A 72089-nucleotide genomic window follows, 5' to 3' on the forward strand; every position below is an offset into this window, starting at 1 on the left:
ATGTGAGTAATACTCTAAACATAAAATATGATCAGAAATCATATTTTCTAATAAAATGTATTAAATCTATTTTATTGTTCAACATTAGTATTCTCAAACACTATACTATAACATACGTAATTTCTAAAATTAAATGTTGTATATTAATAATTAACTTCATGAAAATGCTGACTTAATTTATCCCCTTATCCCCAAAATCCTGCAATAATATAGTTATACAAATTCCTCAATAAATCACTGAATTTTCTGAGAAAATTATCTCACTCATATTTCCTAAACCTACCTATTCACAATTTTCTAAATTATAATATACCTGAACTCTTGTAAAAATATCTACTGGGGGTCCTCAACCCATGCTTGTAGGGTCTCAAAACACCTTATCCCTGAAAATATAATATCCTAGTTTTATTCCACAAAACACCAGTATATTCCCATACATTATAGAATCTAAACTCAGATAAACTTGATAATACTGAAAATACCCAAATATTCAACTTACCCTGATTTTGGGATGGTGCCTAAGTTAGCCTAACCAACTATCTACTCCAGCAGAATTGAAAAGAATCTTCCTAGGAGTAGCATGACGGCTTCCAATTGTTGAACCGGTGAAAAACGGGGCCACAAATGAAGAGAGAAGAGAAGGTGAGGGAGACGATTTTAGAGGGAGAAAGAGGATTGCTGCATGAAAATTTTGCTAGAAGCCAAGTTTGAACTTATTTATACACCTAGCTTCGTCAACGAGACATGCCACTTCGTCGACGAAGCCAAGAAGGTAGTTCGTCGACGAGAACTTACCCCTCATTGACGAATTTCAAACCTTGAAATCAGCCCTATCGACATTTTATCGTCGGTCGACAATCCCAATAAGCCTGCTCGTTGACGAACGCGGAAGCCCTGCTTAGTCCCCTTTTTTCCTCTTTTCTCTTATTATTTAATTACTATAATTCTTTAGGTCTCTACACACCCATACAAGTAGCACCACTCTGCTCTAATACCTTAAGCAACCTACGGTCACAATTGAAGCATATCAGGGCACTTACCTTACTCAGTAAGCCCTCAGGTGGTTAGATTATCTCGTACTCATACATTCACACAAAGGTTTATTGGCAGAAGTTCCCGAGAATAGGGAAGATTACCCGCCCAATACAAGTTGCTTCCCTCTGCCCTAATACGTCATGCAACCTATACAACTACATCTTATACCTATCAGAGCACTCGTCTTTCTCAGCAAGCCCTTGAGCGAAGAGTATACCCCGTCCCAAACATAAGTAATACTACTATATTTAATAATGATAATACCATATTACATTACTCTTTATGTTGTTATCACTGTGTCATTCATTACATTCACTTTCATATTCTATACTCATGTGATCTCTTTCTATATTCATGTATGTTTTCACATATTCTGTTTTCATGTCATTTCCATCTGCTGATCTTATATCTATTGCTTTCATAACTGCCATTTCCATATCGATTGTTCTCATATTATCCATGGTCAAACTTACAATTATGCGTTTAGAACCCTTTATACCGGTGATAAATCCTAATCATGCTTTTGCCCCATGATGGGTTGTGCGGCCCGAAGATTGGACTTAACCCTAGTTGGCCCTCCAGAATTAAATCAATCACATTTTATAGTCTATAGGTACGATTGGCTGTTCCCACACTGGTCTAGACTCCAGGAGAACACTACCCTTCCCCAGCACAATTGACCATCCCATCTCCACACTCTATCTAAGACATGTGGGTGCCCTAGTGCTACCATTCATATTCGCAACAGTAGTGTGCCCTTTTCCTGATCCACCGGAGTTCTCAAACCATACATTGTAATTTATCCACATGCAAAATCATTCATATCATATTTTAATTCTCAATACATTTCTAGTATTTCCAACATCTCATACATATATCATAGTTCAACTCAAAAACTTCATTTTACTCATGCCACACAATTTAACAACATATATCATACGTTCACTGAAAATAAACCAACTAATATTCATCGTTCATATACTGAAAATATACATTTAATCTCTTACACAATTAACCAGAAATTCTTCCATTTAACTTTCCATTTTCACAAATAGTATATAATACCACAGCCCTAGGCTTAGAAATTTACAATTCAAACGGTTGGCATTTTAGAACCCACATGAAAATCATATACATATATACATAATATTTCCATTTTTCACCAGTTATTTCCTCAAAAATCCCGATTTAATATATTCCCCTTACCTGAGTTCTTGAATTACGCCGACTGGAACCCCAAAAATGATGCCTGTGGCGCTCATCTGAACCCTAAATCAAAAACCTTAGTTTAATAAGATAAATCTCAAATAGCCTAATATTTCCACATTTTATCAACCCATAAACCTCAAATAAACATTTAAAACCCCAAAACTAGGAATCCAAACCCTTACCTCAACTTTGGAGTGTTTCTTGAAAAATCTAGTTTAAAAATCTGCTCCATTAGATGTGTAGAGAATCTTCCCTAGAACACCGTAGCAGTTTCTATTTGTTGATTTAGACTGAATCCGGACTGAAAACTTAGAGAGAAGGCAGAGGAAACGTTTCTAGAGAGAGAAAACAAAGAAGACAATGATCTCTTCGCAAAGAAGCTTCCTCCAATCCTTTTATACACGATGTTGCCATGTGACTTCATCGATGAGAAGACATGATTCGTCGACGAACCACAGAAGGGAGTTCGTCGAAGAGAGGAAACATTCGTCGACGAAACTAAAAATTTGAAATTTACCCACTTGGGATCTCCTCGTCAACGAGGGATTGAACTTCGTCGACGAGGTCTGCTGTCCGTCTTCAAAATTTTTCCCTTTTTCCCTCATTATTTATTTATCTACTCTATTTATTATTTTTCCTAATTATTTTAATAGTTATAATTTTTTCGAGTCTTTACACAATAATAGAATAAACTTATTGTGCACTTGCTAAGGGTAGCTCAATGCTTAAATCGTAGATGTTGTATCACACTACCTACCTTATATCCTAGATGGACCATTTGAAGTACATATTCAATAAGCCAGCTTTACTAGGATGAATAGATCAATGGAGCATGCTTCTAACAGTATACGATATAGTTTACAACAACAAAACCAAATCTTAAGTCCCACTAGGTGGGGTCGGCTATATGAATTATTTTTTGCAAATTTATGTGATTGCGTATCATTTCTTTTGACAGATTCAGGGATATTAAATCTTTACTCACTATCTCCTCTCAAGTTATTTTAGGTCATACTCTATCCCTTCTATTACCCCCCACAGTGACTAACTTACTTTTCCTCACTAGTGTACTATGTGGCTTACGTTACAAGTGTCCATACCATTTGAGTTGTCCCTCCCTTATCTTATCTTCCATAGGAGTTACATTTAACTTATCGTGAATATGTTCATTTATTAATTTATCTTTCAATATTATACCACTCATCCATTTAAACATTCTCATCTCGATAACTTTTACTTTTTGAATATTATGTTCTTTCGTTGCGTAACATTTAGATCCATATAACATAACTGGTCTTATAACTGTCTTATAAAACTTTAATTTCAATTTTAGGTGCAATTAGAGTGGACTGATTATGTTGTGTGACAACTTTATTCTAAGTGTCACCAAAGAGGTGCACTCTTTCCGAGGAGCCTAGAGTGGTGATCATATTTAAAATAGGATGGAGAGATGAAATCTGATGACATGTTATTTTGCAATTCGAAAATATCTACTCCTCTTCATGGCTAGGAAACATGAATACTTCAAAAGGGGAAAGCGCCGGACATGGTTAGATGCGAGTCCAATACGTATTGACAATTGCTTCTTCATTTTTTATTTTTGGACACGTTTGTATAACAGAGACGCTAGGCATACGTGCGGGACATGGTCGGGAGATGCAACGCTGCGTTTTGCATGAACGACTTCTGAACCCTATATCTCTCTCGCGACCTTCGCACCTCTCCAGTCACCAGACGTCTTAGCTTCATCAAGACGGTGACCTCTTGCTTCGTGGAAGATTCGAATCCTTTTCTCCAGTTCTCTGCGATTCAGCTGTGCAAGCGCTTCAGTCGCTCGTCGTCTCACAATGCCTGACGTAGGCCCCGGTGCACGGCGCTGTTGATAGTGTAAAATAGGGTTTAGTTGGCTTGAGGAAGAGTACGGTGGGATTAGGACGAAATGGCGAACAACGGGGATGGAGACGACGAGCAGCACATGGTGAAGTCGAAGAAGCATAAGGGAAAGCACGACAAGCCTAAGCCCTGGGACGAAGACCCCACTATTGACCACTGGAAGGTCGAGAAGTTCGATCCCTCCTGGAACGAAGGTGGAATGCTCGAAGTCAGCTCCTTCTCCACTCTTTTCCCAGCATACAGAGGTCCTTTCTCTTCGTCCAAACCCTTATTAAAGATTTTGCCTTTATTTATTTATTTATTTTTTTGAAACTTATTTTCCAAGTGATTTGTTGAGTTTTATTTTAATTTTGGTTTGTTTTTTAAATTTTGTTTAAACTGCTACTTCATTTTAGGCTAGCATGTGCAATGTTGCTGCTCACATAGAATTGTGTCTATTTAGATTAAAGATTCCTTAGCAGGCACCTTGGATACATGTAAGAAACTATATTTGTTGCACTGAATCAAGGTCAAGTTATCTCATAATCTCGTTGTCAAGAAACTGTAAAGATGTTTGAATTTAGGTCTGGGAAATTTATTGTTTCTATATTAGACATGTGCTTTGACATTGCCAAACATTTTTTGTATGAATCTTGAATGTAATATTAGATATACATAGTTCATCAAGGGATGTACATCAGTTACTGAAATAAGATGCTATTCGATTAATTGCATAATGATTGGACTTTGTAAACCCAATTGGTATGATTTGATTAAAGTTATCAAATAATTTGTGATAATATATTGGAAAATATGTTATGCTCTACATATTTGTGATATATTTATGAGCCCCATGTTCAATTGGAATTAACATTAAGCTTAAAGCCACCAGCCCATTTATACAGAACAGTAAAGGTGTCTAAAACTCTTCGTGCATTCCAATAAGAAGGATTTGTTAATCAAATAATAGATAGTAAATAGGTTCGTGCAAAATTAATTCTTAAAATACTAAAATTAAATGTGGATTAGGATGAGTTGAAGATTTAACAAAAAATTGGCCAAGGATTTTTTTTTATCCTTTTTATTTTTAATCTTCTGTAATTTTATTCGGTTTTTTACATAACGGAAGTGTTATTAATTATTAGACAGGTTCGAAGAGTATGTTTCAATAACTTATCCTAATGTTTAGCAATTTAACAATCATGTTGGTGGGCATATTTGCTGCTGTGGGAGATTTAAAGGTTGAAGTTGGAATTAAGAGTCCTAGTTCAGTTGTCATAGCTACGCTTGAGGAGTAAGGAGCCCTAAAAGATCCTAGTTCTAGGCTCCATGATCCATATTATAACTTGTCCTTTCCTACATTGGGAGGGTGTGAGAGAAATGTTGCATGAGATATCAAAGAGGGCTGCAATTTATCTAGTTTGAAAACTTTATTGGATGCTCCTAATGTGTTGCCCATTAATGGTTGTGTTACTGGTGCAATTTGTTTCAAAATGGTGCTTATGGGTTTGCAACTTTGCATATTGCTGAGTCATGATGCCATAAGTCTCTACCCAATGATCCTGCTTGCCAAAAGAAAAGACATTTCTGAGTTACAAATCTGCAAATGGGAAGGAAAATAAAAATGGAGTTTCTCAAGTTCATTAATGCATGGAAAAATTTATTTCTGCCATTGCTGAGTAATAACATTGGCTGAATGAGTTGATCTGCTTTCTTTCAAAGTATTATGAATTTCTATATAAATTTCTCCTAATTATCCTGCACTTCTCATGCATAAGAAATTATACAAACTAGTAAATATACATTATCACTGTAAGTTATTTTCCTTTGTAATTAAATTAACAAGTGCATAAGTATAAGAATTTGTGTCAAAACATGGCATGTTCTTAGAACATTTTGCAAAATTCCCAAGGAGCAGATTTTCCTTATCTACTTAGAAACTTATGTTTTTGTATTTCAATGTGATATTGCTGTAATTCTGTTAAAGCTTGAGATTTGCACTAGGCGCAAAGCAATCTATTTGTACTATTTTTGTGGCGAAAGTAAAGGGGAGGTGATATTTTGCGATGCTAGTTGCTGGAATGGAGGTTATAAATGATGTTTAGAAGCTATGCATGGAGGAGCTAAGTTTCATTTTAGGGATAGCAGAGAGTTGATATGAACTTATAGAACTTGGACATTTTGACAATCAATTGTCATTGGAAATGCACACATATATGCGTATTATGCAAATAAATAACATCTGCTACAATATGGATGGCGGTGAAATGAGACTTGATGATGAACCTTAGTTCCAGTGACTCTTCCTCCCAACCTCTAGTCGTCGAACACTTTTGCCTTGTTGACGTTCGAGGACAATCTTAACCTCTTCATAGGCTTGGAGCCTCTTCTTTGGCGAAGGGTCGACCACTAGAAATTGTAGTCTCATTTCTGGAGAAGAGGCTAGCACTAGAACTTGAAGCCTTTGGAAGAGTCTTTGTTCAACAATTGCGACTCTCATGATTTGTTCCCTCTTGTGACAACTCTACCATCACAATACTTCTTCATCACTGCAGATCAGCTGTAGCTACTCTCTCTTTTGTTTGCGACTTGTTCCCTCTCGTGACGACGATTACTCCACCATTGCGACTCTTCTTCATCACTGTAGATTAGTTGTAGCTGATCTTGATTTTTGTTCTTCATCATTGCAAATCAATTGCAGCTAATGTTCTTCATCGCTTTGTGGGTCCAACAAGGTCTATTGCCTCACAACCCAATGTCGCTCTTTGGCTGGCTTTTCAAAGAAGGTTTCTTTGCACGTTGGGCAGATTTGAGGCTCTTCTTTTCAAAGAAGTTTCGTTGGAACTGGGACCTGGGAACCCAGATGCCCTAGCTCCTGGTAATTTGATCAAGTGCTTTCTCTTAGTTTATACGAACTCCTTTGAGTTTTTGGGTTGAGGAAGAAGGTACAGAGTGAGCATGGGAGTTCCTATGATGCCGAAATCCATCTTAATATACAGAAAACTATTCTCTTTTGAATGGATTCCAGAATTGGGTGCCTTTCAAATTTTGGAAAAGTTAGGAAGAAAGAAGTCTTGTTGTGTTTTGCTAAATGATAAGGTCTGCTGGCTCTAGGAACATGTGAGAGTTCTAGTGGTTGAATGCTAAAATCCTGTGGATTAAGTAGATGAAATATCCAGGAGGTTTGTTGATCGCCAAATTTATGTCAAACAAATTCAGAAGAATGATCGTAGTTGAGAAACTGCTATACTTAGGGGGAAGATTTTTGTTGAGAATTCCAAAGGGCAGGGAAGCCTCAAGTTGGTGGAGTTTTTGTAGGTCGTTGAAAGGGGACGTAGATTGCTTGAAAAGGAACCCTTCGAAATTCTTGGGCATGGCATGCAGACAGTGCAGTTCTACCTATATAGGGCAAAGGAATGGAATGGAGATGACACTTAAGGGATTAGCCAACGAGCTCAATTATGCAGAGTTCGTAAAGCATGGAGCTAAGCATGATTGGAGAAGGAATTTCTTCTGCGAACCTTGTTGGATAATGGAGAAAGGTAAGACTTTATTTTTGGAAAGAAAAAAATCAGGGGAGAAAGTATATTGGGCATTATTGAAGCCCATTTCCTTTTCAAATTTTGAGAGCTTTCTGCCTAAAATTAGTGGTTTGATTAGAAGTTTGAAAATTGTGAAAGTGGACAAACAATTTTATGTCACTCGCTTTGGCCAGGAGGTCTTGTATTGAAGCCTATTTTCAGATAGACCCAAAAAATGCTAAGTGGGCTGGATTAGTGGGCCTAGGGTGGATTGAGAAAGAAAAATCTAGTTTGAGTATGATTCCAAGAGGTAAACATGATTCTCACTTGTCGAAGGCATAGATGACCGACAAGATGGAACATTGTTGTCCTTCACCAATCAAGGGGGATTCTTAAATAGCAACATAAGAAAAAGTAAAACTTCTTGTTGACCTCTCACTTCAAGGAGAGAGGCTAGTAGCAAATATTGCAGATTCTTTAGATATGGAAGAAACAGTTAAAAAGAATGAGATCCTTCAAAACATTGTGGAAAATACAACACAACTTTGCGAGGCCAAACAGAGGTGTATTTTGTAGGACTTTGATATTGAATTGGAAGACTGGTTAGAGGATAATAATGGTTTGCTTTTGGGAAAGATTCGGAATTTGAGGACGTGTGTATGAGCTCTTCTCAGTTGAAAGCTTTGGATAAATCAGAGATCCCTAAATGTCTAGAAAGGTGTGGTAAAGTAATCATGAGGCAAGAGGCTACCTCTTAAGAAACAAAGAATAGTTTTATCTATTCAAATTAATTGGAAAGCTATAGTAAAGAGAATGAGGGGGGAGAGTTGGTTGAAGGTGTCAAGTCAGTAAAGATATTACAACAGTTGGACAGAGATTGCCTTCAACTGTCTCCTAAAAATGCTCATGCAGGTATTAATCTCATTAATTACAACTTGATCATTTGAAAGTCTTAAATGTTGAGGGGCTTGTGCCTTCTGATATTGGCCTTGGGTTCATTTGTTCTCCTATGGATAATTTTATTAATCCTTGTGATGTTAGGGGGGTATTTTTTTGGGAAGGGTGTTTTTTTTATTGAGGACCTTGACCCATGTATAATTAGCAAAGGTATTCTACCTATTCCTACCCAACCCATTCTTTCTTCAAAAAATTTATGCTATAAGGAGGATTTTAATATGAGAAAGGGTTGTGGGTTTAGTTGTGAGAGTGGTGAGAGAGACAATTTAGACGTGCTTAAACTCCATGGGACTCTAGGGTTGGGGCTCTTAGATCATGTTGGAAACCCGATGAAGGCGTGCCTTAGTCTTAGGACTTATGAAAGAAGGAAAAAGAAAGTCCAGAAAGAGTTTAAAAAATTGGCTTCTTCTATTAATTATGAGTGCAAAAAAAGGGTTGGAAAGGAGGGTAAGCGAGTTAAATTTTGAAGCTTGTTGGTTAAGGAAGTCTTGGACAAATACTCTCTTGATATTGCCTTATAGAGGTGGCTAAATTGAAAGAGGTTAATGGGTGGTTGTTAGGAGAGTATATTGGACGCGGGGGGGGGGGGGAGTAGGGAGTGGGAGTTCTTACCCTCATGCGGTGCTTTTGGCGCCATTGTAGTGTAGTTATGTGGGATTCTCAAAATATTTCCAAGTTGGACACTTTGTCCAATTTTTTCTCCCTTTTTGTTTTATTTGAAGTGAGAAAAAAGGGGGGGGGGGGGGTTCAATGGTGGGTTTCCTTTGTGTATGGGCCTAATGGACCAACTTTTGAGAGCTCCTTTTGGGAGGAGTTGTACTATGTTTTTGATTTCTGTTCCCCTAGGTGGATTGTGGGAGGTGATTTTAATGTAGTGAGATTCCCTAGTGAGAGGAAAAGGGCTGGTAGAGTTCCAACTAGCATGCAGAATTTTGATTTTCATATCAGGGACTTTGGGTTAAGAGATATTCCCTTGGGGAATGCTTTGTTTACTTGGTCTGAAGAGGGCCGTGGCTAGCAAACTTGGTAGGTTTTTGTTTTGTGTATAGCAGTCAAAAGCATGTCATGCCAGTAGTAAAGGGGCGATGAGGCTAGCGCCTCATCGGGGTTGAGATAAGGCAACCTTCAGGAAGTGTAGTGAAGCATAGTTAGGCTCAAGGCACAGTGAGTCGCGCCTTGAGATATTTGACCTTTTAACTTCATTTTTTTAAACCTTTTAAAAAAGAAACACAAGGCTTTGACAGACTGACAGAATATCAAGCCAAAGCCAGAGCCTTCAAACTAGCTCTAGCCTTAGCTAGAGGCTTCAATTTGAACCAGTAGGTCTAGGCTTCGTCTTCGAGTCTTCGAACCAGCGTGAAACACCTTCATCTTCTCGTATTCGTGTCTTTGAGCCTTTGCTAGCAAGAGAGCCTTCAAAAGAGCCCTTTGTCTTTGAGGTTTGAGTCTTCGAACCAACACGACGTATGTCTTTGAGCCTTCAAACCAGCATGAACACCTTCATCTTCAAGTCTTTGAGTCATTGAGCCTTTGCCAGCAAGAGAGCCTTTTCAAGAGCCCTACATCTTCGAGGTTCGATTCTTCTAACCAGGATGATCTTCATCTTTGAGTCTGCGAGCCTTTCGCCAGCAAGAGAGCCTTTGAACAAGTGAGTGGCTTCGAACAGTGAGTCATCATCGCCAGTCTTCGTGAGTTGTTAGGCTGCTTCATGCAAGTAAGTTCAGTATTTTGCTATTGTTGCTGCTGCTTGCTGGTGGCTGGCAGGGTGCCTACTCTTTGCAAGTTATAGATTAACTTGCATTAAGCCATTAAGTTAATATTATATTATATGTAATTAATAATGTAGTTTAATGCAACTTAATAATTAATATAGAACATTTTTATTGAATTTAGCTGCTGTTTTGTTTGGAAATAGAGTATACAAACTATACATTTTTTTGAATTTAATTCATTTATCAATTTAAGTTTATTTTTGAAATATAGTATATACATTGTGTGAGCATGGTGGTCTTCCACCCACCATTGTTTATTGACTTGCATTATCCACCGTTGCATTCTCCTTTGTTTGCATGTGTTGGTGGAAGATAATGGAATATTGTTGGCATGCATTGGTGGAACATAATGGAGTATTTTGTTTTTTATGGTGGAGTGGAGCACTTTGTCTCCCATTATGCTTATAATGGAGAATGGTAAAAGATAAGTGGAGCCCTTGTTAGGAGATATCGTATTTTTTTTTTGGGACCACTCACCCATGCTTGCTCCATGATTTTATTTCTTTAAATGCCATGGTTCATTCTCAATTGAAGAATCTTCGGATGAAGAAATCTGAAGAAGAAGAAGAGATAAATCTTGTTGTGAGCTCTCCTTTTGTATTTTCCCCGAGTGTATTAAAAGCGTGTAAAAAGGGTTTTGGGTATTTTTGAGTGAGATAGTGACAAATGCTCCTGTAATTGTGTTTCAATTCCATAGTGAATCATTCTCGCAGCTCTAATTGTTCATCAAGGTTTGGCAAAAGCCTTGAAAGGAAGTGAAGCATTGCCAGAGACTCTGAAAGAAGACGAAAAAGATGAGATCGTGGAGAAAGCACACAACGCTATTTTGTTGTGCTTGGGAGACGAAGTTCTGCGAGAAGTGTCTGAAGAAACTTCAGCTGTTAAGCTATGACTGAAATGGGAAAGTTTGTTCATGATGAAGTCACTCACAAATTGATTGTATTTGAAGAAAAAGTTGTATACTCTTCAAATGCACAGAGAAAAGCCCATAAAAGAGCACCTAGATGATTTTAACAAAACTATTCTTGATCTAAAGAATATAGATGTTAAAATCGAAGACGAAGACCAAGCAATTATTCTGTTGTGTTCCTTGCTAAGTTCTTACAAACACTTCATCGATACCATGATGTACGGTCGCGAATCTCTTACCATGGAAGAGGTCAAAGCGGCATTAAACTCGAAAGAGTTGAAGAAAAGAATATCGAAAAGTAGATCTGAAGGTTCAGTAGAAAGTCTTGTCGCAAGAGGAAGAATAGATAAAAGGAGTCAAGAAGGTGGAAAAGGCAGATTTAAGCCAAGATCCAAATCCAGGCCTAAGAAATATAAATGTTTCTGTTGAAATAAAATGCTGATAAGGAGAAATAAAATTGTGCTAGAAAAATAAAGACAATAAAGTGACACAAATTTAATGTGGTTCGGCTAATTGCCTACATCCACGAGAGGAGAGTAGCGAGAATGATTCACTATGAAATTGAAACAATGATAGGTGCATTTGTCACAATTTCTCTCAAAAATACCCAAAAGCCCTTTTTCACCCTTTTAATACATTCAGGTAAAATACAAAAAGAGAGCTCACAAGAAGATTTATCTCTTCTTCTTCTTTGGATTTCTTCCTCTGATGATTCTTCAATTGAGAATGAATCATGACGTTTAAAGAAATAAAATCATGGACCAAGCATGGGTGAGTGGTCCCCTAAAAAAAAAAAACAATATCTCCTAACAAGGGTCTTCCACCATTCTCCATTATAAGCATAATGGGAGACAAAGTGCTCTACTCCACCATAAAAAACAAACCACTCCATTATCTTCCACCAATGCATGCCAACAATGCTCCATTATCTTCCACCAATGCATGCAAACAAAGGAGAATGCAACGATGGATAATGCAAGCCAATAAACAATGGTGGGTGGAAGACCACCATGCTCACAAATCTCCACCTTTGGCTTCAGTTATCCATAGTTTCATCTCTACCGCTCTTCTCTATGTCCCCCACATTTGCATTGAACTCCAATCAAGTCCAAGCAATGCTTGAACTTGCTAACTGGAATTGACTTGGTCAATATATCTGCCAGATTGTCCGCTGTAGAAATCTTTTCAACTTTGACAATACCTTGTGTGACAACATCTCTGATAAAGTGCATCCTGACATCAATATGTTTGGCTCTTTCATGAAACATAGGATTATTCGTCAGATGAATTGCACTTTGACTATCACAATAGACTGTTGTCTCTTTCGATTGTACACCCAACTCACTGACTATTCCTTGAAGCCAGATAGCTTCTTTTACTGCTTCTGGTGTGGTAATGTACTCTGCTTCAGTGGTTGACAATGCAACAATAGACTGTAAATTTGCTTTCCAGCTGACAATACATCCGCATATAGTGAACACATACCTAGTGAGCGATCGTCGTTTATCAAGATCTCCAGCATAATCTGAGTTGACAAATCCGTTGATGCTTCCTTCAGCATCTTTGATTCTTCTATAAACCATGCCTACATCAGTTGTACCGGTAGCGCAAAATCCACTTTACAACTTGCCAATAGATTTTTCAGGATTCTCCATGTACTTATAACACTGACAGCTTGTGAAATATTTGGTTTAGTGCATACCATTGCATACATGAGACTGCCAATTGCATCAGAATAGGGGACATGAGCCATGTACTCCACCTCCTTTTCGGTCTGCGGTGACAAAGCCGATGAGAGTTTGAAATGTGATGCTAATGGAGTTGTGACAAACTTTGCATTTTGCATGCCCAAACGCTCTAGCACTTTCTCTATGTACTTTTTCTGTGACAAAGACAAAGTGCCCATATTTCTGTCTCGGTAGATCTCCATTCCCAGAATTTCCTTTGCAGCTCCCAAATTCTTCATTTCAAAAACTTTGTACTTAATTAAGCTTTAAGGAGGTTAATTTCTAACATGTTCTTGCAAGCAATCAACATGTCATCAACATACAAGAGCAAATAAATAAATGACCCATATGAGAGTTTCTTGTAATACACAAAACTATCATACTTACTCCTAGAGTAATTATTTTCAAGCATAAAACTGTCAAACTGTTTACACCATTGTCGTCGTTTTAGGCCATATAAAGATTTCTTTAGGAGGCAGACATGATCTTCTTTACCTTGAACTTCGAATCCCTCGGGCTGCTTCATGTAGATTTTTTCCTCAAGATCACCATGTAGAACGGCTGTTTTGACATCCAGCTGCTCAAGTTTTAGATCTAAGTGAGCAATAATGGCAAGTAAAATATGAATCGAGCTATGCTTGACCATCGGAGAGAAAATTTTGTTGTAGTCGATACCTTCCCTTTGTGTATATCTCTTTGCAACCAAACGAGCCTTGAACCTTGCACTTTCAACCTCGAGAATTCCTTCTTTCTTCTTGAAGATCCATTTGCTTCCAAGAATCTTTTGGTTCTTTGGCCTTTCAACAAGTATCCAAGTATGGTTCTTGTGAAGAGATTCCATCTCCTCCGTCATTGCACCAATCCACTGAGTAGACTCTTTATTGGTGATAGCTTCACTGTATAACTGTGGTTCACACCTACCAATTTCATCAACAACATTTAGAGCATATGAAATTAAGTCTGCATAGCCATACCTTTGAGGAGGTCTTATCTCTCTCCTTTGCCTATCTCTAGCCAACTGATATTGTTGCAATTGTGGTGTATCCGTTTCCTCCCCTTGAGTTTGCTCTTCTTCCCGGCCAACTGAGTTTTCTTTGGATGGCTCCGCCTCAAGCTCCACCTTCTTTGTGACATTGGGGTCTTTATTTCCAAGTATGATTCTTGTGAAGAGATTCCATCTCCTCCGTCATTGCACCAATCCATTGAGTAGACTCTTTACTAGTGATAGCTTCACTGTATAACTGTGGTTCACACCTACCAATTTCATCAACAACATTTAGAGCATATGAAATTAAGTCTGCATAGCCATACCTTTGAGGAGGTCTTATCTCTCTCCTTTGCCTATCTCTAGCCAACTGATATTGCTGCAATTGTGGTGTATCCGTTTCCTCCCCTTGAGTTTGCTCTTCTTCTCGGCCAACTGAGTTTTCTTTGGATGGCTCTGCCTCAAGCTCCACCTTCTTTGGACATTGGGGTCTTTATTTTCTTTTGATAGCTCCTTTTGAGGCTTTAGCATTTCAGCTTCATTAAAAGTCACGTCCCTGCTGATAATGCATTTTCTTTTAGTTGGTTACTATAACTTGTACCCTTTCACACCGTCAAGATGTCCGAGAAAAAATGCATTTCATCGCTATTGGCTCAAGCTTTCCTTCATTCACATGAGCATAAGTAGGACAGCCAAAAATTTTTAAATTTTCATACTTAGTTGGGGTATTCAACCATACCTCTTCAGGAGTCTTGAAACCAATGGCCGAAGATGGACATCTGTTGACCAAATAACAAGCTGTGTTGACAGCTTCAGCCCATAACTCTTTTGATAATCCGTCATTAGACAACATGCATCTAGCTTTCTCTAATAGATTCGTTCTGCAAGCCCATTTTGTTGTGGGGTGTGTCTTACTGTGCGGTGTTTGACAATACCATGATCCTTGCAGAACTTTTCAAATTCACCACCACAAAATTCCAAACCATTATCAGTCTTTAGTCGCTTGATCTGCTTTCCAGTCTGTTTTTCGATCAAAGCTTTCCATTGTTTGAACTTGACAAAGACTTCATCCTTTTGCTTCAAAATAAAAATCCAAACCTTCCTTGAATAATCATCAATGAAGGTTAACATATACTTGCCACCACCATGAGAAGGAACTCGAGAAGGACCCCATAAATCCGAATGGATATAATCCAAGGTGCCCTTTGTTCGATGAACAGTAACGTTGAACTTTACTCGACACTGCTTTCCAAATACGCAGTGCTCGCAAAAATCTAACTTTCTAACTTGTTGTCCACAAAGTAGTCCCTACTTGCTCAATTTGGCTAAACCCCTCTCACTGATATGCCCCAACCGCATGTGCCATAATTTGGTGACATTAGATTCTAAACTTGATGATACAGCAGCAGTCCCTGTAACTGTGCTTCCTTGTAACATGTAAAGGCTATTGACTTTCTTCCCTTTCATCACAATTAATGCACTTTTAGAAATTCTTATAGCTCCACCTTCACCTCTGTAGCCATAACCTTTTGAATCAAGTGTACCCAAAGAGATCAAGTTCTTCTTCAATTCTGGAACATGTCTGACATCTGTTAATGTTCTTATGAGCCCGTCAAACATCTTGATTCTTACTGTGCCAATACCGACAACTTTGCAAGCCGCATTATTCCCTAGTAATACCTTGTCCCCATCTAAGGATTGGTAGGTAGGGAACCAATCCTTATTGGGACACATGTGATATGAACACTCGGAATCAAGAGTCCACTCGTCGCCCGAGTTATGTTCTGAGACTGTAAGAACATTTGCACTGTCATAGCCATTTGCGACAGCTGCATCTCCAGATTCGGAAGTCTTCTCCTTCTCTTTGACTTTGCGCTCTGGACAATCCCTTCGTAGATGCCCTTCCTTGTGACAATGGAAACTGTTAGCGCCAGAGGAATTCATGGGTGGGCTTGATACACATGGGTGAGCACAAACTTGACTCAAGAGCTTAAGCCTATTGGGTCTTGGGCCCAACCATGTATATAAGCACCCACATCATCCACTCAAACTTTTCAATGTGGGACAAACTCACAAGTGAAATTCTCAACAATCTCTCCCTTACTTGTGAGTTCCAACTGCTCCCCTTTGAACGAAAACCATCTCCCTAATGGGAGTAAGCCCAATTCCCCAATAGTTGCTTAAATGGACCTTACCACTGACGCCTTACGTGTCTCGGATTGTATTCCATGTGTCTCTAAACCAATCCTACCTCCCACGTCTTGACCCTATTCGGATTCATACCCAGCCTAGATGATCCTTATTGACCTCGGTCACACATTTGGTCCTCCAATTGTTAGCACGACAGGAAAATTAGCTTCACGTATCGACTTTTTACGATGTCGCTCACCCAAAGTTACGAACCATCGGCTTTGATACCACTTGTTAGCGTTGGAGGAGTCCATGAGTGGGCTTGACACACATGGGTGAGCACCAACTTGATCCAAAAGCTTAAGCTTGTTGGGTCTTGGGCCCAACCATGTATATAAGCACCCACATAATTCTCTCAAACTTTTCAATGTGGGACAAGCTCACAAGTGGAATTCTCAACACATTGCTTTTGCATTTAGGATAACCAGGCTTAAATCTTGAATGGATTTTGAAAACTCAAGTTGTTGGAGGATTTCTAAATGTAAAAGGATGCTCTAAGTGCCTTGCTCATGTTCATGAGGAGATTAGGGGGCATATGTTGAAGAAAGATATAGAGGAGGAAAATGAGTTATTGCACGACTTTGATGACATAGATTGTTATGGTTAGGACGAAGTTTAGGAAATTGGTCCTTCGTGGCAATAAAGTGCTTAGTAGTGGAAGTGGAAGTTCACACCAGTCCACCTTGAAGAAAGCAAAATAGAAGGGGCTATATGCTTGTTTTTTACTCTTAGTCCAAAGAAAGCAGCTTAGGTTAGGAAAGAAGGGAAGATGAAGCAAACATCAATATATGAGGCGTGTAAGAAAGAACTAAGACAAAAGGTAATGACAGATTTTGCTAGGTGGATGTATGATGTTGGAATACCATTTAATGTTGTATGTTTGGATAGCTTTGCAGTGGCACTTGAATCGATTAGGCAATATGGTCTTGGAATGAAGCCACTTAGCTATCATGAAGTGAGAATTCCCTTCCTAAAGAAGAACGTTAGTTGAACGAAAGAGTTGATGAAGGTCCATAAGGAGGGATGGGCAATAAGGACATAATAAACTTCTTAGTAAATTCTCCAAGGGGATCAATGTTCATCAAGTCTATTGATTTTTATTATATTGTCAAGAATTCGGATAGAATGTTTAAATTACTATGGTGGAGGAAATTGGAGAATCAAATGTGATTCAAGTAGTAGCTAATAATGCTACAAACTAGGTTGCAATAGGTAAGAACTTGTTTCTTGAACTACATTCTAAATGTATATATTGTTTATTTTAATATTTTAACGGCTTCACTCCTTGATTTTTGAATAGGGAGATTGTTGGAAGCAAAGAGGCCACATTAATATTGGACACATTGTGTTGCTCATTGCTTCAATTTAATATCGGAGGATATTGGGAAGATGCATATAATTCATACAACTTTGACAGAGCAATATTTTTGAATGGTTATATTTATAACCCTGTTGGTGCGGTGAACTTGATGAGACAATTCATCGGACGAAGGTATTACTAAGGTTTGCTGTTACAAGATTCACAACTATGTTCATCACTCTTCATTTGATACACCTTCAAAAGAACAACTTGTGGAAGATGTTTGCTTTTGAAGGTTGGAATACTACTAAATGGGCAGAGGAGGTAGCTGGAAAAAGAGCAGCTAGTATTGTTTTGATGCCTACTTTTTGGAGTACCCTTGTCTATGTTTTTAAATTGACAGACCCACTTGTCAGTGTACTCTATTTGGTTGATGGGGAAAAGAAACCTGCTATGGAATATTTCTGAAGCAATGGATAGGGCTAAGGAAGCCATAACTAAGGCTTTCGGTGCGAGAGAGGATGAATTCAAGGAAGTGTTTCACCGTTTGAAATTATTGATATGAGGTGGCGATGCCGACTCCATCAACCTTTGCATGTAACTGCACACTACTTGAACCCAAAATTTTACCATTCAAACCCCCACATTTTGCAAGATGAAGAAATCATGGCAGGTTTGTACAAATGCATTACAAGGTTGGTGCCGACCCTTGAATTGCAAGATAGAGTTTTATATGAGTTGGAAAATTACACTAGCACTAGTGGCCTCTTTGGAATTGATTTGGCAGTGAGTCAAAGGAAGATAAAAGCACCTGGTAAAATAGCATTTTTACTACCTCTTTCTATCTAAAACTATTTTTGCTACATAGCTTGTAGGTATTCATTTAGAATTTATTTAATAACAATGCAATGGTGGATATCATTTGGATCATTGCTCCTAACTTGCAAAAGTTTGCTATGAAAATCCTTAGCCTTATGTGTAGTGCTACTGGTCGTGAAAGATATTGGAGCATATTCCAACATGTAAGTCATTAGGATATTGTGGATTAAAGAACATGAACTACCAATCTATTGCCTTTTAGAATTATTATTTACTATATTACTTTAAACTTCTTGTAGCTTCATAGCAAAAGGAGAAATAGTATAGCCCAATATAACGGTTTTAGGCCCACCTTCGGCAATGTATTGTCCGGTCTTCTGGCTTCACACAAGTTTGTCCTATAAAAGGCACCTCACATGGTCAAATTCCAAACCATCCTTACAAGCCCATGATCTCCTTAGTACACATTCGGTGTGGGACCATGACAGACTCTTTCGTCCGATCTTTGATGCCCTTGTCGCAGTGGCTTACACTTATGTGTAAGATCCACCCATATGATAGTACCCCTAGGGTGGCTCTGATATCAAATGCAATAGTCTTGGGTCCAACTCTAGTGAGGTATTGTCCGCTTTGGCCACAGGCCTCATGGGTTTGTTCTATGAAAGGTGCCTCAAACAGTCAGAGCCCAAAGCACCCTTATAAGCCCAAGATCTCCTTAGTACATAGTCGATTTGGGATCGTGACACCCAACAACTTGAATGATTTGGTATTTGTGAAATATAATTGAACTTTGAGGCGTTGATACAACAAGCATGACACCATTGATCCCATCATTCTAAAGGACATTGATGATAGTAATGAGTGGTTGATTGGTAAGATGGATGGCGATTTCGATGAGGATGATGAACTTGTGTTTGAAGATGATATTTTGACTTGGGGTTCTGATGCCAGTGTTGTTGGGATAAACAACCCCCTGCATCACACTAGATCAAGAATAAGCGTGAATATGCCATGATCTTCTAGAGGAAGAGCTTCATCTAGCACTGCTAGGGGCCAGACTACAGTGTTGGAACTTGTAGATGAGGATGAGATCCAAGTGGGTAGTGCAAAGGAGACAAAAGAGGAAGATGATGTTGGAGAAGAAAATTCTGATCAAGAAGAGGATGATGATGATGTCTTGGCAGACTTAGTTGATTATGAGTGATGATTGAGGAGGATTTGTAGATCGTAGACTTTGAAATCTTTTATTGTACTCTTTTCTTTTGATATTGAACTATGTTGATGCTTTTGGGCCTTTGGCTTGGCAATTTCATTTCCTTTGTAATTTGAAGCTTGAACTCTTGCATGCTTAATTACTTATGTTGAACTATGTTTGCTTCACTTGGAACTTGGTAGTCATAATTTCTAAGCATTTTTGTTTTGGTCCTGAATATTTTGGCATTTAAATTCTAATATTACTATTGACGTGTCCATATATCAGTTACCCATCAAATAGGCATTGTACATAGTTTTAATAATTGTGTGCCTCACCTTCGTGAGGTGTGCGCCTTTGCCACACTGCCTTGTGCCTTGGCTCCAAGTGCCCTTTGCGCATTTGACTACTATGGTTGCAGCGAGTGGGAGGATGAATTTCCAAACATTTTTCGTTTTGTTCATCCTAGGACTACATTGGACCATTTTCCGATCTTACTGGAATCTAGAAAGGTGTCTTGGGGTCTTATGCCTTTAAGATTTGAGAATATGTGGTTGGATCATGCAACCTTCAAGCCTTTGGTTAGGGACTCTTGGGGAGAGGAATTCGAAAGGGGTTGGGTGGTTTCCATTTCATAAGAAAGTTGAAACGCTTGAAGGAGAAGTTGAAAGTTTGGAATAAGGAGATGTTTGGTGATATCAAAATTAGAAAATCTAACATCTTAAGTGAGTTAACTTCACTGGATAGGAAGGAGCAAGATTGTAATCTTATAGATGTTAAGGAGATTAGGAGAGTTTTCTTGAAAAATGAGCTAGAAGAGGTAATAATTCGGGAAATAAGGAATTGGAGACAAAAAACCAAATTCAAATTGGTTTAGGATGGTGATTGCAACTCTTCTTTCTTTCATAGACTAGCTAATGGGAAAAGAAGCAAGAATTTGATTAGGGAGTTAGATGTGGTGGATAGGATAGTATCTAATAATCAATGTCATATTGCTTTTGTTATCATCAATTTTTTCCAAAATTTGTATTTGGAGGAGGATCATTGTAGGTTGATAATAGAGGGATTAGATTGGAACCCTATATTTGTTGATCAGATGTGTTGGTTAGATAGACCTTTTGATGAGGAGGAAGTTAGGGGGTGGTTTTTGGGATGGATAAGGATAAGGCCCCATACCCAAATGGTTTTAACATTGCTTTCTTTTAAGAGTGTTGGGTTATAGTAAAGGAGGATTTGTTGAAAATTTTTTCAGTGAGTTATTTGATAATGGAGTCCTTAGAGTATTAATTCCTCCTTTATAGCCTTGGTTCCGAAGAAATCCAATTTTATTAAAGTGGAAGATTTTAGACCTATTAGTCTTGTCTCTTCATTTAGTCTTGTCTCTAGTGTGTATTAGATTATTACTAAAGTCTTGGCTAATTGGTTTGGTGTGGTGCTTGATGATACCATCTCTATTACTCAAAGCGAATTCATTGTGGGGAGGCAGTTAGTGGATGCTATTTTAGTTGCCAATGAGGTGGTGGAGGATATTCGTAGGAATAAGAAGAGGGGGTTCGCCTTTAAATTGGATTTTGAGTAAGCCTACGATAGAGTGAATGTTGGAGTTTTTTGGATAGAGTTTTTACAAGGAAGTGTTTTGGTGTGCATTGGCATTGTTGGACTAGGGGTTGTTTGTCCAATGCGGGGTTGGTGGTATAGCATCTCCAATTCGCTAATGACACCATTTTCTTTGTAGATGATCACATTCTCTCTTTTAGGAGTATTTTTGGTATTCTTCATATTTTCAAGAGGGTGTTTGGGTTCAAACTCAATATGGAGGAGTGGTATAGCTGCTATGAATGTGCCAATTTAGCGTGTTAGGGAGTGGGCTAACGAAGTGGGCTGTGGTATTTTGGATTGGCCTTTGACATACCTAGGTCTCCCTCTAGGGGGTGACTCTAGAGCTGCAGATGTATGGAACCTAGTAGTGGAAAGGGTGACGAAGAGATTGGATGGTTAGAAGGGAGTCCTTTTTCTCTTGGGGATAGAATTACTTCAATTTAAGCTTGTCTTCCTAGCATCTCCTTATATTTCCTGTTTGTCTTTAAGATTCTGGTTGGGATTGCTAGCAAGATTGAGAGGATCATGAGAGAGTTTTGTGGTCCAGCAGGGGGAGTCATAGGGACCATTTACTGAGTTGGATTGAGGTTTGTAGATCTAAAAAGGAGTGGGGTTTGGGTCTTGGCAAGTTGTTGTCTGAAAGCACCGCTCTTCTAGCTAAACAGCTGTGACACTTCCCTCTAGAAGAATGGTCCTCTAAGCATAAAGTAATAAGAAGTAAGTTTGGGATGGATGGAATGGGTGGGATACCAATGCTAATTTAAGATGCTCTTTGGGGAGTCCGCGGAGATCCATTTCTCAGATCCTTCTTTCATCCCACACTAAACTTGAGGTGGGGAAGGGTTCTAATATTTGTTTTTGGAAAGACCCTTGGTTGGGAAATACACCATTTTCTACTTCTTTCTCTTGTTTATTTCATCTAAGTTTTGAACAAAATAAAGCCATTTTTTTTTGTTGGTGGATTGAGTAGTCCTTTGGTTTCCTAGAATATTCATTTTAGGAGAACTCTGAACGATAGAGAGATGGTGGAATTGTCATCTTTGTTATCTTTATTATGGTGTATTTTCTTGTAAATCTTTTTGTGAATTTTTGTATGGTTCCAACTCTTCTTTCTCACTATACTCTCCTATTTGGAAGGCTAAAGTTCCCCCTAAAATAAAGGCTTCACTTGGTTGGTTTCGCTGCAGGTTAGAAGACCTATGAAGGCTCTCTCTTTTAATGTATGTGTGCTTTATTACAAGAACCTTGAGACAACTTCTCACCTTCTTTTGCAATTTGAATTTTCTTGGAGTATTTGGAATATGCTATTTGATATTACGGAAGAAAGCTAGGTTTGTGCTCCCTTAGTGGAAGACTTTTTAGAAATATCCTTTGTAGGTTTTGGTAGAAGAAAGGACAAGGCAACTTTACGGAAGTGTGGTTTTCTCTCACTGTTATGGGGTTTATGGATGAAACATAATACTCTTTGTGGTGTGTCGGGTATGGATTTTTTAAAGAGGCAAGCTTTCTAGAGTTTCAAAGAGATTGGAGGAACACATTGACTTGATGATTTTTTTTTCCCTTGGGTATTTTTTTAAATGTTTTTTTGTTTAGTCTTGGAGTGTCTCAATTTGTCTTTGGAGATTTCTCATTCTTCCTCTTGTAAATTCTTTTTCTATCAATGATATCTTCTTTTGTTATAAAAAAAAGGATTTAACTTTTATTTTTCCTAATAGCGTTGTTCCAAAAGGGAAAAAAGTATTTTATTCGAAAATTCATATTTTATTTTCCTGTAGTTACCTTGGTCCTGGGCATCTACACGTCACATAACACGTACTGACCTAATGTGTGTCTGTCACTCATCTAACATAGTTGTTGCCTTGCTGCTTGGATAGGGAGTCATTGTGATGGATGACCGCCTATCCGGCATACTGATTTTTGGTTTAGATTTAGGACAATATTCATAAATTAGACTTTGTGTTGTATAATTTTTGTTATGTTGGGGGCTACTTCGCAGTTATGTGTTTTAATTAATTGTAGGGTATAAGCATTTTGGTAGCTGCATGTTTGGGACATTTTCATTCTTCTTTGTACTTCTTTCCTTCTCTTCTCTTATTACTCTTTCTTTTGCTTTCTCTCTCTCTCTCTCTCTCTCTCTCTCTCTCTCTCTCTTATTCTGTATAATTTTCTAGTGTCCTGCATCATATTGTGTAGAAGGTGCTCCCCCTTTTGTTTGTGCCTTTAGTAATGTAGTATGAATTACAAAGCAATTACCTTGCATATATTTTCATAAATCATTTCGTTGGACATTTCATTTCTTCTTCTTCCTCTTCCTCTTCCCTTTTATTCCCTTCTCTTCTCTTCCTTCCCCCTTCTTTTGCTTTTGTTCCCTACAATCCCCTACTGTTCTACTATTAGGTGATAGACTTGAATGTATCTTAATAATTCATTTCTTTGCATGTTTTGCTTGTCCTTATATAATATAATAATTCTTAGGGCAAAAGATACTAACCTCCCTTGAGGTTTGACAAAAGGACAAGGACTTGCCTTGATCTTTTAAAAATCCCATGACCTCCCCTGAGATTTCAAAAGTTCCACAAACTTCCCCTGATATTTGATTTTTGGAACAGTTGCACCCCAAAAAAATTTGTGTCTATTTGCCAAATACAAGGGGGAGGTCTATGTCTTTTTGGCAAATATTAGGGTGAGTTTGTGGAATTTTTGGAACCTCAAAGGAGGTCCCTGTATTTTTGCCAAACCTCAAAGGAGGTAAGTGCCTTTTACCCTAAGTCATATATGAGTGCGGGTTCAAAGGGTAAAGGTTGCTGCTTAAATTACTGATGCATATCAGCAAGTATTACTTGCTGCAAACTACATTCTGCACTTGAAAACCTCCATTTATGTATTCCATTAGCTTTGTGTTATTATTGGATTGCTTATTCTTAGCTTTTATCCTATTCATTCAGAAAAGTACTTGCAAGAAGCTTGGCCTGTTGTGAGAAGTGCATTGAAAGGTTACGGTATCTCATGTGAGCTGAATCTGGTAAGTGTTATTAAAACATCTCAACGCCAGATCATTTTAAGAGTGGAGCTTGCTATTATGAAATGTCAAGTCTGAGAATTTGTTCATAATAATTTGATTAGTTTTCTTGTAGAAAAAAGTTGATTTGTTATTGAAAATTGAAATTGACTGCCTAATTTACAAATACTCAATGACTGTTTGCATAGATCAGCTAGTCATATTGAAGTTTGTTTGCGATCCTATGTTCTAGGGTTGCATTTTCCCCCCCCTTTAAAGTGACAAGGCTCTTGTGAAACATATGTAGAACTGCTCACAAGTCTTGGATGAAGCTGTCCATGATGTAGTATTAATGGGGAAAGGTTATGATTTTAGGTTTTATAAAAAAGGTCAATATTTTACAAGGTTTTGAACCTAACTATTTTCTGGTAGTATATTTTTTCCTTAAAATCTTGTTGGAATTTATGGGTAGCAACCACCTCCAGGTGTTGGTTATTTTGGGCTTGTTTAAATGGTAAAATAAGTTCCAGGGTTAAACTTTCCATAAATGACTCTCACCATAAGGTTTCTCTCTTTCACCCCCCCCCCCCCCCCACAACGCAAGCAAAAAACTTTCGCCTTCTCTCTCTTACCTGTCTCTCATTTGTCTCAAAAACGTCTAAGGTCCTCTAGTCAACCCAAGATTTCCATCTAGGAATATAAAGATAGGTGAAAGTTGTTTCATTCATTTGCTGGAGAAGAGCTGAATTGTAATTGCAGATCAAGGAGATCAGAAGGGAAGCATATGGATCCTATCTTGAATCACAAGGAGGTGAAAAGATGTAGGATCAAATTGTTGGTTCATAAGACTGCTGACTATAAATAATAACATATAAATCTAAATAAACTGCTAATCAAGCATGTAGAAAATCTGAGGCAAGTGCCAATAATAAAGCCAATACCGCGAATATGCTCATTCCTTAATTTATGTTTCAGTATTATACAATTCATCTAAGCATTCTTATCTCAACAAATTTAGCTAGGTCTTATTGCTGTCCTATAAATTTTCCCTTTTAATTTTAAGCGTTTTCTATGATCACAAATCACACTTGAAGCATTTCCCTATTTTACCCAGCCTGCTTTAATTCTATGCATTGCATCATCTTTAATTTCTCCTCCAGCTTGCATAATAGAGCCAACGTATCGAAATCTACAAATGCTATTTATTTTTTCATCATCAACTTTAACTTTGTCTCCAATATTCCTCCTACTATCACTGAAATTACATTTCATATATTCTGTTTTATTTCTACTTATCCTAAAGCTTCTATATTCCAAAGCCTCTCTCCATAATTCTAACTTAGCCTTTACCCCATCCCTAGTTTCATCAATTAATACAATATCATCTGTAAACAACATACACCATGGAACCTCATTTTGAATGCTCTTGGTTGGTCCATCACTAAAGCTAAAAGATAAGAGCTCAAAGCAGATCTTTAATATACACCTATGGTGATTTGAAATTCTCTAGTTTTTCAGTCTATAGTCTTTACACTTGTCATTATTCCATCGTACACATCCTTAGTGACATTAGTATACCTACTACATCCACTTTTTTTTTCTCTAAAATCCACCATTGAATTTCCCCAGGTACCCTATCATACACTTTCTCTAAGTCAATAAATACCATATGGAAATCCCTCTTCTTTTCACTAAAATTTTCCATTAATCTTCTTAAAAGATATATAGCTTCTGTGGTAGATCTTGCAAGAACAAAATCAAATTGATTTTTGAGGCCTTCGTTTCTAGCCTTAATCTTTGTTCAACTAACTTTTCCACAGTTTCATGGTATGACTCATAATTTTAATTTCACGATAGTTATTATAATTTTGAATATCTCCTTTATTTTTGTATATAGGTATTAAAGTGCCTTTTCTCCATTCATCTAGTATTTTCTTAGTTTTTATAATTGTGTTAAATAAATTAGTTAACCATATAGTTCCATTATCACCTAAGCATTTCCATACTTCAATTGCGATGTTACCCAGTCCTACAACATTTCCATTTTCCATTTTTTTAGAGCAAACTTAACTTCGTTAACTCCAATTTTGTGAATAAATCTTATATTTTGTCTTTTCCTCATTTTTAAGTTTAAGCCTTTTATTTGGTTTTCATTAAAAAACTTACTAAAGTAACTCCGCTATTTATCTTTTATGTCTTCATCCTTTACCAAGACAATATCATCCTCACTTTTTATATATTTTACATTTCCCAAGTCCTTTACTCTTCATTTCTCTAGCTTTAGCAAGTTTAAATATATATCTTTCCCCTTCTTTTATTTCTAATCTATCATACAAACTATTAAATGATCTGTGTTTAGCTTCACTAACGGTCTTTTTTTGCATCTTTTCTTGTCTCTTTATATTTTTCAAAGTTATGCATGCTCCTACATTTTTGCCACGTTTTTATGCCAAATTCTTTATGTCATTATGGCTTTTTGGACATCTTTATTCCACCAACTTTTTTTGCCATTCGAGAATCTTTCCCTTGATTCACCCAAAATCTTTTTTGCTATCTATTTAATCGAGCTAACTAATCTACTCCAAAGAGTATTTGTATCTACCCAAGCCTCTATAGTCCACTTCCCATCTTTGATCATTTTACCTTTAAATTTTATTATATTTTCTCCCTCTAGGTCCCACCACCTAGATATTTTACACTGTTTTATTTTATCCTTTTTCTTTCATTTTTTAATACATATATCTAACACTAGGACTCTATGTTGTGTGGTTAGGCTTTCACCTCGAATAACTTTACAATCCTTGCATTATAAACGATCTACTCTTCTAGTTTTTTTAAAAAAACTATTTGACTTCAATTTTGTCCACTTTTAAAGGTTATTAAGTGTTATTTCTCTCTTCTTAAAGCAAGTATTAATTATCATAAAATCATATGACGTAGTGAAGTCTAAGACCATCTCCCCAGGCTCATTTTTGTCTTCATATCCAAATCCTCTATGTATTCTTTCATAACATTTATTATCCCTTCCAACGTGTTCATTCAGATCTCCTCCTATGAATATTTTTTCAGTCCTTGGTATGCCTTGTATGATACTATCCATATCTTCCCAAAATTGTCTTTTAATATTTTCTAATAAGCCTACTTAAGGAGCATAAACACTAATGATATTTATTATCTCTTGACGTAATACCATCTTGATTTTTGTAATTCCATCCCTTACTCCGTTTACATCAACAACGCTATCTTTTAAGTTTTTGTCTACAATAATTTCTATTCCATTCTTATGTTTTTCTTTTCTAGTGTAGCAGAGTTTAAATCTCAATTTACCAATTTCTCTAGCTTTCTCCCCCACCCACTTAGTTTCTTAAAGGCAAATTATATTATTTTTTCTTCTAATCATTGTGTCTACAATTTCCATGCTTATAGTCGTAAGTGTCTCTATATTCCAAGTTGCTAATCTAATCCTAGTTTCCTGAATTAGCTTTTTTACTTGCTCACGTCTAGAATGATGCAGGAACACTCGCATATTTGACACTGTACTCGAGCGTTAACATGGTGCGTCGCTTCATGGCAACGACTTAGCCCACCCACCCCCACTTTCACTACACTTGGGTGGTACAAGTGCAACGCGTTGCTTGTAGAGGATGCCCCAGCAAATATTCAGTAAGGATTCATATCATAGGGATCTGATAAATTTTATGCTGGTTGTTAGCTACCTAACGCAACCCTCCTCCTTTACTCGGGCTTGGGATCGATTGTGTGTGAAAAAATTAGGACATTCTGTGCATCACAGGCGGAGTTAATATTTTAAAACATCAAAACTAGTATATTAAATATAATGTGTAATTAGTTAAAATAAAATAGACGACTGTTATATATTATTTATTAAATAAATAGTTTTTTTTTTTTTTAGAAGGGGAGCTTAGGTGCAATTGTAAGGTTGTCGCCACATATAAGAAAGTCACGGGTTCGAGGCGTGGAAACAACCTCTTGCAAAAATGCAAAGTAAGGCTACGTACTATAGACCCATTGTGGTCCGCTCCTTTCTCAAACCCTACATAAGTGGGAGCTTTGTGCACCGGGCTGCCCTTATATTTATATATATATATATATATATTATTTTTTTAAAAAAATTTGAAACATCCAACATAAATATCAACAACACATGCGTGATGAGGTGATTGAGTATACCCAAACTTATCTCACTTGCTAGCTTGACAAGGTGGAGCAGAAGAAGATTGTAAAGCTGTTGGAGTCTCTTCAAGTATCATGACATAGTCTCATTGATCCGAGGGTTGTAGGACTCTACTTATAGATGGTAACACACTTGATATTCCATATATCTTCGCATCGTTGTGGTAACCTTACTTATGATCAAGTGTATTACCATCTAGAAGGTCGTAAGCTTGGCTTTGCTGCTTAGTGCATATGCAAATTGGCTCATTCACCCTGCCTTGTGCTCGAATAGGAAATCAAACTCCTTTAGGATATCTTGCCAATGAGCTTGCTTGGGCGATAACTTTGGTTGTGTAATGAAGTGACAAACAACTACGTTATTTGTTTTCACCATAAACTTTGATCCAAGTAGGTAATGCCACCATACGCAAAGACAATGTATCATTGCTAACATCTCTTTCTTTTTAGTTGCATACCTTTGTTTTAGTTTCAATAATCATACGACACTCATACACAATAGGATGCCCATCCTATAACAAGACTAACACCAAGGGCATAGTCTGATGCATCTATTTGTACCTTGAAAGATTTTATGATATTCGGAAAAGCAAGTATCAGTTCTCTCATCATGGCTTCCTAAGTTGTCAAATGCTCCCTAGTACATCTCTGTCCAGTTCCACCCATTATCTTTCTTTAGCAGTTCTCCTTGAATACCTCTCCATGAACTTTCAATAATTATTGGAAAGTCCAAGAAAGGAATGCAACTCCTTTACCATTGTTGGGATCTATCAATCTTGAATAAATTTTACTTTCTCCATATTCATCTTGATATGACCTTACTCAATGACATGACCAAGGGATTTGATGCTCCGTTGAGCAAAAGAGCACTTTTATTTTTTCACATATAGATTGTTCTCTTTTAATTTGCTAAACACCTTCCTTAGATGCTTTTTATGTTCCTTCAGAGTGGAATTGTATGTCATCTAGGTATACCACGACAAACTTGTCGAGGTACTCATGAATTACTTGGTCCATCAAGGTGCAAAATATTGCTGGTGCAAGTAACTCATATATGTCATACCATGTCACATAGGTCATCTTCAGCACATCCCCATTTGCTATCCTCACCTGATAGTAGCCTAATTTCAAGTCAAGTTTGGTGAAGTTCTTTGCATGACTTAGCTGATCAAACTAATCAGCAATCAGTGGAATAGGGTATTTATTACAGATAGTCACCTTGTTGAGCGTGTGGTAGTCTACACACATCCATATGCTTCTATCATGTTTCCTTTGAAACAACACTGATTTTCCGAACGGTGCTTTAGAAGGTCGTATATAGCTCACTTCTAATATCTCATCAAGTTGTTTCCTCAACTCTGCTAACTTCGGAGGAGCTATTCGATATGGCCCTCTTGAAGGTGGTTTCACTCTTGGTAACAACTTAAGTTCATGTTCCATACCTCGTCTTGGAGGCAAGTTGTAGGTAGCTTGTGTGACATCACAACTTTATACTTATCCAACACAACTTAGATGGTTGTAGGCACCCGCTCTTGGCCTACGTTTTATTTACCACCATTGTGGTAGGATATGTCTGTTCTCCCCCCAAATCCTTTTCTTGAGCTGCATGATAGAAAGAAACTTCTCATTGTCTCCTTTGTTTGCAACGACTTGCACCATGCTAGAGTGATCTCCTACTAAACAAAGGGAATCAACAAATGACATTAGTATTGCCTTAGTCTCCCTTAAGATCCCTCAAGATTCCATTCCAAGAATCACTTGGAAATCATCCAATGGTACAAGTGTGAAATTTGCATGTCCCACCCACTATTCAAGCTTTGTAGCACTTGCTTGGGTACTCTTAGAGTAAGCTAAGCTGTGCAGTTAATCGCTTTCATGCATCTTGAATCCTTCTCACAGGATGAGTTGATTCATTGTGCTTCTGCCTATGAAACAAAATTATGGGTAACCCCAGTATCAACCATAACACGGGTGCTTTTTCCATTGATTTGCAATTCAACAAACATTAACCCTTTGGATTGAGTAACTTTAAGTCCCTTTGTTTGCCTTTGTAGTGTGTTGATTGACTGCATTGCACCCACCCTTGAGTTTTCTTCTTCATCCTCATCATCCTGTAGTGCCTCTTCTTCAATGGAAGCTTGTAAGGGATTGAGTGATGACTTGTGAGGGCACTTGGCAACTTTGTGAGGGCCTTGACATAAGAAGCATGCCATCTTATCCTTACCATTGGATACGTTGAATGATTGAAATGGTGAAGCTTCTTTTGAAGTTGATGCCTTGGTGTCAGCTCTCCCACTTTTGGATTTGTGGGCTTTTTGCCATTTCCAATCACACCACTCTCTTTGGAAATTGTTGAACTATCTCCAACGTCGTCAGTTAAGTGTTCTGCGGCAGCTTGTGAGATAGTCGAGTCTTGAACTCTTTGTTAATGAAGTTCTATGCTTGCCCACAATTTCAGCTTGTCTTTCTCTGACATGTCCTAAATAGTGAATATCAAAGCAAAAAATTCTTTCATAGTTCATACACTCTTTGATTGATGCATTGTGTTTAAGGTCTCTCAGTTTACAATGAGCATTGTACTCAACTTTCTCAAGAAAGAATTGGGCCTTGAGCTCTCCCGTCAAGTTTGCTCAACAATCAACGACACAACGTCCATTCTCAATTTCATCGTACTTGGTACGCCATCATAGCTTGGCATCACCAACCAAGTACATTATTGCAGTGGTTACTTTCACCTGTTCTAAGCCGGTCCTCACTGTGCAAAAGTAGTGCTCATTGACAAATAAGAAATTCTCCAATTCCTTAGCATCACAGGCACCCCCAAAACATTCTTGATTTTGGCACCCTGATTCCTCTATACTTCGTAACATTGGAGTTTCCCATAGCGAGAACCATCACGTTCATCTTTGTAGTCAAATCCACCATCTGAGCCTGCAAAGTTTTTACAATATGGTGGAGGTCTTCTTAAATTTCCACCATGGAAATCTGTTGATGTTTTTATGATCCCTCCAAAGCATCAACATGTTTAGCAAGTTTGACCATTTCCATGGCCACATTGTTGCCTATATCAGCTTGCGTTTGTAGTGCTTCAATTCTCTTGGTATTGGTTGGCATGATCTGTTACCAATGCTTAACACAATCCCATGATGAAGGCAACTTAATTCATCTAGCAATTAACCAAACTATGGTTTCAAATTGCGATCACGGATAATGTCGCGTGATGGTTGCGATATGCGGGAGATGCGGGTGTTACATCAAGGGAAGCGGGCGTAACAGCCGTGAATTTGTTTCATGCATGCACAACCATGCCAAAATTAAGGAATATGTATGAAATTCTTTAATAGATGATTTTTAATGAATTTTTAATGCTTTAATTCAACCTTCAAATACTTTTGAATTGGCAATATGAATTTTTATATTAATTTTAATGCTTTGTTTATATAAAAAGTCATGTTGTTTTTATAGTTTGCACTACTTTAATAGGTAAAAAATGTAGAAATGCAATTGAAAGAAAACCAATTAATTAGAGTCATAAAATGATTAACGAGTAAATATATATATATATATATGTATTATATATATATACTTGAATTTGAAAAATGATTAGTATCAATGGTTTAATAGTCAATACATGAATACAATATTACAATTTACTACACAACCACATTTCACCACCAAAAAGAATGACGTAGAGGTTTAGAACACAACCACATTTCACCACAAAAAAGAACGACATAGAGGTTCTTCATAATCTCCTCTATTTTGAGATTGGGTTTGGGAGTTATCTCCCAAATGCATAGCTAAACAAACCCATGTTCACATCATTTTGTTGTTGCTCCTGAAAATCTTATGGTGATGAAAATCTGACAAATATAGGAGGTGTGTAATCTTCTTCTTGACCATATCGTGAATGATATCCATAACTTGGGGCAAGGGCTGGCTGTGGGTAATGAGTAGAAGAAGACTCACTAGTCCCTGACCCACTAGGATAAGTATGATGTGCATGATATGGATCATAATATTGAGGTGGTGGGTGCATTGGATGATAATTGTTATCATAAGATCCATATGATTGTGATGATGAATCATCGAGACCAAAGTCACAAAAACTACGAACCATATCATTTGAATCTTTAGCAGAGTCATGATCTCGATGCTGGTGACTTCTTCTAGTCCATGCTCCATGACTTCCACTATGGCCACCACCAGTAGTACTCCTCCTCCTAGGTTGTAAAGTTTGGTACTTAGGAGAAATACCCAATCATATTTTTCAGGTATATCATGTAATTCATAACAACCAAGAGGATATGTGTCCCCTACAAATGATGTCTCTGTGTTATATCCATAATCATATTTTGCACCATCACCACCACCCCCAACCCCTGCACCACTACCACCATCATCATCACTTGGTGGGCTCAAACTAAAGTTATCATCACTTTGTTTATGTTCAGGACCTCAACTTGAATCATGCACATTTATTGGTGGTTGATCACCTCCTCCTACAGTATCACCAATCTCTTCATCTAACCAGTATGAGTTGTCTTGACCATCAAATAATGGTGTCTCCCTCTCCTTTAACCTTGGACTCAAAGGATCATCTTCAAAAATATAGTTCAAATTGATGGGGTTGAAGCTATCTTCAATTTCTTGTTAGCTTCCCCTCATTGTGTGTCTGAACTTTAGCTTTATGTTGTAATGCACGAAAACAAGTTTTTGTAGTTTCATGTACTTCAATCTATTCCTTGTTTTCGTGTGAATAAGGCTAACGTTGCTCCAATTATGCTCATGGTTCAAAGCTAATGAAGTTTGGCTAAGAACTCTAATTGATATTCTCTGCAGCTCAAGAGCACACATGCCATAGTGGATCCACTGTTCAGCTCCACTGAATAATTGAAGAAAAGTATGTCAATAATCAATATAGTTATTTTTGAAAATTCAAATTTGAACATAAAAATGACAAAATAGATCAATTTATCTATTAATTAGCTATATTTACTAGGATTTGTTTGTTTCACTGCCTTTTGAGTCAACAGAGTTTCAGTTGTCTCTTGTCTATCTCGATATAGCAATAACTAGAAAAGGATGATTGTGAAGTATAATTAATTAACTAGAAAAGGATGATTGTGAAGGGGAGCTCAGGCGCAACGGTAAGGTTGTCGCTATGTGACCTGGAGGTCATGAGTTCGAGGCATGAAAACAGTCTTTTACAAAAATGTAAGGTAAGACTGCGTACTATAGATCCATTGTGGTCCGCCCCTTCTTCGGACCTCCACATATGCGGGAGTTTTGTGCACCGGGCTGCTTTTTTTTTATTTTTATTTTTTATTTTATAAATTATTATGAAATAGAATGAATACTTGATTAATAACCCGAATTTGAGTATCTATATCGAGTACCAACTTAGTTACCACTTTTTTAACCCCATCCATGACTTCTCTAGAAACTTTAGGAGAGGGTGGAGGCACCATAATGAAATTGGGGGTTCAACAAAAATATCATAAAATTAAATTCATTAGCATATTAATCAATGATAGTGTTTTAATGCAAGTATGCAACCATGCAAGAATGTAACAATATAATATTTACACTTACCAGCTGCGTGCAAGCATTGATGCAATTGAAAACTCCATTGGTTATGAATTATTTTTTGATAATCTTTGTAGAGCCGGTAGTATTTTTGAATAACCAGCTTCACCCTATCAATTGCCTCGTATATGTAACTTATGGTTGGTTTTTCATCACGATCAACTAATTTAAGAACTTGCACCAAGGTTCCTGCACTTTAATTATATCAGAGGCATTTTTTCAAAATTATTTCCCTAAAATAATTTTCTTTGCATTATATGTTGGGTCTGATTTTGCCATCCCAAACCTTGACTTTTTCCAAGCATTAGATTTGAACATTTTCCTCGATGCTTGTTTATGTCTAACAATGGTCTCCAAGGCAATAAAGTTAGTGGCAAATTGAGTGATGGTAGGACAAAACAATTCTCTATTATTTGTGATTTTTTGCATGAAATTCACTATCCATGTGCGATTGTAAATAAAGGAGATTACAATATTTGCTTCTTCTATAACCTTCTTCACATTACTTTTCTTACCAATGTCTTCAAGAATAAGGTCTATGTAATGAGTTGCACATGTCTAGTAGATATTAGACCTTTGTTGCATTAATAATTTCCCACCTGCCTTCATTGCAACTTCATTATCAGTCGTTACTTAGACAGCATTTTCCTCTCCAATCTCTTCAAACATGTCGTCCATCAATTTGAAATGAAATTATATAGATGTAATAATTACTACTACTTAATTAAAAATATACAAGTCATCAAGTGACTCAAGTCTATAAATTTATTAAACTATTTACGTAGACAATCAAAACTAGAAAATTTCCTAAAATAATATTCACTGTTAGGCTCAGCACATCAGAGGCATCAACTAACTTGTGAAACATAGTGCCTCTATTGCAATAAACTAAAAATTTTATTATGTATTTTCTTGTGGGCCATGACCGACCATCTCACACAATCGTTACACCTCTCCTTTCAAATGCTAGCAAAGGAAGATACATAATTTTTCATTTCGTGATACTCTTACTTCAAATAAATTTCAGAGACCTCATAGGGTGATGAACCTTTCACCCTCTTTCCAACCTCTGCAACAACATCAAGCATTGATTGAATAAATGGAGAGTTAGCCACATTCGTTGGAATTTGATTATAAATTAGGAATTTTCCCATTGGTTTTCCTAATTTACTCCTTAAACCCTTTAGAAGTTTGGTATTTATTTTTGGTTGCTTGACGCTCCTACATCTTTCTAGAGTAGGATCCATCACCCTCAGGGGCATCGAGGTTAATCCATTGCCATCCACTATCTCCAGCTTATCAAACACTCTGTAATTGAGCTCTACCAAAACCATCGACACTGCCATTACTAGGGCCACCCCTATTCATAATAATTACCACTTCCATCAGTTCTAGCCCTATGGCTCTGTCTCTCTTCCCATTCTTGTTGTGCTCGTATGTTTTCTTGTCGAGCAAATCTCATTCTTTCCTTATCTGAATCCTCTTCATCGCTCAACTTTTCAAAATCTCCTCTAATTTGAGCTTCTAGTTTTTCTTGCCTTTTTTTTTATCTTTCTTTTTCTCGACATATTGTTGTAGATGTTTCATCATTTCTTCTATAACCTTCGTGGTTACATTTGGGCACAAAGACACTTGACCTTTTTTATGTGCCAAATGTTGTTTGGAGTAGCAAAATGCCAACCAATGTCTTCACTAGGTGGCTCTTCACTTCCTTTTTTATCATGCAACATCTTGATGCTTGATTAGATGATTTCTACACATAAGTAAAAATAAAAAGTTATGGTCCTTATACAAAAAATTAAGAATAAAGTGGTACATAATTAGTTAATTACTAACAATATAACATAAATGATGGATTAAATTTAAGGCTTTAAGTTACTAACTATTAAGTTATTAATTAATAACTTAATACTTAATAACTACCAAAATAGGAAATAGAAATTGATAAAGTTAATACTTAATAATAATAAGTTATTATCTATTGATTCTATTATGATATTTTCTAATTTATATAAGCTTTAGTTGATTTATACATATATAATGCAATTATTTATATGACAATTTACAATTTAACAAAGTAAATATAGAATTGTACTTATAATTTAATTATTTAAAAAGTAGTGTACGTGAGTCACTTGACTACTTGTGTAGAAATTAGAATATATTATAAATTTTAGATCTAATAAAATTATTAATTGTCAAGGTATTTAAAAAAATAAATATGTAGATCTATAATTTGTAGTAATTTTTATATTAATTAATAATTTTTTATTTATATAATTAATTACTTATTGTTAGTTGTTACACATAAAATAAAATATGAAAATGTAATTACTAATTTAGTAATTTCTAACTAACTACTATGTGCAGCCTTACAATATAAATTTATATTGAATAATAGATATGTAGATCTATAGATTCTATACTTTATACCAGTTTTTTTATATTAATTAATAAATTCTACTTATATAATTAATTAAATGCAATTTTACGTACATAGAATAAAATAAAAGTAAATAAGAATAAATATAAAAATATAAAATAAACTAAATTAGTAGGCTAGTAGCAGTGTAGCACCGTAGCAGTGCTGGAGTAGCCTCCACTGCTTCAAATAAAAAAATAAAAAAAATAAAAAAAAGGAAGGCAAGAAGAAGACACCCCCAACAGTGGCTGAACCTGCCGAATGGAGTGAGTTTCAGCTGCAGCCTGCAAGCCTCCAAATCCTCAAATTTCTTCTTGTTTATGAAAGATCTAACAATTATCTTGTAGAATCTACCCTAAACTTTCCCAATTAACAACAATTTTGACGAGAAATTGTGAAAATTCCATAGATCAAAGAGCTGAGTCAGCTGACCTGCGGAACACAGCTTCAAACAATGAATCGAAGCTGATTTTGGGTGTTTTGAAGCTTCAGATCAGTAGATCTAAGCTGGATGAAAAATAGGAGATGGGAGAAAGCGGCAACGTGCAAAGAAAACCAGAAAAAAAGAAGTAGATTTGAGGAGATAAGGCGTGGCAGTCTGTAACAGTGTGTAACAGCCATTACGGTTTATAACCTAAGTGTAACACCTGTTATGGGCCATTATGGTTCCGTAACGGACATTATGGCCGTGAATTTCACGCTCGCTGCATTAGCGGCCTGTAATGTTATTGGAGCCCTCATTTTCCATTACGTAACAACTAGCTAAAGCACTCTTGTCTAACTTGTTAGCAAAGATTACCGCTTTACTAGTAGAACACATTCATAGCAATTTAATGAGATGTAAGTTGAAGTAGTAGGCAATTCATGAAAGCAAATGGCAAGAAAATGGTAAACATTGAAGTAATGTAATTCATTAACAAACACCTCCATAAACAACGCGTGTTTAGTGAGAGGCAAGAAAGATAAACACGTTTAACAATACTAGTGAGTTTTGCAAGGCTGATGAACACTCACCTTCCCATAAAGAGCTTTATATGCTATTTTATTTCTGACACTAGGAAACATCAAAATGTGTAAGTTATACTTCCATTTTACACTAAGACATAAACATACTCAAAAGCATAAAACCTATATGCTAATTTACATGATGATAACCCATTCCATGCACACAAGACAAGCGGTAACCGATAAGCATAATTCCGTGAACAAGCTTGGCTCATGACACCATGGGAGTGAGTCTCACTTGACTTAATTACTAACTTACCTAGAGTTGGAGATGCGGGGTCTATACTTCTTATTATGGACATATTTTGAAGTATGATACTTCCATTCCTGCACCAAATTATTGTTCAGCAAGTGAGACAAAACAATTGTTTTTCAAGTATATTGTAAAGTATTGGGGTGTTCACGAAGACATTGTCAGTGATCAAGACTCGTGATTCACGGAGAATTAAGAGATTTAATAGGCTATTGGAGAATTACTTGTGCCATTTTGTCACCACCAACTAAAAGAATTGTGTGCAATGACTCGACGTGGCTCAGTTCTGTTTCAACACCCAAAAGAGCTCAACTACCAACAAGAGTCATTCTGAGCTTGTCACAGGGTAGCAATCGCTGTTACCTCACATAGTGGATGAGTTATATAGAAGAAAGAGTCTAAGAGTGTACATCATCAAAAGATGGAGACAGAATCATGAGAGCAATTGTGCGTACTTGGAGAAAGCTTCCAAGAGGATGAAGAAGTGGGCAAATCAAGGGAGAAGACCTTTGTACTTCAATCTATGCGATTTGGTACTTTGTTAAGCTCCGTCCAAAATATATCAGGTCACTACATGGTCTAGATAGGAGACTACTGCGCAAATATGAAGTACCAGTTCTCATCCTGGCTAAAGTCAGGAAGGCCTCTTACGAGGTTGATCCTTTGGCTTGGATGAAGGTGCATCCCGTGTTTCACGTAAGCTGTCTTAAGCCCATTCAACACCGCAATGAAGAGTTCACATCATCAAAGAAGAAGTGACACGAGTTCTTAGTAAAGTGAAAAGGCCTTGGAGACAAAGAAGTTTGTTGGATGTCAATGGAAGACATGGAGCCATCGTGTTTAAAGTTGAAGAATCCTTAGCATCAAAGTCTACGAGGATGTCGACAACATAAATGGGGGAGAATGTCAATAGCCAAGCCTGTTCAAGGCATTATGCTTGGCTTTGGCTGCTTGTCTTGTATACATGGGATGGGTTGCCATAATGCAAATAATAGTATAGGTTTTATTCATTGGGTGTGTTTATGCTATTGTGTAAAATGGGAGTACGGATTCTTGGTCAATTTGATGTTACATAATGTTAGAGCAAGAATAGCATAGAGCGATCTTTGAGGAGGTTGATGTTTGGATTCCCAAATCAATTGGGATTTCTAATTAATGTGTTGGGATTACCAAATCAATTGGGATATCTAATTAATGTTATGATTCTTGAATCAGTTGGGTTTTCTAATTAATGTGTTACGATTTCCAAATCAATAGGGATTTCTATTTAATGTTATGATCTCGAAATTGATTAGGATTTTTATTTAATGTCGTAGGATCCCCAAATGAATTAGGATTGAGTCCATTAAGGACTTGGATTGGGATTTTTTGCATTCTTACTTGGAGTAGGGTTCCCTACCCTGAATATACCCTATGGGGCTTTTTCAGCCAAGCAATTACAAAACTCAAAGACTTTGGCTGATTTGGAGGCAGGTCTCCTTGATGTGATCATCCCTATTTCTCTTCCTATTTTCCATCCTTTCAATTTCCCCAGTTTACCAATGATAAAACCCTATGGTCGTGCCATTTGGTATCAGAGTTAATGTTCTTGTGGATGCTGTTAATTTGTTGACCAAAGCAAGATATTGGAATTCTTGATCTTCACTCATACACAATGGCCTTAGAAAATTCAATAGTCCTAGATAGAAGCTAGGCTAGAGGCTGAACTTAGCAATATGTTTAAGCCTCAATTTGAAGAGATCTAGGCATCCCTTTCTAAACTACTTGGTGTTTCTTCCCATAAAGAGAGAGAAGATGATTCCTCTGCGCCAGTTAAATGTAGGGAGCAGCCAAACATGTGCGATGAAGGTGGGATTTTCTTAGTGGACAATGATGACCATACTGGTTTGGTTTCTAGGATTGAAGAATACATTCCTTTTCATTGCACTCCAGGAACATTTGAAGTTGAGATTGCTGCTATTAGTTTGGGTGACGATGCTATCATATGGTATGATTGGTTTGAATCTCGTTGTGGAATGTCTTCATGTGTAGGATTTGTTTTTGGATTACTTGTCCCATTTGAGCCCACTACATATGAGAATATTGATGGAGAGTTTGCCAAAGTACTTGCCATATGTCAAACTAGCACTATCTTGGAGTACCAAATGCGATTTGAGCGGTTATCAAATAGAACTATAGATTGAATGAAAGCTAGATCATCGATACTTTCATTGAAGGTCTCCTACCTAGCATTTAGCATGAGGTCAAAGTCCGTCAGCCACGGACTATCATCGCTGCAATTTTCTTTGCATGGTTACGTCGGTTAGAAGAAGAGACGTTGGGAGAAAAGCAACGTCGCTTTAGCAAGACCATTAGCTAGAAAAATGTTAGGAACACTATTGCACCACGCTCCTCGCAATCCTCTGACCAAATGATTGACTCAAGAGGAACTTAAAGGGTGAACGACAAAGGGATTGTGTTGGTATTGTGATGAGAAGTGGCACTGGGGACACTGTTGCAAAAAAGGGACAATTGTCCATGATTGAACAGTTGGAGTCATCAAAAAAGGATGAGGATGATTGTGCTGATTGAGATGAGAAAGGTATGGAATCTGATAATGATGAATCTATCACTTCCTTAGTTCATGCTTTAGTTGGATATACTAATCCTCAAACCATGAAAATAAATAGCTTCCTAAAACACCAACTTGTCCATATTTTAATTGATATGGCTAGCACTATTAATTTTGATGGATGCTAAAATTGCTAAACAGCTAGCCTATTCTATGGAGCAATGTGAAAAGTGTCATGTGAAAGTTGTAGATGGAAGGACCTTAACATGTCAGAGGAAGTGTTCGAAAGTTAAACTTACTATGCAAAATCATGAGTTGTATGTTGATTTCTCTTTGCTGCTACTACAAGACTATGAAGTGGTTTTGGGTATTGAATGGTTATGGACTTTAGGTGGAGTAGCTTGGGATTTTTATAAATGGGTTATGAAGTTCGCTGTAAATGTCTAGAGGGTGTCTCTTAAAGGCCAACATTGTGGTAATGTTACTACAATTTCAAGCCATCGTATGGAGAAGCTTCTTAAAAAGGAGTGACATGGCTGCCTGGTTCAGAGGTGGGTCTAGATCAGTCACAACAAGTTTAGCAGCGACCGTTGTCTTCCGATATTTGAAGGACTGCAATCCATAGTTCTACCCCTGCCTCGTCGTCTTGTCCAGTCCAGTTCCCTTCTCTGCAGATCTATGAATATATATATTTTTTAATAAATGATTTGGCGCTAATTGCTGCAGTCCTACATTGTCCTGGATTTCATAAATTAATTATGGGCTTGCAGCATTATTTTATTGCTGAGTGAATGAAGCAACCAATAGGAAAAGTTAGGGTGGAGATGGTTGTCTGATTTGATTCTTTGAAGCTAATTCAGTCAATTCCTTGATCCTTGGATTGAAGTTGTTCTACAAGAAACAATTTCTTTGCATTTTTTGAGGAGTAATTTTGTAATTTTTACACAAATTTCCATTTTAATAGGCATTTGGGTTTTCTGCTATTAATTATTATACAGTTTTATACAACTTCTGAAGTTTGAACTCATGACATTGATATTTTTTTTAATAGTTATTTTATGCTTGATTTATTGGAAAAGTTTGAGTCTGATTTTATAACTTTGATTGGGTGATAGATGCAATTTTTTCCTCCACTGTAAATTTTTGTGTGGTGCAAACTTTTTTCCTGATATTTATAGAACTTGATAACCTACCATGCAGCTCTAAAATTGTTCAGTATTCAGTGGTTCAGCGAAGCTCTAAATCGACTTCACAAATTTAGAGGTTGATTCGGCACTTAATTCTTAGGTTGTGTTTGGGAACATGGATTCCAAGTCTTGGATTTGGGTTTGTATTGATTGTACAAAACTCATATACAATTTTGTATGCAAATCAAAATCCAAGATGGGAACTCCAAGCTACAAACACTAGGTTAGTGTTTTCAAGCACGCACTAAACCAGCATCATATCCTATGGCATTCTCCAAATGGTTATCTTTAGATTCACCACTCCAATTCTCGTCCCCCTGCATTATATTCACCTAATCATTTCTGGGCATCTTTCTGCGCTCTTTCATTCACCTTTTTTTTTTGGGGGGGGGGGGGTGGTGTTCCCTGCTGTCGAACCTTCAACGGGATTGGCGGAATTTTTATTGTAATTTTCTCTGGCTTTTAGGACGACATCTTGTTCTCCTATCTTTGATTCTTTGTACCTTGTTTGTTCTCAATTAATATATTTTTTTTTATCCAAAAAGAAAAAAAATTGCCATCCCTGTTTCTCTTAAGATTTTGCATGCACTGATGTTCAGGCTTATCCCTCTTCCCAAAATGATGATGCGTTTTTATCCTAGCTTGAATCGCTCTCTACTGAGAAGATTTTTGTTCTGAACCAGATGCATCATGTCTGTCACAATCACTAGAATTGTTCTGTTCTGCTTCAGGGTCTATTGCCTTCAACTGTGGGTACTGAAGGAAGATGAAGGTTGATTTTGTACTTGAAATTTCATTCGATCTCCTTTCAATTGGACCATCCAATTTGGGCTGGACAGATGACTTCTCTGAGCAAACATCCTGTATTATCACCCTGATGAATTTAGTCTGCACTAGTTGCACTATTGCTCCTTCAACTTCAGAACATTTGGATCTATAATATCCTTGATCTCCAAGTTGCTTACCTGCTCAGCTAACTTGTGCTTTTTGGCTGGGATTTAGTTCTTCAATAATTGCAGCAGCTTGGATTTCGAAGAGCTGAAGGCTCTTAGAGGATGAAGTTTGGCCAGAATGTGTAACCTATATATTCTTCTCATTGAATAGGCCTCAAGAATTGCCAGATTGGGCTTTAGAATGCTTAACCCATCTATGTCAGCCTCGTCAATATCAGAATCAATTATCTGATTAAAAATGTTCTGATTTCGGCTCACCATCATCTCTACACCATTTCATATATGCCACTTATATTTGAAATTTTGAATTGCCGTTCAGTGCAGTACCCAACTTCTCAGCATTACCAAGAAACAGTTATTTAGAGTAGAGTTGGAGTACAAAATTTGATCTGACAAAACCATTGGTGTTATTTGAGATGGTTTGTGATTTTAGCTAAAACTAGTGGAGAGCCATGTGGTGCACGGTATCTTTGATTATTTAATTTGTTAAGCACTATGTAATATATATTTACACATTATTATAAAACATATAATAACTAATTTAAGACATAACAAAAAACAGATAGCAAATGTATATAATTTATTTTACTTTTTCTTGTTCGATTTGTTCAATTTGGTTAACCAATATCTAAGGAAATGACTAGAAGGAAAATGCTAGTCTTCTCAAGAACTTTACGAACATTGGAGATCAAATTCAATGTGATGTTCTTTGGAATCCCATGCAGTCATTACTCAAACTTAATATATGGGACTCAAAAGAGTACCACATTGAATTTGGGATGCATGTTTGCAAAATTTTTGAGAATGCTAACGACACCATTACTAAAATAGAGATAATCTCAAGAACTCCACCCCTCATGTATTCCCGGAGTACTCCTACATAAAATCTCCCAAGAATCCCTTGTTAAATTATGATGTTGTTGGTTGTCATGTTGTCAACTAATAACGTACATGTACCTTATGTGTGATTTTGCATGATGAATACAAAATTAAATTGACCTATTTAGAATATCTTTTAAACAAAACATGTAGTCAATCTATATATCTTTTCATGCATTTAATGAAAAAAAAAAAAAAAATAGATGGCAAATTTGTCATTTCATTGGGAAAATCAAGGGCAAGATTGCTGTTGGATACATAAAAAATAAATGTAGAGTTCCATAATACCTTTTGGAGTGCAAATAGCTCTTTCCTCGGAAAAGAGTCTAATAAATGCTTAAATTATGTGGGCTGTTATAATAAAAATGATTCCAAGGTGTATGGCAAAAGAATGCAATAGATGCATGTTTTGAATTGTGTTGTCATTATAATAAAATATTATTTATTTATTTAATTGTTCAAAAAAGTCTTGATTGGTTCTTTTAATTTAATTTAATTTTAAAATTTAAAATCACCCGAAATAAGGATTCAGGTTTTGGGGGCCATGAGGGGCCCTTGTTCAGATTATATTTGCCATGGCTGCAAGTGTTTCTATGGGTTTAAACTCAAATTTGTGGGGTTCAGGATTTCAATGTAAATCACCTCTACTGTTTTTTTATTGGAATATTTTTTTTTTATATATATTTATTAAAAAGAAGACGATAATATACAAGAGAGTACGAGAAGTCCACCCAAATATAAATGCAGAAGAAATGAAAAACAATGAACACTTAATGCAGCAAACATGTTTGACCCCCGTTGAATTAGACTCAAAAGGAACTGCTGGAAAAGCACGAGCAACATGTCCAAAGCGAAGCGACAAAACCACTCCATGCAAAGCGAGTGAAGAGGGAGAACAATCCAACTCTATCTCTTTAAATCCTACAATCTTTCCTACACCCAAAACCCCCAAGCATCTCGAAAACTTTAGCACACCCAAAATTCCTTGTCAATGCGAAGAAGTTAAAAGGAGATTCTAAAACCTCCAAACATACAGACAATGCAGGAAAAGCTAGGTAACCATCTCTACTTACTTGTGCTTAACATCCACAGCAGGCAACAAAACTTTATTAGGCCTCCGCTTCTGCAAACAATCATTAATGTTTATCCTATTCAAAGTTATGCACCAAACAAATGCCTTAGCTTTGAAGGGAACCTTGGCCTTCTCAAAAATTTGTCCAATAAAAAAGGACTATCAGTTGGATTCCAAATAAGATAAGAATAGAAAGATTTGTATGAAAAGGAACTTGAACTATCAAAAGACAATAATACCCAGTCCAATGAAGAGAGGAATTGACAAGCACCAATTATAGAGTTCAAAGAAACATACTCTCTACCTCCCTATCATTAACGTTATGAAAGAACCAAATATTCCAAAAAATGTAAGAATTATCCCGACTACAAAAATTAATAATAATATCATCATGCATGGTGGAAATATTATATAGTTGTATAATAATGGAAATTCATCACAAAAAAGAGAAGTATCCACTAACCTGATTTCATAGCATGGGAAACATTCCCTTCCATCTTAGATATCCAAATCCCCATCATCCCTTTGGATGCGATATTTACTTTTGATTACCTTATGCCAACGGGATTCAATTTCTGAAGGAAAACACAAAACAATTTTCGAGCCAATTAAAATATTAGACAAATTAATTTTGAGCTTGGAAACAGCCAAAAGATTTGCATAACTGTTAAAACTTTTTTAAAACCCCATAACCCATCTTTCAAAAACAAAATAGTGTTGAGGCTTGATATACATTGTTGGCCCCAACTTCACAGCTTAAGATTTTAAGTAAAGGTGTAATCTAAAATGGTATTAGAGCTGGTCACGAGGAGTTCTTGGGTTTTAGTATTGTTGCCAGCATTTATTATGTAGTGTTTCAAAAAATTATTGTATTCTTAATAATGGGTGTCATTTATCATGTGTTTATCCTCTCACATGCTGTTGGGCTGCATGTGTGGGGAATGTTGAGGCTTGATATGCATTGTTGACTCGCAGCCTGACAACTTAAGCTTTTAGGTAAAGTGGTAATCTGACAAATAGTTTGTCATTAGCAGTATGATGAGAAAGAAAAACCTGATCCCTATCAACACTAAAATCCCTTCCTAGAAAAAAAAACCAATGCCTCACTCCTAGATAACATCCTACTAAAGACATTAGCCACTAAGCTGAGCAAGGAACCCGACTCTAATACCACTTGTTGATTCTAGTTCCCGTTCAAGTTGAATTCTAGTTCAAGTTCAACTTGAATTCTAGTTCCCGTTCAACTTGAACACATGCAGTGGAAGCATTCAATCAATCACGAACAAACCAACAACCACTAATGCAAGCACTCGATAATAAAGTATACTCAAGAAGCAATCAAAGAATAATAAGAACAAGCAAAACACAACTAGAACGCACAAGGTAGTGATCCCCCGGAGGAAAAACCTCCAGATAACCCCAATCTACAAGCCCTAAATTCAAAACACGTAATCTGCGCTAACAGAAACCATCGACGGTTTAGCCAAACCGGCGACGGTTTTGTGCTGAGCTAGAGTCCTACGTATTGCCTGAAACCTCTTCTCATGCAGTTGTCCCTTGCTTCACATAGCTTTCTCCGGTACATGTGATCCGCTTTGAATATGAGCCACATCCCCAACAGAAGGTGACGATGGGTCACCCTGATGCAAGCCCCTCGAAGCCAGGAACCAAGCTCTAGATAGAAGAGCTATAAGAGTAAAACAAACCCTAATCCATAGTCTCAATCTATACCCAAACCGCTTCTTAATTAAGATCCTCTAGGAAAGCTCCAACAGACTCGTATCTTTAGCCTTCTCAAAATCTGGCTTAACAAAATCCCTTGCTTGCTCCTTGCATACTCAACTACATTCGCGACTAAATATACACCAGTTGCCAAACTAATTGGCCTATAATTCCTAAATTGTAAGAATGGTTATTGGGCACAAGAGTGACATGAGTGGAACTAACACTCTTACAACAACCCCATTAGAATAAAACTCATAGATCACCTTCAAAAGATCGTCCTTCACAATATCCCCAGCAACAGAGGAAAGCCATGGTAACACCATTCTAGGTGCTTTATCCCCCTTCATGTCATACACTGCTTCCTTCACCTTGTCATCCTTTTAAATCCTCTCTAACCAGGAACTTTGCTGAAAAAATAGGGCTCCAATTCCCATTGAATGAGTAAAACGAAGAAATAGGGGTATTATGATGACAGAAACCCTATTTGTCTGAGGAAAAGAAGCAGCCAAAGGAACATGCCCGACCTTAATATATCCTACTAGGAAAGATGTACCATCCACAATTTTGTAAGTACCAATGGGGGGAAAAATAAGTGAGAAACATGATAAATGAACTTCTAAGGGCTTGCACATAAATAGCTTCTCTGGCATTCCAACCATTCAGGCTTCATGTGTACTTTGTGGCATGGTTTAGTTCATCAACATGGGCTTCATAGGTAAGCCCCTAATTGGGGCATCTCATGGAAGAGACTTCAGCACAATTAATTATGAGTGAGAGATGTACTTAAAGTTGTGTGCACTGGCTCAACATGATAAAGATGTTGATGCTTACAAGCTTGGGATTTATAAATTGGTTGCTCAGGTTTTTTTTTTATGAAGATGAATGTATTGTTCTGTGCATTAGGTGACTTTGCCAAGGATTACTTATTGAGTTGCAATCCTACAACTTTAACTTAGTTGGTCAAGTTGTTGCCTTTGCTAGGACTGCTCAGGAAAAAACAGGAAATACTAGAAGGATAACAGTTTCTATAGTCACTTTCCCCAACCAAACCTTTGATTCCAAAAGGGTTGATAATTTCCTCCTTTGAGGTGATAGTTTCAATGAATTACCAAGATTTTCGTAAGTAAAAACATGTCAATGTTATGGAGCCTACATATGAGGGAGCTGCGACCGGAGAGAGCTCTTTTTGTGATTAGATTGTGATTGTACTTGGTATTATGGGGATGAAGATGAAGCTAGCCAACATGTTTGCCACAACTCAAGGTTCAGTGTTATTATTATTTTTATCAGCTAGAAAAGATTTATGCGTATTGTGTGCATAATGTGAGAAAATTAATTACTTTTATTTTCACTATTTAGGTATTTTTAGTTGGGCAGTACATTTTTTGTTGCTGGGATACTATTATTTAGGAGAGTAGTATGAGTTAATTAGGCTTCTAAAATTATTTTTCCTGTTCTCCAACCATTGTAAGCCTGTAAAGGGCTCCTATCTAGTAGTTTTGTTTAGACTTGAATTGGATTGCTTTGTGCCAGACGCTTGACACACTTTTATATAAGGCTTTGAAACTTTGAATGCCTCCACAGCTTTGAGATCCTCATTTCAAACTACTAGAAAGAAAAAAATAGTATATTACAATCTCTGGCCCCTCTTGTTTCTTTTTGGAGACTGCATCATTATTTCATTGGTATTTTTTTTTCTGCAAAAGAATTTTATTAGTCAACCGTATTTCTTACATTATATTTTGTATCTGGCTCACTGTATGTTATGCAGGTTGAGGGATCCATGACTGTTTCAACAACAAGAAAGACAAGGGACCCTTACATAATCATGAAGGCTAGGGATCTCATTAAACTTTTGTCTAGAAGTGTTCCAGCGCCTCAGGTTTGTAAGAGCTTGTAAAGATATTAAAGTTCTCACTATCAATGCAGATCTTGAATCTTGTGTTGCATTATTTCTATTCTGATCAAGCTGTGTGAAGTATCATTCTATTTTTGGTGGAATAGAATAATACTTCAAAGGTGTTTATTTCTACGTTGAAATTTCAAGTAGAAGTTTGATTTTTTTTTTTGACATGTGATTTTCAGTTTGAAAGCCCTTGAATCTATTATCTTATGAAAGTGCTTATATAACTTTTGTTGTCTTAGGCGATCAGGATACTTGATGATGAAGTGCAATGTGACATAATCAAGATTGGCAATCTTGTTGGCAAAAAGGTGTGTACTGCTCAAATTGTCTTATATTATTGATAGGTAGCTCATATTTTTGGGTGAGGACAAAGATACTTGGATTGGTTGATATGCTTGTGTTGGTATTATTGGTTGTATTAGCGACCAAAAATTGAAATTTATTGATGTTTCAGTTTGTTTGACGAGAGATTGGAAATAATTCTTATTTTTTCATGGCAACCCAGGACCATCAATGCTATAATTATTATTTTTCTTGCATTGGAACTAATCAGTTCTCACCCATCATTGCTTAAATTTGTCTTATTTTTGTATTAGACATTCTTGTCCTAAAGCCTTTACACTATGTTTGATTCAAGGAATCAGGGCTGAAATGGAATCAAAATTCAGGCCCTGATTGCCATTCCTATGCTTGGTTTCAAAAAGGAATTCAGAATGACATTCCATTTGGAATCATAATTCCTTTGTGGTGGAATTGTGATTCTAGTCCAAATGGATTCCAATCATTGTTCATTCCATGGAATTGTTTTCCAAATTGCAACCTTTCTAAAATACTCTTAAATAATGCATGACTCCCCATTGCACTGGCACCCATTTACTCCCAACAAACAGCAGCCCTGATCAAATCCATTCAAAATTGGCTCTGCAAATCTGACACTGCACATATGACAACAACGTGTGATGACCTCAGGGACTTTGAAATTCTGGAATCCTTGGCTTGCATTGCAAATCTATTGACGACGACTTTTGGAGATGTGGAGGACCTTAGGAGGCTCAAAACCATGGCTTGCGCAAATCTGCAAGCTAAAGTGAGGGAAGAAGAAGCTACAATAAAAAATTTACATGGTAATTTTTAGGTGAGAGCTAGATCTAGGGAGAGGGAATATTGAGATAAAGAGGATTGAGAACTTGAGCAATGGACAGGTGACTTGCTCGAAAAGGAGGAATGGGATCATGAAGAAGGAAAGGGATGTCACTATTCTCTGATTTTTTGTTTTTGATTGTCTCTCTGTAACATCTATTGATTCTCTCTCTCTCATATTTGTTCTCACTTCTCAGCTCTGAGCTTTCTCCCTTTTCTTTGGCCATTACCTCCATTATCTCCGGCAAGCTTGAAATTGATTTCCCTCTTTAGAGGAGATTTCAGTGAAATAATTTTGAAAATGAAAAAAAAAAATTTTTAAATCAAAATGTTGATTTAAAAGGGTATTATTGGAAAATGTCTTATATTTCATTTGAAGGGGAGCTTAGGCGCAGCGGTAAGGTTCTCGCTATGTGACCTAGAGGTCGTGGGTTCAACAACAACAACAACACAACAAAACCAAGCCTTAGTCCCACTAAGTGGGTTCGGCTATATGAATCCTTTTCCGCCAATTTATGCTATCATGGACCATTTCTTTTGATAGATTCAAAGATATTAAATCTTTACTCACTATCTCCTCCCAAGTTATTTTAGGTCTACCCCTTCCCCTTATACTGCCCCCCACAGTAACTAAGTCACTCTTCCTCATAGGTGCACTATAAGGCCTACGTTGCAAGTGTCCATACCATCTGAGTCGTCCCTCCCTGATCTTATCTTCTATAGGAGCTACACCTAACTTACTACGAATATGTTCATTCCTTAATTTATCTTTCAATGTTATACCACTCATCCATCTAAGCATCCTCATCTCGGCAACTTTTACTTTTTGGATATTATGTTTCTTCGTCGCCTAACATTCTGATCCATATAGCATAGTTGGTCTTATAGCTGTTCTATAAAACTTCGTTTTCAATTTTAAGGGTATTCTACGATCACATAGAACACTTGAAGCACTTCTTCATTTTACCCAACCTGTTTTAACTCTATGCATTATGTCATCTTCAATTTCTCTTGCATAATAGATCCAAGGTATCGAAATCTACAAGTGTTATTTATTTCTTCATCATTAAGTTTAACTTTGTCTCCAATATTCCTCCTATCATTACTAAAATTACATTTCATATATTTTGTTTTATTTCTACTTATCTTAAAGCCTCTAGATTCCAAAGCTTCTCTCCATAATTCTAACTCAGCCTCTACTCCATCCCTAGTTTCGTCAATTAATACAATATCATTTGCAAACAACATACACCATGGAACCTCCTTTTGAATACTCTTAGTCAATTGGTCCATCACTGAAGCAAAAAGATAAGGACTCAAAGCAGATCCTTGATGTACACCTATGGTAATTGGAAATTCTCTAGTTTCTCCATCGATAGTCTTTACACTAGTCATTACTCCATCGTACATATCCTTAATGACATCGGTATACCTACAACATACACCCTTTTTTTCTAAAACCCACCATAGAACTTCCCTAGGTATCCTATCATATGCTTTCTCAAGGTCAATAAATATCATATGCAAGTCCCTCTTCTTTTCCCTAAACTTTTCTATTAATCTTCTTAAAAGATAAATAGCTTTTGTGGTAGATCTCCCAGGCATAAAACCAAATTGATTTTCTGAGATCTTCGTTTCTAACCTTAATCTTTGTTCAAGTACTCTTTCCCATAGTTTCATCGTATGATTCATAAGTTTAATTCCATGATAGTTATTACAATTTTGAATATCTCCTTTATTTTTGTATATAGGTATTAAAGTGCTTTTTCTCCATTCATCTGGCATTTTCTTAGTTTTTATAATTGTATTAAATAAATTAGTTAACCATATAATTCCGTTATCACCCAAGCATTTCCAAACTTCAATTGGGATGTTATCTAGTCCCATAGCTTTCTCATTTTTCATCTTTTTTAGTGCAAACTTAACTTCGTTAACTATATTTTGCGAATAAATCTTATATTTTTAGTCTTTTCCTCATTTGACAATTCTAAATTTAAGCCTTCTATTTGGTTTTCATTAAACAACTTACTAAAGTAACTTCCCCATCTTTCTTTAATATCTTCGTCCTTAACCAAGACAATATGATCCTCACTTTTTATACATTTTACATTTCCTAAGTCCTTGTTCTTCCTTTCTCTAGCTTTAGCAAGTTTAAATGTATCTCTTCCCCCTTCTTTTGTACCTAATCTATCATACAAACTATTAAATGATCTATGTTTAGCTTCACTAATGGCCTTTTTTGCATCTTTTCTTGCTTATATTTTTCAAAGTTATCTCTGTTTCTACATTTTTGCCACGTTTTATGCCAAATTCTTTTTGTCTTTATGATTTTTTGTACATCTTTATCCCACCACGAACTTTCTTTGCTATTTAAGAATCTTCTCCTTGATTCGCCTAAAATCTCTTTTGCTATTTTTTTAATAGAGTTAGCTAATCTATTCCAAAGAGTATTTGAATCTATCCCATCCTCTAAGGTCCAATCCCCATCTTTGATCATTTTATCTTTAAATTTTATTATATTTTCTCCTTTTAGGTTCCACCATCTAGTTCTCCTACACTGGTTTATTTTATCCTTTTTCTTCCATTTTTTAATACATATATCTAACACTAAGACTCTATGTTGTGTGGTTAGACTTTCACCTGGAATAACTTTACAATCCTTGCATGATAAATGATTTACCCTCCTAGTTAAAAAAAAATCTATTTGACTTCTATTTTGTCCACTTTTAAAGGTTATTAAGTGTTCTTCTCTCTTCTTAAAGCAAGTATTCATTATACTAAAATCATATGACATAGCAAAGTCTAAGATCATCTTTCCAGACTCATTTTTGTCTCCATATCCATATCCTCTATGTATCCTTTCATAATTTTTATTATCTCTTCCAACGTGTCCATTCAGATCTCCTCCTATAAATATTTTCTCAGTCCCTGGTATGCCTTGTGTAATACTATCCATATCTTCCCAAAATTGTCTCTTAAGATTTTCTGCTAAGCCAACTTGAGGAGCATAAACACTAATGATATTTATTATCTCATGTCCTAATAGCATTTTGATTTTTATAATTCTATCCCTTACTCTAGTTACATCCACAACGCTATCTTTTAAGTTTTTGTCTATAATAATGTCTACTCCATTCCTATGTTTTTCTTTTCCAGTGTACCAAAGTTTAAATCCTGATTTATCGATTTCTCTAGCTTTCTCCCCCACCCACTTAGTTTCTTGAAGGCAAATTATATTAATTCTTCTTCTAATCATTGTATCCACAATTTTCATGCTTTTATCCGTAAGTGTCCCTATATTCCAAGTTGTTAATCTAATCCTAGTTTCCTGAACTAACGTCTTTACCTGCCCACGTCCAGAATGATGTAGGAACCCTCGCATATTTGACACCGTACCCGGGCGCCGACACGGCGCGTTGCTTCGAGGCGACGACCTAGCCCACCCTCGCCCACTTTTCGCTACACCCGAGTGGATCAAGTGCAACGCGTCGCTCATAGGGGATGCCCCAGCAAATATTCGGTAAGGATTCATATCATAGTGATCTGACAAATTTTACGCTGGCTGTCAGCTACCTAACGCAACCCTCCTCCTTAACCCGGGCTTGGGACCGGCTGTGTGTGAAAAAATTAGGACATTAAGTGCATCACAGGCAGAGTTCGTGGGTTCGAGGGGTGGAAACAACCTTTTGCAAAAAAATGCATGGTAAGGCTGCATACTATATAGATCCATTGTGGTCCGCCCCTTCCCCGGACCCCACATGCGTGGGAGCTTTGTGCACTGGGCTGCCCCCCCTTTTTTTGTCTTATATTTTATTCCATTTGAATAATCAGTCTGCGTGAGTAGCTGAATGCAGTAATGACATTTTGACTTGGATTCCATTGCTGCCTCTATTTCATTCCTGCCGTGTTTTTTCTATTCCGAGCGCCAAATTAGATTCTAGAGTCTCTTCTATGTTCCTACTTTAGTCTCATCATAGTTGTTAAAAGTGTATGTTGGATGTGGGCCAGGCACAGGAAAGGTGTTCCTGATGCATGCCGTTTTCTCTTTTGATTCAAGAAAGTTTTCTTTTGTATAAAATAACATCATTAGTAAAAGATGGGAAAAAGTACGGAGAACAAGACCTTGTCTTGAAGAAAAACCAGCAAAATAGAAATGAGAATTTATGAAGCAAAGCCATCTGATCTACATTCAAAAGTACAAATTAGCCCATGGTGCTCCTCCAGAAGCCAAACTCCAACCCCCACCCCCCCCTCCCTGGGTTGGATCTAGACCTCATACATATCTATAAAAATTAAAGTGTGGATACACCAAGTCTTGGGGCATTATGGAAACGAGTGAAAACTGCACGTGCTACTGCTCAAATAATACATACATCTGAAGATAAGGGTGGCTCTTCTGCAACGAATCATTAGTGTTAATTTTATTAAGAAAACAGTAGCCCAAATAAAAACTTTATTTTGGAGGGAACCCAAACTTCCTAGGAAAAGAGTATTCAAAAGGAAAGGTCAGAATTAGGAATGGATGAACCAATTATGAGTAGAAAGAATTACAAGAGAAAATACCTGAAGTATCTGAAGTCCAAACTTTCACTTTTGGGCTGAAAGAAAACTGATGGAGCACATGCCAAAGCACACTAAGATCTTTAGTTTCCTCTTGTTAAAATTCTTCCTGAAATGAATATTCCATCTATCTGTCACCGGGAAAGAAATTTGGAAATAGAAGCATAATGTGGATTGAAAAAATTATGAAGTTGAGGGAAGACCCCAGAAAAATGGAACCTCCTAATTGCTCATCCTCCCAAAAACAATGTTTCTGACCATTTTTTTTCCCCTCCCAAGGACTGAAAATGTTGTGAAATAGATTTGCAAGCACTGTCGTAGCGGTATGAGTGATGCTAACCCAGTCTTTGCTTCAGAATCATTGTGCTTGATGCCTTAAATATTATGGATCAGTGGATCACCTACATCAAAGGTAGAACAAGGCAAACTGCCAAAGCCATTCATCCATTATAATTAGTGCTTTTAGACACTACATTCCAAAACCCAGTCCACCCTCTCTTTGCTTGCAAACTCTTACCTCAACTAACAAGGTGATTCCTGTTATTATCCACTATCCCTGACCCTAAAAAATTTCTTGTTAAACCTTCAATCCTATTAGGCAATTGCGAGGGAACCCTAAGCAAAGACACATGATAATACTGCCACTAAGAAAATAATGACTTGTGAGCTATGCGCCTTATCAAGGAAATAAGCTGCGAAACATTTCTGAATCCAAGTTGTTCCCATCAAGACCACTCATAGACAAATGGGCCTTCAACACCGGAAATCTTCTCTACTGCAAATTATTAAGTATAGTGGAAAAGTTACCTTCATCATCGAGATAAGAATAGTAGTATCATGACTGCTCTAGGAATGGGACACTATAAGGCACATCCCCATTTGAATTCTATAAAGATGCTTTCAAATCAAAATTTTGAACGATAAGAAATAGAAAATTGGACAGCTTAGTTCTCAATTTTTAGGTTTAGGGATATCCTTCTAGAATACAGCTTTGAAAAATTAATTTAATTTAAAAATAATTAGAAACTAAATATATTGGAAAAATATTTCATAAAATGATTTTTTAGGTCTTGTTCAAAGTTTTAGTCGAATATGCTAGACTCCAAGACTCAAGATAAGTTCTGTACTTTGTCCGCCCTATTCTGGCCCTCAATTTGAATGGATATTTCTTTTTTGTTTTTATGTACTTCGTGATCTGTACTTAGTCAACCCTATCCTATTTAACCCCAATTGGAACTGAAAAATTTTAAAATATTTATATTATTTAAACAGAATTTTTTTTTTTCAAACTGTAAAATCTATAACTAAATTCATAGTTACGAGGCTCGCTCCTCTCCCCCCACCCCCCCATCAAAAGGTGCTGAACCATGATCTGGATTGCATGTACGGATTCGTGGGTCAATAGCATCCTGGATCAATGGAGTTGGAATCCAATTCCTAATCCCCAAAAGCGGCAACCCAGATTTATTAGCCGTTTTGAAATAAAACATCACATGAAAATATTCACAAATTTAAAAACTCATGCGAAAACATTCACTGCTGCTGAAAAAGCCTGCCAGGGAGAGAGAGAGGAGAGCTTCGTGTGGTTGTATAGCCTGTGGCAAGAGAGAAAAAGTGGCTTCCTGCTGCTATGAAACCTGTGGCAGGTGAAAGAAGAGGGCTTCCTGCTGCTGCGAAGCCTGCAACACAGAGAGGGAAGAGGTATTTTGCTGCTGTGATGGTGGATGGATTCAGACAGAGAGAGATGATTGACTGAGGAGAGAGGGAGCTGTATGAGTTACTCAGAATTTTATTGGAGCACAGCCGTTAATTATTCCATCCTAAGTAAATAATTTAAAACATATTGCAACCTGACAGAGCGTATCGACCAATCTACCCAAATAAGTGGTTCATGCGTACCATGATCCAAAATTGTGTACTGACTAAGCCTATGCCCCAAAGAATCATGTACGCACCTCCATTTCTGTACCTACACCACGACCTGAGACTCACTGTGCTCTAGGTAACTATGATTAAATTCTAAAGGAATAAGGTGATGTTGAATGAACACACTTGCATTGGCATAATTGATCATGCCGTGCTTAGTGCTTAATCCAGTAGAAATCACGCAAATATTGATAATAATTTGATCAAAAATTGTAAATTTATTGTATTAAGGATGTTGTAAAGAATTCTAATAATCTATGAAAGATTTTTATTTCTTGTTTTGCTCTCTCTCTCTCTCTCTCTCTGTATATATATATATATATATCTTTGGACAAAAGACACTGACCTCTCCTGAGGCTTGACAAAAAGACAGGGAACTCCCCTGAAGTTTCAAGAATTCCAAGGACCTCCCTAGAGATTTGTCGAAAAGACACAAACCTTCCCTTGTATTTTGTAAAAAAGAAAAGTCTTTTGAGGGGAAATTTGTGTCTTTTGGGCAAATCTCAAGGGAGGTCTGTGACTTTTTTTAAACCTCAGGGAAGGTCAATGGAATTTTTTAAACCTTAGGGAAGGTTAGTGTCTTTTGCCCATGTTTTTGTGTGTTTGCACGCTCCCCTTTTCCTCTAGTTATCTAAGAGCTTCTATGGTTAATGTCCTGGCATAAACCAAATTGATTGTCTAATGCCCATTTTTCATGCATTAATCCTAGTTTGATTTTGCAATAGTTCATATGTTATATTGTATATTACCCAATTGCTATATAATTCCCTGAAAATTTGAAACCTAGGTTTAATAACTGTTGCATGCAGGAACAATTTGTTAAGAGACGACAACATCTTGTGGGCCCCAATTCTTCTACTTTAAAGGTCTGCATACAGCTGTCCTTTTGTTCCCCTCTTTGGAGAGTGAAAAATTATATGAATATGCTGTTGGTCTTGACACAAATTATTGACTTTTCTTTGGGTTTTGATGCCTTTGAAGTTTGTGCCTTTGTTTTGTGTGGCTTCTGGTTTGATTTGTTTGGACCTACTCTTACCATTTCATTCGGATGCAGGCACTTGAGATTTTGACTGGTTGTTATATTCTTGTTCAGGTAGATCATTGTGACTCTTCTTTTTCTTAGGTTTACAATTTAGTGCATTGGGTTTTTGTAATGCTCAAAGATGCCAATTGACTTACAAACATATTCTTTCCTAAAGTGGAGTCAAGAACTGGAATATTATTCTTGTTTTGCATGTAAATAAGTAGGGGAACACAGTTGCTGCCATGGGTTCATTTAAAGGTTTAAAACAAGTCAGGAAAGTTGTGGAAGACTGCATACTGAATAGAATGCATCCAGTATACAATATTAAGGTGAATCGGATAATTCTTTTGGTTTTGACATTATACACGCACACATATATTTCCATGTTATGATCTATTGAGTGTTTTTTGCATCCTCCTGAAAAATAGGTATTGATGCTGAAGAAAGAGCTTGCGAGTGATCCTGCACTTGCACATGAGAACTGGGATAGATTTCTTCCCAAATTTAAGAAGTATGGCATCTTCTATACCTTTTCAGTCTCTGTCCTCTGTCTCTCTCTCTCTCTCTCTCTCTCTCTCTCATCCTTGGATGATGTGCAGGAAAAATGTCAAACAAAAGAAGGTGAAGGGTAAAGAGAAGAAACCATATACACCCTTCCCCCCTCCTCAGCAACCGAGTAAGGTAAATTGCACGGTCTCTGATATGTTTGCTGCAATAGATTCATTCATCCAGTACCCTTTTTTGCTACGGCTGATGTGTAGTAGAAAATTTCCTGTGTAAAATTGTAATAGATCAATTTTTTTGAAGGAAGAAAATTACTGTGAGCTTTGAAGTTCTAGAAGCAGTCAAATTGTTAAACTATACATTATTTATTTTTTATATGGTTTAATACATGTTATGTTTATATGAATCTTGCCTTTCCTTTATGTCAGAAGGAGGAAGTGAAGATAAGCAGGTTTTTGATTTATTTGCTAGCTTGATTATCAACATCATACTCTGTGAATGTGTTATTGATCAACTTTGGGAGCATAAGATGCCATTTGTTTTTTCTTTGCCGGGGTGGGGTTTATAATGCACAGGCTTGTAGTTGGGAAAGAAGAGAGCTGGTTTCTGTTTTAGAAATGCCTAATTGTTCACCCATTTCTGGGAGGGCGAAGGGAAAAATACTGACGTAATAAACCAACCACAAACACAAAGAACTTCCTCCATATCTTCCACTTTTATTGCCCCTGCATTTTTCTTTCTTATTGGAAACTCAGATACTTAATACTCCCTCTTTTTTACACATCCTGTGAAAAATAAGTATGAAATTGTATGAAATTGTATGAAATTGTTTGTTTCAATTCCAATGTTGCTGTTTTATGTTTGAGGCTTGTTCAACATCACTGATATTTTAACATGCAATGTTTTACAATCTCCCTCAGATTGATCTACAAATAGAAAGCGGCGAATACTTCTTAAGTGACTCAAAGAAGTTAGCGAAGAAGTGGCAAGATAAGCAGCATAAACAGGCAGAAAAAACTGCCGAAAGCAAAAGAAAGAGAGAAGCTGCATTTGTTCCTCCTCAGGTTTGATTCTTGGAATGATTTAGCCGCATGAATCATATGTTTAACAATTAATATTTTTCATTTTTCCCTCAATTTTAATTTTGCAACTGCAGGAACCTGTAAATGAGGATCACAGTAAATTCGCTGACCACAATAATGACATGGCTGCCATGGCCACCTCTTTAAAGGTAAATGATATTATAGAGCCAGAAATGCTTTGTAGCCACCATGTATAGCTCCACTGTCCAGATCTTGATACATTGCCTCCTTTCCTTAAAGGGGATGAATGGGTTGTGGCAAGCTCCTGCGTCATGGAGCTATTTGGTGGGGGTAATGTAAGCATTGTTATTGCAAGCTTACATGGTAAAATTATGTATAAAGAATGCTGGCTGCTTCATTTTTGGTATATATATAAATTTCTTCGAGAATTAGTGAATCAATATGTTTGGTTGTGTTTTTTAGAAAAAATCCAAAGAATTTGGGAAGCAAAAATGTGCCGAGAATATCAATGCGGAATCATATATTGCTGCTTCAGGAGGAGAACCTTCATGTAAAAAGGCCAAACGATCCAAGTCTTAGGTACATTGCATGGTAGCACAATTAGATCTATTTGATATTGGCTTGTAGCTGAGGGGCATCTTATGATTGTATGAATCATTGTCTAGGTACACACTCGGAGTATTTTTCATTTTTGAGAAACAATTCACTTATGATCATCGACTTTGAGTGGTTGCCAAGGGTGACACGAAGTTGAGAAGTTTTGTGCAATAGCAATATATCCTTGGGCCCTGATTCTGTGGAAATGGGGAGAGGTCAACTTGCAGACTTGACTTTCGTCATGTTTCTATTTGGCTCCTAAGAAAATGGAATTGAAAGTTAACAACTTGATTATCCAGGTTTGGTTTTTTGTGTATTATCTTTACACAATGAATTTGAACTCGTTCTCTTTTGCATATTTGATGTGCTACACTTCTAGTTTTATTTTTTTAAGATCTCAATCTATCGGCAATATTTTGAAAGAGAACAGTTCTCATAGAAAAGGTATTAATGCAAAATTTGAAAAATAATTTCGGTAGGTTTTTTCTTTGTGCTCTCTTATGAAGAGTTGCTTTTGCTCATTCTTTCTGACGTTGGCATATGGGATGCTACCTTTATAATGCCATGTTTTGGCCTTCACTTTTGTGATTTTTTTTTTGTATTTTTTAACCATATGCAACCATATTTAGTAACTAGATGGGGCTTTAAGAGAGGTACTTATTTTTAGTTACAGTTTTCTATTTTCTAATATTAAGTAATTTCTTTGAATGAAATGTTTGTTTGAAGCTCTCTGTCTCTCGTCTCTCCAAGGTGAAGGTGGTTTTTGATTGTAGTAATAATTAATATCTTAAACATTTTGATGCCCCAAGTTTTTAAAAAATAGATCTTTAATCTTGGGTTAAATCTTTTTCATGGTTTCAAAAAAAAAGTGTTTACCGAAGACGAGGAACCTAAAGTTGAGATTTTGCTTATTCCACAAGTATAGATCATAGGATAAAAATAGAGGTTTAAAGGAGGCTTAACGTTCAAATCATTTATTTTATAGAATTTTTCAAAAATTAATTTGAATGTACCACTTCTTTTAGAATATACAATATATTAACATTCACAAGCATCATACCTATACCCAAAAATAGTATTTCGTGCGTAGTGACACAATTCTCCCATCTTTGATTCCAAGAAAAAGAAATCGGGAGCCAAAACAAAATAGGAAATTGTTTAGACATAACAAAAAGTTTAAAAAACGCAAAACACATAATTACTCAACTAAAGCTCAAATTTCTTTATTTTGTTCTAAAATCTTCTGCAAAGTTTTAGCATTCTAACTATCTATGCATCTACATGACTAGACACTTTTAGCCAAAGAATCCGCATTGCTTCCTTGAATTTTTTTTGCATGTGGGTACATATATAAGGTTGAATAGCCAATGAAGATGCATAGTAGTAGTAGGAATTGAATCACAGGCACATGCTTGGACTTTGAAAGATCCTCATTTCTAGCCTAATGAATTTTGTTTTAATAAGCTTCATGGCAACAAGAGAGTGGTCATTATATACTATCGTTCTAGGAGATGTAGGCTTAGTGATTCCAAAATTTATCAAATACTTTGCATAAAAGATGACAACAAAGAAGAATGAATTCTTCTTCTATGTGGTTATCATTGTATGATGTGTCATAAATATAGAAAGGTTCACCTTCTTCCTCCTATTAGTTGTCCATGGGAACAAAAGACTAGTATTTGTCTCCATAGTCATAGACCCTTTCCTAGGCAATAGTAATTTGGTAACAACGTTATGCATAATCCTTTTCTCAATACTTAACAAAACATATCAGGTTTTTCTTTAGATGAACTAAAAATAGTTTTCATTTCCTTTCTTTTCTTAAAGTTCTTCATGAATTGAATCCCGTCAAAAGGTAAGTCAAATATGTTGATAAGATCTTTGACCTCACCCTTCATATGAGTTCTAAAGGTATAAGACCAAACAATAGGAAGATTTGTTGTTCCTAAATGCTCTAAGTTGGAATAGAAAATTCTTATACTCACAGTGAAAATTGAGTGAGAAAATCTACAAAATTTGCCCCATCCTCAGGCTTTAATAACTTCTTTAATTGAAAATTCAATCTTTTCAAAGAATTCAAAATTAATTCTTCTAGGTGGTAACAATTCTTTTTGGAAAAGTTTCTTAATATACCTAAGTTTACCACTAGAAATGATATATATATAAGCATCAGGTCCTTCCGAAATTGAAGATGGAAACCTTTAACCTATGCTGTCTAAATCCTCAAAATCAGTACTTACATGTTCCTTTTATTAATGTTTGAGACGCAACAGGGTTCAGGTCTATAAACAAGAGAGCTACTAGGGAGAGGACTAGGAAGTTTACCTCACCTCATTCCATATAAGAATCATCAAAGACCTCCATTGTCATAATTTTCTGATCAAATTTCTTCACTATCAATGTAATCAAATTTAATTGATGTACTCGTAGGTGTGCTAAAAGAGTTATGTTTATCATTTCCAAACTTCTTCACAAGTTCTTTAGTATATTTAGATTGATTAATATAAATTTGATTATTGCATTGTTTAATTTGCGGTCTAAGAAAATAATTCAACTCACCCATAATGCTCGTTTCAAATTTATTTTTCATGAGCTTGGAAAGTTCTCTGTATAGACTAACATTAGTAGCTCCAAAAACAATATCATGAACATATATCTAAATAATTATCATGACATTGTTTTGGAATTTTATGAATAATGTCTTATCAACATTACTTCTAACAAAATGATTCATCATAACATAATAAGTTAAACAATTGTACCAACCTCTAGGTGCAAGTTTTAGTCCATATAACACTTTATTTAACTTAGACACATAATTTGGATGAATGTGATATTCAAAACCAGAAGACATGGAAACATAAACCTCTTTATTAATATAGCAATGTAAAAAAGGACTTTTTTCATCCATTTGAAATAACTCAAATTTCATATATAATGAAAAAGCAAGTAATATTCTTATGGCTTCAAGTCTACAATTGGTGCAAAGGTTTCATCAAAATCAATTCCATCTTTTAGAGTATAACTTTGAGCAACTAATCAAGCTTATTTTTAAATATCCATTTGTTCCAATTATAGGTAGTCTTTAAATTTGAACATGAGATTCCGTACTTTATTTCTTTTAAATTGGTTTAGTTCTTCTTGCATAGGAAATAACCAATGCTCGTCATGCTTAGCTTCCTCAAAATTCTTTAGTTCAATTTGAGAAATAAATGCACAAGATGTCTTTCCTAGCATTTCTTCCAATATCTACCGATTCTTTTGTTGATTAATCTGTTCCAACATATATTGATGTGTTTGCCTCAATATCTGTGAATGTGTCCTTTCCAACATCTATTGATGGTTTTGTTCATCCTTTCGTTCATCTTTTAAAGTGAATTTCTAATTTATTATTGTTTTCTTCATCAGCAATTTCTACACAATTTCTAATGCATTGCTTATCAAATTTAACATTAGTGTTGTCTTCAATCATAAGCATTTTCTTATTAAAAGCTTTTTAAGATTTGCTTGTATTTGAATAACTTAATAATATTCCTTCATCTCACTTTGAATTAAACTTGTGTTTTCTATCTTTTTCATTTAATACAAAGCATTTGCATCCAAAAAACCAAAAATACTTAACATTGGCTTTCTTTTAAAAATGAGTTCATAATGATTTATATTAATAATGGGTCTAACATGAACTCAATTAATTGTGTAACATGCTTTGTTAATAGCTTCAGCCCAAAAATATTTCGGCAAACTTTTATCATTCAACATTGTTATTATGTTTCTATCTTTGAACTACCCTATTCCATTGAGGAGTTATTGGTGCAAAAAAAATTGCGAGTTATATCAATATTTTTGCAAAATAGCTCAAACTCTCTATTTTCAAATTCTTTACTATGATCATTCCTTAATAATGTAACGTGAAAGCTTTGTTTATTTTGTACCCTTTTATTGAAAAAAAAAATTCAAAAAAGGTTTCATCTTTAGACCTAAAAAAAATTCACCATGTGAACTTAGAATAATCATTAACAATGATCAATGTGAATCTTTTACCACCTATTTTCATAGTTTGCATAGGTCCACATAGATCAAGATGCAACAACATATGAGGTCTTTTGGTAGAAATCACATTCATGGATTTAAAAGAGTTTTTTCTCCCTTTAACACAAGCATCACAAATAATGGATATACTAGAATCAAAGTAAGGCAAACTTTTAACTATCTCATGTTTAGAAGCATTTATAATTTTTTTGATTACATAAGAACTTCAGCCACCAACAAGCCCTTCGGACCCCCTGGTGCTGCACCAAACTTACAGATTAGCGTCCTCCGCTCCCAAGTCTCGCTGATCAGGGTAAAGTCTAGAATGCAGACACGGCTTCTGTGCATCAGTTGGACGTTCAGCCAACCCGACCCCTGGGACACATCTCCATTACCATCCACGGTCCCCTCTGGCTCACAAAGAACTCTCACCATCCATGGTCCCCATTAGCTCACAGAGCGAACTCTCACCATCCACGGTCTTCGCTGGTTCACAGAGTAAACTCTCACCATCCACACGTACCGCTGGCTCCGTGAGTGTATCTACTTGAAATTGAACCTCCGATACTCCTTCTTACTTGCTGATGCCTTTCTACCGCACCATGCCTGTGGGGGGGCTAGAAGCATTTATAATTGATATGAAATTAAGATGACCAAACCTTTTATGCTGAGGATATAGATCATTTTGAATAGAAATAAGACATTTGGCCTTGCAGTATGTACTCAACTTCAAATTCTAGACATTACCTTCTCTAGGATCATCAAACATTAAGCTACCATCATCATTATTTACTAAGCAACCAGGTTTAGTAAAAGATATTGTTTTACCTTTGTTGCATAGCCGGCTAATACTTAACATATTGTGTTTCAAGCCATGAAAGTAGAACATTTTCAATCAAGGTACAATAATTTTTACCAATGGTACCTACTTTGAAAATTTTTTCTTTATTATTGTCAGAAAAAGTTACAAACTCATAGTATCTAGGTTGGAGGTTTTAAACTTTGATTCATCACCATTCATATAATGTGAACAAACACTATCTAAGTATCAATTTTCGTTCTTCCTTTTATTCATCTACAAATACAAAACAAACTTTTTGAATTGGTACCTAGTGGAACTGTATTTAGTAACATTTAAATCATAATTTTTGTTTTCCTTTTAAAGCACTTTTTTTTTGTTTTTTTAAAACAATCTTCTTCATGATGATCAACTTTATTGTAGAAATAACACTAAATGGGAGGAGAATTAATATTTTGTTTTGTTTCAACAAGTTGAATAGCGAGTGGATTCTAAAATGGTTTTCTAGTAGGAGTTTTTATTTGCTTCTAGTATAAAAGTCTTGAATTTTCAAAATAAAATTTAAGTAACTTTAAACTTTTCTTAATAGAAATTTTCTCAAGACCGTCCTACAAGTTTATAATGTGATTACTCAATTCATCACTCCATCATCAAGAAATTCAATACTCAAATTCCTATTCCCGTTTATGTTTTTCACAAGCCTACAATTTCCTTTAAATCTAATTTTTTTTTTTTTTTTTGGTGCTACAAAACAAGTTTTCTGATTTTCAAAATCTTCAAATTCTCCTTGGTCATTTTTATTAAGCTCAGGAATTTTTTATTTCAATTAAATGATTTTTTCTTTTAATTTGATATATCTTTTACACAAATCTTCTATACCATCAAAAGAATCATTAACTGAAATAGGAGGATTGTTCATCACCTCATCCTTATATTTGGTATTAGCCATCAAGTATAGATTGGTTGTTTCTTCCATGAGTTCCTTACTTTTAGCATCTGATGATTTTGAATTATTCGAAGTGGCTCTCATTGCATTTTTATTCTTTTCTTTAGACTTTGTCTTTTTGTATATTGGATAATATACTCTATAGTGACCCTATTTTTATATGCAAAACATGTTATTTCATCTTTCTTCTTACTATCATCTTTAAAAGTTTTATCGATAACATTTCCTTTAACAACCTTTCTTTTAAAGTATCTCACCACATTTGTAATGAGCTCCTCATCACCTTCATCATTTGAGCTATTGTTTGTGTTGATTCTTCATTCAAATGCAATACTTTTCTTTTCCTATGTAGATGAAGTATCAGTCATGTTCATGGCCATCTCATGTGTAAGAATGATCTAGTAAGCTCATCAATAGATATAACATTTAAATCTTTAGCCTCTGTTATTGCAGCCAATCTTAGCTTCCCATTTTAGGTAGAGACCTCATCATCATTTTAAACATCTCACTAGTTGAAAAGATCTTGCCAAGCCTTTCTTAGGATTGATGAAATTAGTGAATCGATTATATATATTTGTGACTCATTCTATTTCATTCTAAACATATTGTTGGCCCAGAAGTAGACTCTAGGGGGGGGGGGGATGAATGAACTCTTTGGTGTATTTTTGATTTTCTCTACAAAATATAGCTCTTGGCAAAATACAAGCAATTATATCATAATACATAAAACATAAAACATGCACAAGATATAAATTAAAGAGTATAGGGAAGAAAAACTCAACACCGATATTTAACGTGGTTCAGCACCCAGCCTACGTGCACGCCTTGAAACACACACAAGGATTCCATAATCTATTATAAACTCCTTCACTGGTGGATAAGTCTTTACAACCGAGGAACAAATCCCTTTTGCTCACCAAGTGCAACAAAGTTCACCAAGAATCCTTACACTTCAGTTCACCAAGAACCTTCAACCACGGTTCACCAAGAATCCTTTGCGATCTGGTTCACCACGAACCTTTTACAACTTGAAGATGGAATACAAATCAAATGCTCCTTGAATGAGCTAATAATTAATACAACCAAAACCTCACACAACTCTCTAAAAGTAATGATTCACAATAAGGTTAAGGAGTAAGAGAGAAGTTGAGCACTTGAAATATGAACTAAAATGTGGTGTGCTTGGGAATGATATATGAACTATTGAATCAATCTCTAAAACAAGTTTTTGGACTTGTATTTATAGGTAAAATGGAGTACTAGTAGTTTTATGGCTATTAGGTATGTAAAATAATTGATTTCTTTGAAAACTAGTCGTTTATAGCCGTTGGGGATTGAATCCCAATGCAAATCATCGACTATTTGACCCAAATCGTCGACTGTTGTAGTTAGGCTACATTCTGCCCAAAATATTTGACAAATTACCCCAAATCGTCAATGAATTACCTAAATCAGAAAAAATCATCAACATGAAAGTTGTGGGTTTTTTTTCTTAGCTTTCCATAGATACCAAGATTGCCCTTTTTGGACCTTTTTAGCAAAAGTTATGCCCTAAATATCAAAGGATGTTCAGGAAATTTGAGAGGTACATAATTGAGATTTTAAACCCCCAAGACCAAGTTTGTCAAAGATTATAACACTAATATAATTTAAAACTTGTCCTTATGAAAATATACCTGATTTTCTAGAATCTTTAGGTGCATAAAAATAATTTTAACTCAACTGAGACCAAGTATATTGAAGTTCACAATACTATGACCACTTAAACACTTGTCCCATTTTAATCAAAGTTGAGTATAGGATATTTTCATATAAGTCATGATTTTGCCTTCGAAAAATCCTAAGTATGAAATAATGAAAAAATTATTTTTCATTTAAGTGATATCCTATATGCTCTTATGTCTTAGTATGCATATGTAATTTGCTCAACTCTTGCTCAACAAACATGTGTGAAATAAAACTGCAAAAGTTACAATAAACACTATCTCAAATACTCCCCATTACATATGATTCTGCATTTGCTTCCTTGGATGTGCTTGAGTTCTTCCGAGTGAAAGTCCATTTGATCTTTTCTACTCGAACGACTACTCGGTTTGATCTTTTCCTTTGATCTAGTACTTCATGTGTTTGTCACTTGTACCAGCACTTACTTGATCTGCAAATATGGATTACACTTGGAACTACAAAAAGGTTAATATCATCAAAACACATTAAATATGATTATGTAGTCACTAAGGCTAACAATATCCCCTTTTTTAATGATGTCTAATCTATTAAGATTTTACTTGATCTTTGCATTTGAGTTTATACTAATCATAGCATGATATGCAAAGATTAATCCACTAACGGGTTGTTATCATCAAAACATGACAATTAATATCATGTAACCACCAAGGCTACCACATATCATATTCACTCACTAGCATATTCACTTTAGACTCCTTTACTTGGATTTGTTCCTTCATGAAATGTAACATCCTCAAAATTCTTATCATATTTTTTTTTATATCTACCATTCATACCTAAGCAGCAAGAACGCAATCATATAACAATTTATATATACATGCTATACAACACTAGAATCCATTATATACAAGTCATAACCATACAAAATAAACCCCTCTAGCATCATCTACCTCAAAAATACAAAACCCTGTCATAACTCACCCTACAACCGGGGTAATCACGTAAACTTCCTATTCACGAGCCTAATCTGCTCGCCTAGCTGTCTCACCTGAAAAATGGTAAAGTAATGGGGTGAGTCGACGTTCAGTAAGTGGAAATATGTTATTACTAGTGTGTGGCTACCAAGTCATAAAATTATAATAATAGTATTTAAAAACTGCATAATCTGGAAAATCTGTACAACACATGTATAATATCTTAAAACATTTGTATCATCTGAACTTTCTATCATTCATAATGCTACATCATACTATATACAATAAAAGTTGTAAAACTGTATACATATACATAACTGTGTTCTTTTCCTGGGACTCTGTATGTCATGATTTGACTCCTCATGACAGGGTTGTGCGGCCCGTAGGTGGGACTTAACCTGGTTAGCCCTCCAAGTAAGTCACTATACTCTACACTACTCCAGTCCGGCCAAACTGCATACACTCCTAAGCTCAGGACTGGCTGCTATCTCGTCAAACCGGCCCCCTCCACCCAGTGAACTGGGGAGCTGCATACTCTCTGAGCACGATCGATGGTACCCACACACTATCTGAGATATGTGGTTGCACTCTATCTGTATCTAGTAACACTACCGTGCTCTGTATTCTATATCTGTACTGTATCTATCTGTAATCTTTCCATAGGGATCCAATACTATATATATATACATACTATACTCTTTATACTCTTTTCATTATATTTCCAAAATAACCATAACACTATATTGCTGTACTATAAATACTGTAATATTTGTACCATCTTGATGCTATAACTGTGTAATATGTTTATACTTTCTTTCTATATAATCTGTCTATACTTTCTTTCTATATAATCAATCTTTTATGGCATTTTGGGAAAAACATAACTTTCTATATACACTGTATACGCTGTTCTGAATAAATATCTATATACTGATATGTATATAACTATCTATATAATCATCTGAAACAAGCTGTGTATATATGCAAATTATGTCTGTATAAAATCTGCAATTATCTCACTATATTTGTATAACTTGGAATACTGAAAAACTACATAAAATTTCATGTCAATATCATATACTCAGGCCACACATGCTTTAAAATTCATATCCTGTATAATATCTGCTATACATGCATACATATATAAAATTTCTGATAACATAAGTAAATTTCCGAGCATAGCATATTTTCCTTACCTTAACTCTGAAAAGTCCCTATAAAATTCTGGCTCTATACCCGCAGGGTTCCTAACTCAACATCCTGAAAACAAAATCTTTCAGAACAAAATATTAGTATTTTCTTACCTACATCATTTTTCATTACTACAAGGAAGGCATAATCTTAACAAAATACCTTACCTTGGATTTGGGATGAATTTCAAATCAACTTTGCTCACGATCTACTTTGGCAAACTTGCAGAGAACTTCGCCATGAGCATCGTGGTAGCCTCAGATCTTCAATTCGGCGAGAAATGGGGCCAAGATCGAAGAGAGAAGGGGAGGGAGTAGTAGAAGAGAGAGAGAGAGAGAGAGAGGAGGGTTTTGCACTGAAATTTGATAAAAAATCCGAGTTTCAACTATTTATAGGACTGGATTCGTCGAAGAGACACGTCACCTTGTTGACGAGTCCTTCAATAATTTTGTCGACCAACTTCCTCCCTCGTCGACGAATTTCAAACTGTCCAAAAACCCCTCTCGGTATCTTCTTGTCGACGAAACTTGTCTTCGTCGACAAGGTCCCCTTATGCACTCATCGACGAATTCCCTGTGTTCGTCGATGAGGTCCTGTGTAAGAATCCCGGGTTGTTACATTTACTTCAAATCACTTTCAAATTTCCTTTGCATTGAAACCTTATTATAATCATCAAGAGCTAATGCACAACACGGAATGTTTACAGACTTAGCATTTGGTTAATATGTTTTTCATCAGCTTCATTCCTTTTTTCACCAGTTTTAAGGATTAATTCACCATTAACTATTTTCATTGGAATAGTAGGACCTTTCAAAATATTCTTTTATACATCAACATCTATAGATTAAATATAAGTTTTGATTTGAGGCTTCCAATAGGTATAATTTGATCATCAAATAATGAAAGTCGATTGGGGGGTTGTCCTTTAGCAAGACTTTGTAGGAGGCAAATGACTAGTTGATAGATCTAAGGCAACAATGATGGTGGCTCTCTAATAGAGTGTACGCGAGATGGGAGCGAGAGCGAGAGAGAGCGAGAGAGAGAGAGAGAGAGAGAGAGAGAGAGAGAGAGAGAGAGAATAGGGATCTGGGATGCACGTGGTTTTGCGTGAAAGGAGTAGTGGGGATATTTGGGGAAGCTTTTTGTGACGGTTCTAAAAATTGTCACTAATAATAGACTATTAGTGATGAAAAATTTCGTCACTAATATCCAATAAATCGTTACTAATATTTTTGCATGATTCGTTAAAGCGGGAAAACCTACTTTTAGTGACGAACTAGAAATCGTCACTAATAATGCATTATTAGTGACGGATATGAGGTTCATCACTAATGGCTTAAATATTAGTGACAAATTTTGTTTTCGTCGCTAACAACACATTATTAGTGACGATTTTCAGTTCGTCAATACTACTTTCGTCACTAAAAAGGTCATTTGTTGTAGCGTTGGTAATTATACTAGTAACATAACTATGTGATCTTATATTGATTATAATTGATTTGGTTTCACAAAAATGTGATGAATCATGACTCAAAATAAAATGCTTGCTTTCTAACTAACATGTGTTCATGATCATATAATCTATTGAGATTTAACACACTTTTAGTAGCTTTGAATCATCCAAACCGGGGATGTAATAGTACAAGTTTATATAAAATCTTATACTTAAGTGGAGACAATAGATTATGTTCTAATTTAGATATATATATTTCTCTCAATTTTATAGATGCTTAGGGTCGTCTAGTTGTGAAAAATATTTTTTTATTGTCTATTTTTTATTTTTCCAATAATTATAACAGTTTTAATTTATTTCTTAGGTTTTAAAGATTTGCATTTTAAAAAAAAAAGTAGAAAACAAAGAGTTTATTTAAATGTGCAAAATAATTTTTTACTTTTCTTTTTCTACATTTCAAAATATTTACAAAAAAAAAAAAGACAATTTGTTTTCCAAATTTTAACAAATTATATAAGGTAATATTTGAGATCATAAATTTTGAGCCTCGAATTTGACTTTTTTTGAATTTGGAAAAAAATTCGATATGTAATTCACAAGAATTACTACAAAAAAATCTGGTTTTTAGTGACGAAAATATTAGTGACGGTTTGAAATTTGTCACTAAAAGGACGTATTAGTCACAATTTTTAAAAACCATCACTAATAATTTAAGTATTAGTGACGGTTTTGACAACCATCACTGGTAATGCACTTTGAATTTGGGAAAAAATTTGATATGTATTCACAAGAATCACTACAAAAAACCTTGTTTTTAGTGATGAAAGTATTAGTGATAGTGTGAAATCTGTCGCTAAAAGCGCGTATTAGTCATTGTTTTTAAAAACCGTCACTAATAATGCACTTTTAGTGACGGTTTGAAAATCGTCACTAATACTGTCCTCACTAAAAACAAATTTTCCAGCTCAAACCATCGCTGGAAACCATTTTTCGAGCGGAAACTATCCCGAGAAAATATTAGCGACAGTTTATTAACCATCACTAACAGCATCATATTAGTAAAGGTACCCTAAGCTGTTACTAATAATGATTGTTTGCCCTAGTGACTAAGGTTCTTCATTCTAGTTTGTTTTGATGATAACAACCCATTAGTGGTTCTTAGGTTAGCTAATATTTTTCCTCAAGTTCAATTCAAATAAATAGGTGGATACTAAAGAAAACATTAGGATCATAAGAACCTTGATGAAATAATGAGCAAAAGCATACATAAGGAATACTCAAGGCACAACCAACCAAAGTCTACATGAAGTTTTATATGTATAATGGGATGTGAGTGAGGTAGAATATTCCTGTAACTTTTGTGGCATGATGTTGGTAAGAATACTTAGCAAGAGTTGAGCAATTGCATCTGCATGATAGTTTATAGGATATCATTAACAAACTTAATAAGTTTTCAAATAGATTTTTACAAGATATCCTATCTTTTAACAAAATTTTATAAGGACAAGTTTTAAACAAGATTAGTTTTTAATATCTCACAAACTTGGTCCCCATTTTGTTTAAACAATGGTTAAGCACCCAAAGGAAATGAAACAAATCAAATGCTTAGATGGTTTTCTGAAAAGGGTCTAACCTATAGAAAACCTTCGACGGTTTGGGAAAGCCCAGAAAAATCGTCGATGATAAGGGCCAAAATATGATTGTCCTACAAAAATCCATCGATAGTTTGGGAAAGTCCACAAAAACTGTCGACAGTTTTGTATGGAGGCAGACTGTAATAAATGTGCTAAAACGGCTAGTTTTTTATTTTTCTTGCCTCAATAAATTCCCAACGACTAGTTCGTCTCCTTAGCCATAAATATACCCCTTTAGCATTCATTGAGAACATTGATTGAACACTTGTTGTTTAATAAATTAGTTGAAGCATTCATTCTTGTTTTCCACTTGCTCAAAACTCTCTTGCTACTTATTCTTTTTAACACATCACTTGCAACAGAGAGTAGTGTGAGGCTTAAACTTGTATCATCAGCTCAAGAAAGAGCATTTCATATTGTATCTACTTGCTTTCAAATTGTTGTATTTGGAGGTTCGTGGTGAACCGTTAGAAGGTGGTTCTTGGTGAACACCTTGGTGAAGCTCTTGGTGAGTCGCTAGGAATTGTTCCCTTGTTGTAAAGGCTACTCTGGCTTGAAAGGAGATTTTTTAGTGGATTTGGGAATCCTTCACTTGGAGCTAAGGCGTGGACGTAGGCTTTGAGTCGAACCACGTTAAATCGTTGTGTTGAGTTTTTCTCTCCGTCATCTATTTATTTGTTTGTGTTTATTTGTTTTGGAATAATTGTGATTTATTTCACTTGCTTCATGCCTAGTTATTTTATTTTGTAGATATATTTATA

The 72089-nt window shown here is 36.0% G+C and overlaps 1 protein-coding gene across 1 annotated transcript; it reads left to right on the forward strand.

The window, feature by feature from the left end:
* The first annotated feature begins 3841 nt into the window (after nt 1-3841).
* On the forward strand, nt 3842-59094 carry LOC131143788 (KRR1 small subunit processome component homolog). The gene is made up of 13 exons (XM_058092127.1): nt 3842-4382; nt 24034-24110; nt 47688-47798; nt 48062-48130; nt 56258-56314; nt 56503-56541; nt 56697-56801; nt 56901-56983; nt 57072-57153; nt 57897-58040; nt 58133-58207; nt 58482-58598; nt 58685-59094. Exons 1-12 carry the CDS (start codon nt 4184-4186, stop codon nt 58596-58598), a joined length of 1158 nt encoding a protein of 385 aa, XP_057948110.1. The 5' UTR covers nt 3842-4183; the 3' UTR covers nt 58685-59094.
* Nucleotides 59095-72089: the final 12995 nt, after the last annotated feature.

This window comes from Malania oleifera, chromosome 12 (genome assembly GCF_029873635.1).
Source record: "Malania oleifera isolate guangnan ecotype guangnan chromosome 12, ASM2987363v1, whole genome shotgun sequence".
NCBI classification, from domain to species: Eukaryota; Viridiplantae; Streptophyta; class Magnoliopsida; order Santalales; family Ximeniaceae; genus Malania; species Malania oleifera.

Bases quoted from the DNA above. Each gene is read 5' to 3' on its own strand.
- LOC131143788 (XM_058092127.1), top strand. From the start codon at position 4,184: ATGGCGAACAACGGGGATGGAGACGACGAGCAGCACATGGTGAAGTCG. The intron at 4,383-24,033 runs GTCCTTTCTCTT...CTATTCATTCAG, and splicing joins TCTTTTCCCAGCATACAGAG to AAAAGTACTTGCAAGAAGCT. The intron at 24,111-47,687 runs GTAAGTGTTATT...TATGTTATGCAG, and splicing joins TCTCATGTGAGCTGAATCTG to GTTGAGGGATCCATGACTGT.